General features: G+C 41.1%; 2 protein-coding genes across 2 annotated transcripts in view; both read left to right on the top strand.

Moving 5' to 3' along the window:
- Nucleotides 1–1,052, top strand: part of ARHGAP40 (Rho GTPase activating protein 40) — a 29,625-nt gene extending 28,573 nt beyond the window's left edge. The window contains exon 15 of the mRNA XM_075846828.1: nt 461–1,052. Coding sequence (XP_075702943.1) covers nt 461–567 — 107 coding nt within the window. The 3' untranslated portion in view covers nt 568–1,052. The remainder of the gene's footprint in view (nt 1–460) is intronic.
- A 36,844-nt stretch (nt 1,053–37,896) lies between these two features.
- Nucleotides 37,897–45,777, top strand: SLC32A1 (solute carrier family 32 member 1). Its single transcript, XM_075845402.1, has 2 exons — nt 37,897–38,691; nt 44,385–45,777. Exons 1-2 carry the CDS (start codon nt 38,323–38,325, stop codon nt 45,570–45,572), a joined length of 1,557 nt encoding a protein of 518 aa, XP_075701517.1. The 5' UTR covers nt 37,897–38,322; the 3' UTR covers nt 45,573–45,777.
- The last annotated feature ends 23,667 nt before the right edge of the window (nt 45,778–69,444 follow it).

The following is a 69,444-nucleotide window of genomic DNA, read 5'->3' on the forward strand; positions in this document are numbered from 1 at the left end:
CGCTGAAAAAACAACCCCATAGCATTATCCCACCTCCAGAGTGCTCCGTTACTCCCCAGAACACGTGTCCACTGCTCCAGAATCCAGTGCTTTGCACCACTCCATCTGACGCTTGGCATTGTGCTTGGTGATGTAGGACAAATCTTTGTAAAGGCGACTGAATGTCTAGGTGCTTGATTTTGTTACACCTGTGGTAATGCGACTGAATGAAACACATGAATGCAAAGAGGTGTGTCCAAATACTTTTGTCCATGTAGTGTATGTGGAAAGTAAAGTTCTAGCCTGCTGCATCTTTCCTTGATAGCGGACTCATGGGGACTATCAGACAAGCCCCATGGACACGAGATTGTCAGCAGATTACATTAATATCAGCAGGATCTGCCAACTAAAGTCTATGGCCATATTTTCTGCAGTAGGAGATAATGGAAAGCCGTAATTTATCTGATGTCTCTCTACCTAGGTGAACACTGCCTGGATCCTGATACCTACTTATTGGACTTGTACAATGCCAACCCTAATGGAGAATGGGTGATTAAACCAAGTCCTCCTTCAACACCGACTTTATAGGGACCGTTTATTGCTTTACAAATGGTCATGGAATTGCTGGACCCTGGAGAGTTGGAGCTCCCCAATTTATGGGGCATGAAGTCTTCTCTAGCTGCGTCCTACATAGATTGCTGCAATGGCTGTTTATAGAAGATACTCTGGCAGGGGTCCATGTCGTGTCCCCTCGTCCATACGATGCTCCAGTAGCGTGATCTGAGAATCCGGTATACCTATGTATCATGAATATCTAATGGCTGCATTTTTCATTGCCACAAACATTTAGGTGGAAGTATTCATTCCTAAATCAAAAATGTGAATAGTTAAATAGGATTAATGGAGTGATAACATTGCACTTCTTAACCACCAGAGGGCATCTTCCTCCCTTTTTGTATTTTGGCCGCAGATTTTTGAGATCCATCTCCTGGTGTATTGTACGATGCCGTTTATTAATTCTATATGTTGATACTGAGCTAGTCTCTCTTATTTTTTTACGTCAAGTTTTTGTTACATCTGTATATAAAATACAATAATTAAAACATGAAGCTAATGAATGTTTCTAGAAAAAAAAAAACCTGTCTCCTTATTTATTTTGTGTTCACCTGTATGTTGCTAGTATTTTTTTATGACTACACGATCATCGATGAGAGGAGACCGGCTCTAGATTATCAGGACAGGCAGCTGCATGCGACTGCAAAATGACTGTAATTATAAAATCGTCAAGAGTCTGTACCGCTGGGGAACAAAGACATTTAATGGGGGGTATTAGAGCGGACGAGGGGTGTCACCAGATGCAAGTATTAACCCCTTCGTGCCAAATTCATCTTTTGTCCGTGTGCATTCATATGTATGATTAAACCTACATGATTCCCACCTTAACCTGGCACTGAAACCTTGCCCACTATACCGTGGTAAGGGCATGTGAATATGCGGATCAAGGAAATACCCAGACGTGTTACTCAGCCACAGGGAGGGTGCTGTAAAATGATTAAAGATGGCGGCTTATGCACCTGTCTGCTCGTGCTTTTGTTTGCCTCCCAGTAAGCGATATATCCATTATTATCAACACATTTTTTTTATTGCCGTTCGATCTGTTCTATTTGTGATCGTTACAGTACTATGGACCGAAAAAGGAAATGATGCTGTTTATAAGCAGACAAGACCTCCTTCGTGAATCCCATATTGCTGCACGTAGTCTATACCGTTCCACATGAACAGCGCCTTCTGTTTTTTATTATGGTTTGGAATAAAGTTTTGCTTGTTAACATGCTGCATGTTGACTGACTCCCGTTGCTCACTTGCTGCCATCCATTTTGAAAGAATGTTGATGTCGGACATTTTGTCCCCTGTGTTGTCACTTGGCGTCATGCTCCCTCCCTCTGAACTCCGTCGTGCGTTATGACCAGAGGGTTTTTCAAATGTTGCTGGAATTGTTTTCCGTGCTTCGTGCCGTGATTACCTCCTCTGCTTCCAAGCCATTCAGCCATGGAAATGATGCCTCCGTTATCAGCAAAGTGCAGGCCTTGCAGTTGCCTGGCAACCCAGATTGGTCCGTGGCTGAGCCTATCCGAAATAACTGCGCCCTCCCCAAAAATAGCTTAGCCTTTCACGAAAAGCAGAGATTTATCATAATGACTGGGGGTTTGGAGATATGAAGTCTAGGGATATTCTCCCTTATTTGTGGGTACGCGTATCTCCGTGCCGATTAAAGGGCTGTTTTTCCTCAGAAGTAGTCTGTGCACGTAGATGTCTGCCTGAAGGAATATTGTAAACTAAAACTCGGTCAGATTTTTTTTTTCCCCTTCCATTGCATAGTATTAACTGTTTAGATGCCTCCTTCTCAACACTGTACTCCACTAGAGACTTTGATAGCAGTTCTTCCTTAACAACCAGGGACATATCGAGAAGCTCTTAGGCCTGGATGTGAAGGCTACACCTAACTGCCCCCCCCTTTCTCTTCCGACTATTACTTCCCATGATCATAACAAGGTCTCCAAAAAAGACCCTCTTATTAATGGTATCTATGCGTTAGGCCGTATTCAGGTTTGGTGTATTAGTTTGTAGGTTTTTGTTGCAGATTCCGCACTGAAAAACTACAAGTGAAGTGATGCAGGGCGGAACAAAAAAACGTATGGATGTTGGGGCATGCTGTGGATTTTGAAATCTGTGCCATGCCCCATATTTTGCAGATTTATTGCAATTTTTAATTACAAAGTATGAAATTTGCAGCAAAATGTATGTGACCCACGTAGATTTTACCAACGATTTGCAGGCAATTCTGCTGCCAAAAATGTCTGCATAATCTGAATATACGCATAGTCTCCTTCACACGCGCAATTTTTCTGTCAGTTTCAGGCTCGATTCACACAGTGTTTTACTGCTTTTTTGCTTTATTTTTTTATTTTAGTGGGGTTTTTTTTAAGTGTTTTTTTAGTGCGGCCAGATGTTACATTAAAGTGTATGGTAAAATATCAAGTGCACTACATACAACTGCATTTTGGCTTGTGGCAATTTTGTGGTCCGTAGCGGTTTTTTCAAAACGCAGCTTGCTCTAGGTATGGCTTTTTTTCCTATAGGCTTCCCTATAGGACTTAAAAAATGATATAAAAAAGCCTGCATAGAATGACACTAAATTTAAAACCGCAGGTTACAATTTAATTTTTTTGATGCAGTTTAGACCTCCTTCCCACAGAATCTTTCTGGCGTTTTTTTAAAGTAGGCCTAAACTGCAACAAAAAAAAAAGCGCTTCTAAAAACGCTAGCGATATTAAAATAAAACATGCGTTTTTGGTGGTGATTTTTAAGTGGTATCATTTTGTACATGCTTTTTTTTCTGGCCTTTTTTGAAGTCCTCCATAGAAGCCTATGGGGAAAACGCTATACCCAGATCTTGCCGCATTTGGAAAAAAACGCCACTGACCACAAAATTGCCTCAAAACACCACAAACCAAAACGCAGTTGTGTGTAGTGCATTTTATATTTTACTGTAAACCTTAATGTAACATCTGGTTGCACTACAAATCGCATAAAAACAAAAGCTGCAGAAAATGCCATTAAACGCCCTGAAAAAACATGCAAAAACGCAGAAAAAACACTGTGTGTGAATCAAGCCTTAGCATCTCAATATCCAGCAACATATAGTACATAAATATTGATTATTCGGGGATCAGATCGGATGGACACCCACAAGTTCCAGGCAGCGTTGAATTAATATTCAATTATGTGAACCCTTCCCTCATCTTCTAATCACTCAGCTTGTATTAGTCTCGCTCAGAAATCGTGTTGCTGGGGGATACACCCGCCTCTGATTTTGAGGGGTTTCAGTACGCCCCCCCACCTCTGCTCCCGTAGCCTGTCATAATGGCGTCCTCCCCCTCCTCTCACTCTGATTGTGCATAAGTATAGAAAATTGTCCTATTACAGGGAAAATTGCAGCTTTGAAATCTGTAAAGAAAGTGGAGCAGAGCGGGGGGGGGGGAGGGGACAGAGCGAGTAAACAGGCAGGGAGTAATGCTGACTACTATTGTAGGATTGTGTTAGTAGTAAATTATAGGGAGATCTGAAAATTAAGACTAGAAAAAAATAATTGTATCTATGTGAATATGTATTCTCTTGAACATGCAGGATCCATTTGTGCTGCTTCGTGTATGTGGTTATCAGTTCCTACTTGCAGCATCAGGAACCGTGTATTCAGTTCTCTTCATATCATTCCTCTGTTCTCTAGGTATTTCGCTCCTTCTACGAAATTGTATAAGTATTATTATTAATTTATAATAAGGTGTAGCTGACCCCTGATATTTATAGTCCTTCTGGCGTCAATTTTCGGCAGTGGGCTCTTTGAGCCCCTTCGGACACGGAGGACCTAGGTGTGCTATAGTTATGCCGCTAATAAGAAGTGAGAGCACTGTCTTTATGGGCTTACAATCTATAAGAGGAAGGGTCAAGATGCCAAGAATCAATACATGTTGTCGTTTTATCATGGTAGACTATAGGTTGTGTTAGGAGTTGTCCGGTTTCAGCAAATTAATGTTATTTTTTGCATAATTAAAAGTTACACAATTTTTCCAATATTCTTTCTGTAATAATTCCTAACGGTTTTCAAGATCTCTGCTTGTTGATATTTAGTAGGAACATTCACATTCAACATGTTTTTATCCTTTATTCTGATCTAAAAACAGATTATAGAAACTGAATATACAACGCAAATGTGCACTTAGCCTTAGGACTCATTCAGACGAGCGTAATACTCGTCCGTGTGCTGTGCGTTGAAATCACTCACAGCACACGGACCCATTCATTTCATAGGGGCTATTCAGACATGCGGGAGTTTTCACACAGCGAGTGTCCGTTGCGTAAAACTCACTGCATGTCCTATATAAGTGCGTTTTTGCACACCTGGTCACCCATTGAAGTCTATGGGTGCGTGAAAAACAGGGACAGCACACGGACGACATCCGTGTGCGCTCTGTGTTTCACGCATCAGTTACGTTGAAAATCGGAGAAATAAAAAAAAAAAGTGCTTGCGCGGACGTGAAAAATGCATGCCACACGCAAAGCCCACTGATGGCAATACGCAGCGCACACGGACATGAAATGTAGGAAAAACGCTGCATTTTTTTACATGCGCAAATCATACACGTTCGTCTGAATGTAGCCCCAGGGTATGTTCACACGCTTGCCAAAAAACGTCTGAAAATACAGAGCTTTTTTCAAGGGAAAACAGCTCCTGATTTTCAGCAGTTTTTTAATTAACTAACGTTTTTCGCGGCCGTTTTTGGAGCTGTTTTTCTATAGAGTCAATGAAAAACGGCTCCAAAAACGGCTCAAGAAGAGACATGCACTTCTTTTTCACGGGCGTTTTTTTACACGGCCGTTTTTCAAAACACCCGTGTAAAATAAAGGACCCGTCTGAACAGAACGCGGTGTTTTCCATTGAAATCAATGGGCAGATGTTTGGAGGCGTTCTGCTTCCGATTTTTGAACATTTACAGCCCGAAAAACGGCAGAAAATAAGCCATGTGAACATACCCTGAGACTTAAAATGTTAAATGGCAGAGAGCGGTGATCTACGAGCGGTACAACTACATTGTACTTTTCAGTAACATTTGTTTTTACAACCGCATCCAATTTCATTACATATATGTTGGTTTTGATGCCTGTTTCAGCAGTACCCCTAGCAACGTCTGTCCCTGAACTCATTGCACTAAACTCTCATCACCCCCTCTTCCAGCAGCGGAGCAGTGTCTCTGTGCAGCAGGAGATAACGCCTCAACAATGCCCAGGACGCCTGCGATATGTGTAAATCCCCCCAGTGCTGTCAGATAAGAGCATCCCAGCATCACACGGGGCTGAGACTAGAGCCCGGAGAGGATCCTGTCATCTGAATGTGTGTCTATTGCAGCCTGTGACATGAAACACAATGTACAATATATCTACACGCCGCTCCGCATAGAATACAAAGATTTTCCCCAATACTCCTTTCATAATATGTGTTCTAAGCCCAACACTTATGTTGATGTGTTAAATTAATGGCTATGGGTACCCAAAGCTTGGTTTACATATACAGATCCCCCCCAACCAACATACCCGATGTCCAGACAGCAGGTTTCAGAGGTTTCAATCGCACCAGAAGCCTGAGGGTGCCCAAAGGTCCTTTGCCCCATATGAGGAGACCATATCACCATAACTATAAGGGTGATATGATTGTAAAAAAAAATTATGCCCAAAATGGACAAGTTCAATAAGTCAGATTACTTGACTATACACACGTAGTGATCAGTGGTATGATTCAGCATCGACCCAACCTAATATAATCTCTGTTGTAGATATTATAATGGACAGTAATACCTCTTTTCTTATTAATGAAAGGGTGTAGCAGGGGAAAAGGGGTCAGATGGGGCCCCAGGTTCTGGTTGTCCGGGATGGCTGCCAAAAACCACTCTGCTTTTGACAGCTTTAGGGTATGTTCACACGGCTTATTTTCAGCATTTTTTTGGGCCGTAAACGCCCTAAAAAACGGAAGCTGAACGCCTCCAATCATCTGCCCATTGATTTCAATGGGAAAAATGGCGTTTCGTTCCAACGAGGCATGTCAATAGAAAAACAGCTCCAAAAACGGCTGCAAATAACGCGGCCAAAAAACGGCTGAAAATCAGAGGCTGTTTTCCCTTGAAAACAGCTCTGTATTTTACAGCCGTTTTTCGTTTTGCGTGTGAACATATCCTTAGACTGCTTTAGAGCCATGGCAGCTAACTGAATGTTCCTTCTCACCTAAAGGAAATCAAGTAGCGACACTGAGGTGATTCTGAAGATTGAGTTAATGTCCAATGATTAGCGCTATTGTGTAGAAATGCTAAAAATGTTCCAGTTCGTTCTCCATACTGGTTATATGTACTGGGTTATCGGGATGTGAGGTGTTCATTTTCAAAAATGTGTTGGGAGTATTACATGTTAAAGATGGCGACAGATGAGGCGATAATTCAGTCAATGAAACCGATGATTGGTGGTTTGGTTGATAATTGTGTCTAGGGTGATGAAAATTTAGGCCATCGTTTTGAAAATTTCTCAGATGTTCCTAAAAATAATTTTAGTCACAAGTCATTATTGAAGCAATTGTAACCTATAGCAATGGTCATCCTAGACCTTCCCTCAGGGACCATTGCAAAACTGCAATAGTTATGATCTGAATATGACAAATGTTATGCTCTTACAACTGTTATGCACAGATAGATTTATTTTTTTATGATGTCCACACTCAACAAGTACCAGAACTACTATTAATTTTTTTTAATTATGCAGAAAAGTACCAGAACAATATTTTAAAAAATGTCCGATCCCTTTGCATGAACGTCTGTTTACTGATCAACGTTCCATTAGTGAGAAATATTGTCGTAGTGATAGGATCGGGAAAGTCTTCCCCTCTATGGCCAGCCATCGTGACATCATTGTACTAAACATAATAGTCTGGGCTACTAATAGTTATGAAATTGAGGCAAAGTGGACCTTTGTAAAAGATTTACTATCAAAACACTAGGACCAGGGATTATACTCATCCCAGCGGATTGTCAGTGATTCCAAAACCTCACTTTTGGACCCCACAGATTACACATAGGGATCACTGGGGACTACAAAACCTTGGCTCCTGGACCACAAAGTATCAGGCAATTAAAAGTTCCCCTGACTGTCGTTTACAGAAAGGTGAATGTACCACTAACCACCCTGGAACAGATGTTGAGCATTTCACTGTTATCTCGGATCTTAGTGTTCGGTGGGACACGGCACTTTTCCACCTAAAATCAAATGCCGGACAGTGAATTCATCATTGATCATTATATACAGAAAAAATAACTGCAACAGAACAATCCAGTACCAGACAATGGATATAGCACTGAGGAACTGAACTGAAGGGTAAATGTTAGACGGATGACCAAATATCAGATTCTCATTGTCCCACTGACCACCAGGGACTAAGTTTTCCGATACTCATTGGGCACTGCTTGCTAAATAACAACTAACAGACGCAATCCCTACCTGTCGCTCTGACGATCAGAAAATATGCTGAATATCCCTGCCGATCATTGCTACTGCTTCGTAGTAGGGACTTTCGTCTTGGTGCTCCAAGAAAAGGTGACAACATTATTTCCTCCTCAGTGAATCTGTCTGTGACATGTTTTGCTATTCACTTTGTATGATTGCAAGGCCTAAAATAATGACCTCTACATAGAATATCAGTGACACCATACAAAATTCCTTGTGTCAGTATTATATGTCCAGTCAATGTCAAAAATAGTGACATAAAATGCCAAAATAATTGCAGCAATCATGACTCTTTGGACGGCTTATATTTCCTCTAGGCATCCGCAATCCAACAAAAAGAAAGAGCAGAGACATTTTTGTGGAACATCTTGATATGAATGGCCGGGCTGGAGCTCCAGTTCCAATTGGGAGGGGGCAAACTCATAATAGGGGTATGCACTTATATGTGCTTACGGGGAAATTAGGAACATTTCCTCTAAATAAGCTATTTAGTGGATCTTAAGCTTGCAGTCTGTTATAATTACAAGGCTATTATAGACGGTCGAGATACTGGTGTTTGTAAATTGATGACGTCATTTTTGGTAACAAATTTTAATTCTGAGTTTTTTTCTAGTAGAATATGCAAAATGAAGGCAATCATCTAATAGGTTGTTGAAGATTAAAAATTTTTTTTCCCCATATGTAGTTTTCATGGAAATCCCCGAGTACATGTCTCATCTGCTATGACTGCCCTCCTGTTTCTTTCTGTTCTCCCTGAGCTGATTTTTTCTGCCCTGTGGCTATGAAACACTCAGCAGGAAAAGCCAAATTCATTACCCTATTGATGTGTGTAACCCTTACTAGGCCAGACATGTGGCCCGTCAAAGCCAAGTATGGGAAGGACAGGGTTAATTTTGATAGAAGGGTGGGGGGGGGGTGTAATTAGAGTCATTATCTGCTCCTGATTTTAGGCTCAATTTGGAGGATAAGAACTGGCACAAATGCAGTTCCTGCCTCCTAATTTATCATCCGTTTCAGTGCTTATTTCTCCTCTCTCCTCTCTATGCTCCCCCCTCCTATTATGTCCGTCTTTCTCCCACCCACCGCCAATCATCTTCTCACCGGGGAGCTTTGAAAATAGAAGCTTGCCTATTTAAAAATAAAATGAAAATTTAATGCCAACAAAATGCCACACACATTTTCAGATGGAGTGTGAAAGAGGAGGGGGTTTGCCCGCAGCTATGTGTGTACAATATAGAATTCCCTCCTTGTAAACACAAATGACTTCTGTCACTTTCTGCTCCGTCACCTCAGGGCAACGACAGGTAGAGGAAGTGACATAATCTAAATCTGTTATTTTGCTAGGAAAAAAAATTACTTTTCTAAATGTGTTCATAGCTGTGCAATGATTTCACCAATGTTTCAGCCTAAACTTTGAATATAATATACTGTAGATTTACATATTCAATAGAATGTTGACTTTAGTAACTATGTTTAAATGGATTTAGACCCCTTTAAATTAGGGTCTCTATAAAGACAAGGCAATGAGTACCCCAAAGTGCCAACTAGGGTTCTGATATGGTGTCCCCTATAATCAAAGAATGCTCCCTCTTATGAGGGCTTGAATATTGGTGTGTCGACTAACCCTCAAGCTGGCCGTTAAGAAAAAGGCCAACTAAAACCCCTAGTAGTGGGAAGTACTTGGAGATGGTCTGAGGATGTAGCACAAGCACTTTCAGAGCTTCTGACTGACTGGGAGGACTCACTGAGGGGGGGGGGGGGGGGGGACGACTTCATTTTCATATACAGCATGCAAGGTGCCCCCTAAGCTTTACCGCTAGTGAACAGGGCAGTTAGAGATCTGGGCACTGTTTTTCTTCTTAGCCGAGCATACCAAACAGGGCCGCCATCAGGAATTTCTGGGCCCCATATGGCCAAGATGTCTTGGCCCCCCTCCATTACCAGGGGTGGACAACGGAAAGTGTGGCGCTCATGTTTGTACATTATACGTGTTAACCGATTTTGGTGCTGATGTCAATTACAGTGAACGAAACCATGGAGCAGGCAGTGACCGGTGAATGCCCTGGATTTTGTTCAATTTACCCAAAACGTATCCCACTGTATATAGTGGGATACGTCGCCCGGGGAGTGGAGCTTTCCCAGGGCTGGAGTCCCCGGGAAGATCTTCTACTAGCGCTCTGCCCAGGGACTCAGGAGCTGTTCCGTATGTCCATATATGTTAGGCTTCGTTCACATCTGCGTCGGGGCTCCGTTCATGGGTTTCATTTGACTTTTCCGTCAGGGGAACCCATGAATGGAAACCAAACTGAAACAAACGGAAACCATAGCTTTGCGTTTGCATTACCATTGATTTTAATAGTAACGCATCAGTTGCAAGTGGTTTCCATTTGTCTCCGTTCTGTAAGGTTTCCGTTGTTTTGACGGAATCAATAGCGCCATTGACTGTGCGGTTTTGATGCATTTTTATAACTATAACTAAACTTTTCCCTCGCATAACATCTACTGGAAAGCCCCCCTACCCTACACAAATGAACTACATCGGTCTCTTCACATGTCGAGGTCAAATCACGTTTTTGTAAAATTGCTTTATAACCATGTCATTTGCCATGGTTTTGAGAATAACTCTGCAAAAAAAAACGCAATATGACCATAACCTGTGAGTATATGCTAAATAAGTTCCAAAACACATGGCATTTACAGTCAAATCCCCCCTCCCCCACAAAAATTATTTAAAGGCTACCGCCGCTACACCTTTGAAAACTTTTTTTTTTAAATAAAAATGTGTGTTTTTTGCAACTTTGCAATTACATTTTATTCAAAATAATTTTTACTGTTTCTGATACAACTGCTTTATATCCTGTATACAGAGCAGCTGTATCGTGCGCTGAAAGCTGTATCCTTCAGGTCAGCGGGACTGACGGGTTCAGTGACAGCGGATCCTGCGTGTCTCTGGCACGCAGGACCGAGCTGTTAGGCCGGGTTCCCACGGGTCGAATACGCTGCATTATAAACAAAGATGTGATCAATAACAGCTTGATCTGACCGCTGTCACTGAACATGTCAGTACCACTGACCTGATGGATTCAGGTCTCAGAACTAGATACAGCTGCTCTGTATACAGGATCTAAAGCAGCTGTATTTCAAATAGTAAAAATTATTTGTAATAATATGTAATTGCAAAGTTGCACCAAACACACTGATAGACATTTTTATTTTTTTTAAAAAGCATGTCGGCCGCATTTCCCGGACCAAACACTGTAAGGAGGAGTCCCTGCCTCGTTGCGGGAAAACTGTCCTGTACTGTAATCATGTTTTCAGCACGGGACAGGGGAGGCAGGGACACCTGGCATCGTACATAACTATGATGCTAAGAGCCCGGCTCCCTGCACTGTCCAGGAAATGCGGCAGACATGCGGTCTGTATATCACGGACCAAACACGGTCGTGTGAATTAGGCCTTAGGGTCAGTTCACTGGTAGCATAAATACTGCTGTTTTTCCGCAACGGCATTCTTTGCAAAAAATCCACAGTAAATGCAGTAGCACCAGAGTGGATGAGATGGAACAAATGTCATCCACACGCTGCGCAAATACTGAGCGGTAAAAACGCTCAGAAATTGACTTGTGGTGCAGAATTTTATTCCGCAGCATGTCAATTGCATTTGCGGAATCGCTGCTTATTTGTTGCGGGTTTTCTCCATTGAATTAAAAAAAATGCAACTCATAAAAAATAAAAATATTATACTTACACATGAGTCTGAGTTTCTTCCTCCCTCTAATGTGGCCTTCTGGGATGACGTTTCATCGCATGTGACTGCTAGCAGGCCGGCTAAATGCTGCAGTTTCCGCAGCGGACATTCCGAGAGAAAAACTGCACCACAGTTTGGTGTGGATTTTCAGTCGGCATTCCCTGTGGCGCACAGGGCGGATACGCTGCGTGCTTTTACGCAGCGTATCCGCCCCGTGTGAACTCAGCCTAACAGTTAAGTCCCACCTCCCCAAGGCAAATTATTAATGAATCCCTTCCCCCACACATAGCATTCGCAGCTGAGTCCCAGCCTTCCCACAAAAACGTTTTACAGAAAATCCCCTCCCCCACGCATAGCATCCACAACCAAGTCCCACCATCCCCCACATATGGCATTTTACACAAAATCCCCTCCCCCACATATAGCATTCACAGCCAAGTCCTAACCTCCCCCACAAAAAACTTTTACACAAAATCCCCTCCCTCACACATAGCATTCACAGCCAAGTCCCACCCTCCCCCACATATAGCCTTTTGCATAAAATCCCCTCCCCCAAACAACATTCACAGTAAAGTCCTACCCTCCCCCACATATAGCATTTGACACAAAATCCCCTCCCCCACATATAGCATTCACAGCCAAGTCCCATCCGCCCCCCAAAAAAACTTTGACACAAAATCCCCTCCCCCACATAAAACATTTACAGTTAGGTCCCCTCCCCCACAAAAACGTTTTACACAAAATTCCCTCCCCCACATATAGCATTTACTGTTAAGTCCCCCCTCCCCACAAAAACAATTTCTAAAGAATCCCCCACACATAACCTTACAGTTCACTCTTACCTGTCCTGGAGGAATCTTCCTCAGCAGTTACAAGTTGGAGGCAGGAGTGGGGGGAGCTGTGTGTCACTGCTCCTCTCCGGCACTTTCTTCTTCCTCTGTCCTCCCTGCCCCTGGTTATAACCTGTCTGTTGGGCGGCTCCCTCCACACATGACATCGAGCTTCTGTTTCCTGCTCATGCAGCATCTTCCTCTCAGGGCCCTAGCTTAAGTTACGTCAGAGTAAAGAACGGCCCTGTTACATTGCAGGGTCCGTTCCTTTCTCCAGGTAACTAACGCTGGGGCCCTCAATGAAATGTTTAAAGCAGAGGCCGGGCCACTTTTTTTTCATCATTATAGCCAGGCTTCTGACTGCAGTACCAGCAGTACTGCCCTGATGGCGGCCCTGATACCAAAACCACATCAAATAAATGTTAATGTATAGCGTCCTAATAATTAACCATTCAGAAGCCAGATACACAGTGCTACATAGTGTCCAAGTAAATAGTTTAATACAGCATCCAGATAAAATGTATAACGTCTAGAATCTAGACACTATAAAACGCTACATAAATATTACATACAGCGTCCAAATAAATTAAGGCAGACCATCGAATTTCTGATAGGACAAAATGTTACGTCCCGCGTGAACTATCAGGGTGAAGGGGTATTGGTAACATTTCTGGTGGTCTAAGGTATTTAAGCTTTTAATGGTAATAACTGAGGACTAATGGTTTAGGCTAGTGAAGGGGTTTATGGTAACAGCCCTGCAGTCTAGGGGAATAAATGGGTTAATACCAGCTTCCTTGGCGGTTCAAGGGTTCATGCCAACATCCCTGCTGGTCTAAGGTAGTGAAGTATTTAATAGTAACATCCCTCAGGTCTAATGTAGTGAAAAAGTTAAAGGGGTATTTTTTCCAACTTAGACATTCATGCATGTCCACATTTATGGCTTGTCCACATTTATGGCATGCCGATAGCAGCAGATTCCAAGTGCGGACTAGCAGGGTGAGGGCTGCACTGTTCATTCTGTTCATGGGAGTTACAGAAACAACTGAGCAGGTATTGCTCGGGCGTTTCTGTAACTTCCATACAATAGAACGGAAAGAGCGCAGCCCCATCTCCACTAGTCCCCGCTTGGAATTGGCAGCTTGCAGCTGTCACAGCAGGCAAATTATGAGTCGCGTGACCGCCGTACTCAATACAGGCGCGGGTCCCAGATTCTTTTTGACGTTTATGGCATATTTTGTGAGAAGTTGGAAATACCCATTTAATGAAAATTTTCCTGGTGGTCTAGGATACTGAAGATACAAATTCTCAAATCCCTGGTGGTATAGGCTAATAAAGGGGTAAATGCAAACATCCCTTGTGGTCTAGGGCAGAGAAGGGGTGACTATCTGCATCCCTGGTGGTCTAGGGCAAAAAAGATGCTAATGTAAAAATCACTATGCCAAGTGCCCACTGTCTCATCAATTCTCAATCCTGGTTCCATATTACATATTACCCAATAGATATGTAAAAATTAACAATCCCAACGATACTACTAACAAGGACATTATTCTTAATACATGCAATCCAACAGCATCTGGTAAATTGTGGGTTAATGGTGGTAGAACCCTTTTAAACCTTATATACTGTAGAGGTGATTTAAAACGTGTTGTGGCAACATGAAACATTGCAGTAGTGTAAGTGCTGTAGGATAGTTTCATGGATATTCAACTCTTAAACAGTGTATTCCCACCTTACCACCCACCATCGTCAATTATAACAGACTGCCAATGGTAAAGACAAGGCAATAGGTGCAGCATACTTTGCATTCTGGTGGACACAGCACCCTTCTCTAGCCATGATGTCACCCTACGTACCTTACTTACAGTTTCAGCATGAAGAGCACTAATTCATATATCATGCGGAGTGATTTCAAGCTCATATGCCTTCCATATGTCCCTGATTAGGCACTTATCCTGAAAACAGGAAAAAGGAATGACTTATATTTTCCCAGACTTCCATCTTTCTACATCACCGTTTATGGAATAATGTCCCAATGTCATACGTGGCTTTACAATAGCCAATTGTTTATGCAGCAGGAGAAGTTGATGAATATGGAAATAATTCTCAAGGGACAATTTATTCGGAGAGGGCTAGACTCCTTACAGACACTGGCAGCACACACACTTAGCACAGACTGCCACATTTATGAAATCTCTCCAGAAATTCTATTAATATAATATGATAATGTCCCTCAAATATTCCTCAGCTCATGCATTGATCAAAACCGATGAAGCAATATTAGCTCTATATAACCAGCCTTCAACCATTATATGTCTGATAGATTTAAAGAGCACTTCTACTTAGAATTATAGTTACCCATCATTCAGTCTTTTACCTTTAATGGTGCCAGAACATGGTGGCTAAAAATTGGCAATCACTATAGGACGCTATTCTGGGAACATTGGAGAAATCCAGTTGGTGGTCAGGAAAACAGTGTCTGGAGGATTTATTGTATAAATCCATTGCTTCTTTATAACAGAACTTCAAGGTTTTATATATGTTATAATTATTGCTTAAGCCATATCATAGTCTATCCTGCATTTCTTCCATAGACCCCACCACAATTGGGAGGCAGAGAGCAGCAGGACAGAGGTGAAATCATCAATCTGTTATCAACTCTGACACAGAAAACGAGGCAATTATGTTCTAGTGTCCCAAGGGGTGGGCTGGCGGAGAGCAGATAAACTGCCAGCTTTGTATGGAAGGCAAAGGGGAGAATGAGGAGATACAAGGTAGATGAAAAATGGTTCATATGGACAAAAGTTAAAATATATGCAGAGTAGGGGGACATGAAAAGAAGGCAAGGACTAGCATTAGATAGGACATTATAGAAAACAGTATGTAAATGACTAAGTATTAGATTTGGAAATGTGAGGGAGCCGGATGATCGGGCCGATGATGGTATTTGGCCTAATCAGTCAATAATTGGTGTCTACGATGTAAAGAAAAGACATTTCAGGATTCTCAGTTGTGATCCTTGGTATTGCTCTATTCGAACCTTTTGTCAGATAGAAATCTTTGTGGGCATGGATCTAGAAGGAAGCTAAATCTATCTGTTCTCTCATAGCTTGACTTCTTGGTCAGGTCCTTGTTCTGTTGGTAAAGGGGTACTAGACCTGGAGATAATTTAATTTATCCGACAGTGGACCAGTGCAGAAGACCTGCTTCTTTTTGGCTAATAGTTATTGGTACCATAGTCTGAAAATGTGACATTGCTGTAAGCAATTTAACTTGCTTGCAGGGGTTGTCTTCTGAAAGCAATCCCATTTTAGATTGAAGCTGGTCCGCCGATCAGCTGATCACAATAGGTGTGGCTTCATAAACCCCTGATGGTTATTCATTGCCACCAGGGAGAGATGCCGTCTACCATACTTTTAATACATGCATGGGCCTGGTCCGCCGGATCAGGAGCTGCTTGTGGGACCCCCTTTATGGCATCCATATGCCCTGTTAGGGCAAATAGAAAAAGGTTGTCTTCATGAGATAACTTCTTTAGGGGCGGTGCATGACACAAGAATTCTTATTTCATGCACCTCCCACTCAGGTCCTGCACTACAAATAACATAGTGAATTAGTTTTGCCCTGAATATTCCATGAACTATCAAAAGTTCTCTACACCATGCATGTGTACAAAAAAATCCAAGCCTGAAAAAATAAAAAAAAACGTTTGTCTGAGTGTGGGGAATGCTTCAGCTCTAGGGTATGCCCTTTCTTCTTCTCTTCCTTAAATACTATTGGACCTAGGGTCTTAGGGGGTACATTTGGTATTTGTTTAATGGTTTACCAAAAGTTTGAACATGGGACACAGGCAAGTGCCTTGGGTGCTAAGTGCTAGAATGGGTGTCATTAAAGGGGTTTTCCAGCCAGTAAAAATTGATGGTCTATCCTCAGAATAGGCCATCAATAGCTGATGGGTCGGGATCCGCCTTCCGGGACCCCCACCGATCAGCTGTTTCGAAAGGGGTGCAGCGCTCGTACGAGTGCTGCTTCCCCTTCATTTCTACTTGCTCAGTATGAGCCGTCGACACGCATTTAGCCACGATTCACAGGTATTGCAGCCTTTTCTCCCATTGAAGTGAATGGAAGAAGGCTGCAATACCTGTGAATCGCTGCTAAATGCGTGTCGAAGATTTACAGTGAGCAAAAAAAATTAAGGGGAAGCAGCACTCGTACGAGTGCTGCACCCCCTTCAAAACAGGTGATCGGTGGGGGTCCTGGGAGACGGACCCCGACCCATGAGCTATTGATAGCCTATCCTGAGGATAGGCCATCAATTTTTACTGGCTGGAAAATCCCTTTAAACCACTCTGCCTTGGTCAGGGATTTAGGAACAGGGCTAGGACAGCGAACTGAATGTTTGCCTGTGGGTGAAGGAAAGACTAGCTACGACTACTATGAAAAGGGTTAACATTCATTTACATTGCTATAATAAACAGATAGTAATGGCTGGTAATGAAAAGTCCATTTACCTTTAATGAGCTGGTAGTGGAGCAATAAACATCATTAACCGAGACTGGGGAAGGCTTTTAAGACATAATTTCTACCGTCAGGTAAAAAGGTTTCTTCCGTTCACTTCCTACTCGCTCTACATACAGTGCTTTGTGCTTTATACTGTCTGTGTTGTTGCCATACTATCCTACTGCATGGTTTATTAGGTTATGTCTATTATTCCTATACAAGTCGTTTTGAGGAAGTGGTTAAACATTATAAAAATTCTATATTTTGCACTCGGTTAATTCTAAATAATTATCAGTGAATCTAGGAAGACTCACAAATAAGTCTACAGCTTTCTTTTTACAGAATGTAGTACGATTAATTGAGAACAGATCTGCCAATCATAACCATGAATTTGATGGACAAGCACTGACAGAACATGACCATTTGCTGGATTTGAGTTGTACTCTTCTGACTGTAGGATGATATGGTGGGTTCCATCTCTATATGAGGAATACTGAAACCGAAGCAATTATTTATATTTATTTCCAGGTACATGCATCTCTTCTTTTTCGAGTGCGCAAAGTTGGTATCTATAATTATACATGGTAGAGGCCGGAAAACAAGAGAAATTGCATTGCCAATATTTTTGTTCCATTTGTCTACATTTACTGTATATACCTATAAGGTCTCATGCACATGGGTTTGTGCAATTTGACTTGTAATACCGTGCACAAAGGGAATCACATTAGGACCTGTTTTTCAACCCACACAGTTCTGTGTATAAGAGTTTTCGGTCCAATATGTGGCATGCTAAGATTTTTTTAATCAGACTCCGCAAAATCTTTGTATGCCTACATATTTTCATACAGTAGTATGCATGGCACCCATTGAAATATACTAGCCAGTGGCTGTACATAGAAGAAAGTGGGCCCATAGCAAAGATCAAACCCGGTACCCATTACGGTGCCGGGTTTTACCACCCAGGACAGAGGACTGTTTCCCCCTCCAAACCATTTTCATGACCCTATGGCCAATTCTCCACGCCCTTGTTTGCAAGCAATGCAGGTCCTCTTTAGAGGGGACTGCTGTACTGATTCTTGTCACCAAATAGCAGAGGTGATGAGTCCTACCTCTCTCTCCAAGGGTCCCATTGCAGCTGCATGGTCTGTCCCTATATTTCGTACACCATTGGTATTAGCACATTTCCTGGGCATGGCCATGGCATTTTCTTGCAATGATGACTGGGTAATGTGGGTGCTGAATGGTCCATGAATGGCTCTACAGTTTAAAGAAGTTCAGAAATATTAATAGGTGCTTTTCCCCCTCATGGTTCAACTTAAGGAACACATGCTTTTTTTTCAAACCTACTTTATTATTTCAATTATAAAATGTACAAAAATTTTTTTTTTTCTGGGGAAACCATCTGTAACATTCTAACTGAATGCATAAACTGCTAATAATTAGATTTTGGCACTGTACTAAGACATAACTACATATATAATCTTCAATATATTTATTGTGACATAGTAATAATATATACATAATATTAGACATATCTGTTTTTTTAAGATATACTGTACATTAAAATTTTCGCCCTAAGAAGGGGTTAATTACAGCAAAAATAGCAGTAGTTTGGGTATCCTTGTTTCTCAGCTCATCTATGGGATCATTGATCGCATTTAACGCACGGCTGCTCAAGTAGATAACGGAGTCCTTCTCTTGGACAAAAGGAAACAATATAAGACAGCAAGGTAATTACATGTCACCCCCTTCCCCCAAGGAGAGGGAAAAAAACGCCACACTTGATCTATGCTCAGTTCAATATACCAGCTACTCTGACAAATAAAATAAGCTTCAAGAGGAAAATACACCCATAAGTAAGAATCACTGCAATGATGGAGAGATGTGAAGTAAGACGTCTGTTGCAGTAGTGAACCACAGGATATGTTGGGTTAAATTGAAGATAAGACGGAGGTAGGATACATGGTTCTGGCCAAGACATGTATAAGAGATGACATAACTTCCTCAGTTTATACCTTTTGAGGATCATGTTTATGTAGCATAATCTAAGGCAAAGAATTTAAAAGCATTTGATAGAGGTGGAACTCTAGGGGGTGCAGGGTACCAGTTCCATCGGGCCCTGGTGCATGAAGGGGGCCAATGGCCTTATGTCAACTAAGTGGGCACCAGTGCTATAAATGGCACATGATAGTTGGGAAGTCCTTTTAAATATTTTGCACAGCAGATGCAGGAACTTCTAGTAAATAGCTTACATTTATAGACTCAGAATTAAGCTATCAATTCTAGATATCCAGACAGGACAATTAGCAAGGGTCCCGGTTTCCTGGGAAAACGCTAAGACTAGACACCCAGGAGTAACCTGAGACCAACTTTGTGAGATAAATATAAGTGGGCACTATATGGTAGTATTATTTGGATATTTTATGATGGTATTATTTGAGCAATATCGTGTGGGTATTGTTTGGAAGCAATATTTTGCATTGCTTGGCCTCATGTGGGTATAAACATTGGGGTAAAAAGTGCATATGTCTCAGTGTTTTATATAGATAATTTTTTTATTTTTTTTTAAACATGAGAACAACTGTATAAACGTTGTGTGCATTGTGGCTCAGTCTGCTTGGTGCTCAGGGTCTCGTTTTCTAAAAAAAAAATGGCACTAGATACAAAAGAAACCAGAAAGCCCTTTATTGAAAGGTTATAATAACAGCATAGCTTCCAAAAACTGAATATATGTGTAAGGGCTTATTCACATGATACGTTGAATAAGTCTGTGTGACGGCCGTTACACCGGCGCATGTATATTAATGGGGCCGTTCACACGGCCGTTGTTTTAATGGAGAGTGAATTGGGAAATTAAAAGATAGAACCTTGTCATATTTTCTTCCATTTTCACGGATCCCTTCATAGACTTAATTCTATAGGGATCCGTGAAAGCGGGACCTGCACAGGTGAAACACGGACGTGAAAATATCAGTTTTTCACGTCCGAGTTTCCCCACGTTTGTGTGAATAAGCCCTTAGTCATCAAACATGGGATTTATTTTTCATTTTTGAATAGTGGGCAGAGTAATGTTTTTGACCCTGTTGTCAACTATGTATCCAAAACAGATGTAGCCTTAAATACAGATAATAAAATCCATAATTACAGATAACCAAATCCAAGATTTGCCGATGATCTTTATCATTAGACTTCTAACTACTTTTGTCCATATTCAATCCCTTAAAGCTACACATGGATAGTAGAGGATAGTCTGTTGCAGGGCCGGCGTCAGCACCCGGCGAACCCGGTGTGCCGGGGCCCACTACCCTTGGGGGGGCTCACTCGACCGCCGGGTGCTGACGCTGCACTCATGGCTCCTCCAGGAGTGGAATCCTCGGCTAGAGTCTTGCCAGGGATTCTGCTTATAGAGGGAGCCCCTGTCTAGGAGGCGGCATAACCACCGCTGGTGTGGGTGTTGTTGCCGTCATAAACAGTCCTCATTCAGGATTTGGCAAACAATGCTCATATTTATTTTGAGCAAATACAAAACAACAAAAAGCAGGTATATTAGGGGTTGAATTGCAGCTGCCTTCATATCAAGCAGCACCCCAATCCTCAGCTCATATGCTCTGATCTGAACCTGTCCCACCCTCCTCTGGGTGCACTTAAATACACAATATTCTATTTCCCAGAATTCTACAGTCTTAAAGGGAAACACACATTTGTATTTAAATTTCAAACACATACATATTATACCTAAACCACATATTATACATATTCCACACTTCAAGTCTCCTTTAAAAAAGAAAAGAAGCTTACAATCTCTATACACATAACCAAATCATACAAAAGAAAAATACATATACTTTGTGTGGCTGCAGCTCTGTCTCACCTGGCATTAATCAAGTGCCTCCTATATAAACCCAGCACACCTTCCATTCAGGTTTGATCACATGCAGGTAAGGTGCAGGTAATGCTGTGTGTTAGTGGGGAATGCTGAATCAGTTTGTCTGTAGAAACAATAGTGGACAGAGACAAAGGTTTGCTGGCCAGCAGGTGAAAGAGAGAGATACACAGACAAGCTAATTCACTATTCACCCCTCAACAGCCCCCAGTGCCCCCGCTAGCAGCCGCTATGGTTGCTACAGCGGTAGTGACGCCACATTCAATAGTATCTGCATCCTTAGGATGCAGATTCTATTGAACGCTATGGCAGAGCCGGGAGGTGTCTCCCTGCTCTGTCATTTACTATGCTACAGACTCCCAGGCAGAGTGCTAGTAGCTGTGTGGCACTACCAGGAAGGGGGGCTGTTTGGGACTACCAGGAAGTGGGAAGCTGTCTGTTACTACCTGGGAGGAGGGGGCTGTGTGGGACTACCTTGGAGGGGGGCTATGTGGCACTACCTGGGAGGGACGACTGTGTAGGACTATCTACGGAGGGCACTAAATTTATGGGGGTACAAACTGGGAGCCTAATTTCTATATGGGGGATGGGACATTTTCACTTTCATGGCCTGTTAATTAGACACACTTTGATATTTGATCAAGGAGCAACAACCGTTGCAATCCCCATCGATCCCGAAAATTAGATGTCCCTGGTCACCATATTCGGACACATATGTCCCTACATGCATGGAAACTCTTCATAGGAATGGATGAGGCATTCCATAGTATCCGGTCTAAACGTTTGCTCTTCTGTCAGTGATATCTGCTTCCAGTAGTTAAGCTTTTAGTAAAGATTACATGATTGGGGCTTATTTCCTCATTTTCATATGCAAACTAGGTATTGCATTGGGTTTTAACTTGTCAAAGTTGTTTATAAGAGGATTTCATATTCAACAAAATCCTAAAATATGGATTTAGGCCATCTTTGGTTTAAAAAAAAAAGAAAAGAGCAGAAAATCTCTTTTGAAGGATTCTACTTATATTGAATATAGGGGGCATGGTTTGGTATTGTGAGCTAATTTTCTGGCACCACAATAAATAATATAATTTAAAATATCTATTATAATATTAAATGGGTTTTATATTTTCGAAAAATCTTGCTCAACAGATTTTCAATTGAAAATGCTAATAGTTTTAATCTATACCATACTGTTGCAATAAATATTGTGCTTGCTCTGGGGATGCCATGGTAACGCCAATAGATAGCTTCCTGTCATGTGATCTCCATTGGTCTATGAAGGTGTTCACACAACATTGTGACCCAGGATCCCGGAACACCAAACAGAAGACAGTTATATTATGTCAGCCCACATGTAGACATGTTCTTGTTGTATATTTACTTCATGGAAGGCATGAACGAGTCTTACTTTCCTCTACAAAAGAACTTATTCCTAAAGAAGACGCTATAAATGGATTTCCGCATCAATATATTCATTAAAACTCTTTAAATACATCACAAAATCAATATGTTGTGGTCTTGATTAATGAACTTTGTTTTTTTCTCTGAAGCTCCTAATGCATGAAGCTTTCACGTGTGTCACTCTTCATACAAGCATGCAGGGAAGAACGTATATCACACATTGCCGTATCTTATTTCACATCATCCGATGTTACTTTGACAAAATCTAACTTCAAGCAACAATTGTAAATTCATCAATTAGACAGACTTAAGGGTATGTTCACACGCAGTGTTTTCAGACGTAATTCGGGTGTTTTACGCCTCGAATTACGCCTACAAACATCTGCCCATTGCTTGCAATGGGTTTTCCGGTGTTCTGTTCCCACGAAGTGTAATTTTACGCGTCACTGTTAAAATACGGTGCGTAAAAAGACGCCCGCGAAAAAGAAGTGCATGTCACTTCTTGGGACGTTTTAGGAGCCGTTTTTCATTGACTCCATTGAAAAACAGCTCCAATAACGGCCGTAAAATACGCAGCGAAAAATCCGAGTTGCTACAAAAATGTCTGAAAATCAGTAGCTGTTTTCGTCTAAAACAGCTCCGTATTTTCAGACGTTTTTGGTCACTGCGTGTGAACATACCCTAAGGAGCTCTATATATTCCTCCAAAGTATATATCACTGGAAGCGGGTCATTTTGGAGACACCCGACTGTCTAGGTCATACTACCAGACCGCAGTGAAGCCGGAACTGGCCTTGCCTGGCATTGAAGCAAATCTATCAAGTCCCCACTTCAGAGTCAACATAGGAAATTCTACCACCGTCACCTGCATCACACAATGACGATATGATAACTGAGCAGAACTGTCAGGAGCCTAAAGAGGAAATGCCCCAACTGCCAACTACTGGTGACCACAAATATTGTGTATATTGCATGTTTAACGCTGTGGACATTAACAGCAGGGGTAGGAGGCATCTAAACATGCAGAAGGGGGATCTGAGGGGTAAATGCACAGCAGCAGGGGGCTAGGGATTTTATTGCTATTAGATTAAAGAAAAGCATATACTTTAAGTTGGCCATAGAGGTAAATATTCTTCCCCCAATTCAACGAAGGAGCATGCAGGAATAAAAGAGGTTCTTCTAATGGAAAATTTTCTGTCTTTGTATTGTTTCATAAGTTTTGTGGCCAATTTTTGGAAAAATGCTGCAATATATGAGTTCTTCACTAAGAACTGACACTTGTCAACAATGAATTATAAGGCCCTGTTCACACAGAGGTTTTTTTGCATGCAGAAAAATCTGCCTCAAAATTCCTTCAGGAAATTTGAGGCAGATTTTGACCTGCCTACAATTTCTTACCGCGTTTTTCACGGCTTATTCCGCCCGTATGTATTGCATGCCGGGGGCAAAAAAAACGCAACGAAAAATGATTACTCTGCCTCCCATTGATTTTAATGGGAGGTCGGAGGCGTAACCGCGGAAAGAAAAAGCAAGCCTTTTTTTTTTACTGCGAGTGTCTAAGAGACGTGATTTCAATGAGTGGCGGTTTCAGAAGTTTTTTTTCCGCTGATTCCGAAGCGTTTTCCGCGTCAAAATCAGCGTGAAAAAACTCTGTGTGAACTGGGCCTAAGTATTCACACTCACGGGGGAAAAAGTTAACTGGTGGCAGATCAATCCACACAGAAAATCTGCAACAAAGTAAAGTTTGAACAACGCAATTAACAAGTAGTGTATTTTTCTGCTGAAAATTTGAGGGCATGCCGCAGATTTTTATATCAGCAGCATGTCCATTATGTTGCGATGCAATCTGCAGCAAAATTCACATGTAACATGGCAAAACCCATGGTGGAAAAACATACCCTATTTGTACGATCTATGCCCCGCTATCGAATGCAATGCTGCAGTACTTTCCTACCTTCATAGACAAGGGAAGGGTTTAAGGATGAAAAGATATCTCACCAATTGGGGTATGTTCACATTTTCAATGCATTTTTTAATAAAAATGCAACAATTTTTTTAGCCCTAATGCACTGAAAAAGATTTTTCCCCTATAGGTGTCATTTATAGACATCTGTACTACACAAGGACTTGCATTTAATTAAATAAAAGGGGAATTCAATCAAAATGATCCTCTGGTATGCCTTAGGTACATGTAGGAAGATCACATTTGTACAGTGTGTGATCTGGGAAGAATCGGCTCCTTATATAAATTTAGACCTGCTCCAATTTTGGTACAAAATATTGGTGCATAGCTATACCAATGCTAAGGTGGTATAAGGACGTAACATTGTCTACCATGCCTAGTGAGTTGTGCCAAATATATTAAGCCATATCAACAATTTAGAAAAATTTGTCCCAATTTGTGTAATTGTATGAGCAGTGCTAAAGGGGTTTAAGATCTTTATGGAGCTAATTTCTCTGTCATTCAATGGTGGTCTGAGATCAAATACTTTCCCAATGTGATCTTCTCACGTGTATCTATGACAGATCATATCTTTACCTCATTCCACCAATCATTAGAGCATAGTCAGCTACATTTTTCATGATCCCGCGAGCTTCAGCATAAAATACCACATCTATGTTCAGACTGGAATTGCAGCTTGAGCTACTAGTGCCCCAGGCTTCAATTTTACAAAGTGGTAGCACTTTGAAGTAGAAATCCCTGTGGAGTTCCTACTACAGTTATACAGAGCAATTTATCACCTGCCCTTAGACAACCATATTAAAATTTAGTATAAATTGTTTTTAAAGGAGAATGGGTCAAATGGTACTGTAGTAGTAGATTTAATACTTTACAAGTCTCTATAAGTTTTACAAGATATGGCAAGTGCACGATGTATTGTAGATTATTGCTGAGTTGCCATGTACTAATATTCACTGGAATTTAATTCTAATTTTCTTTTCTATTTTAAATTGAACCTTAAAGGGGGGTTTCCACTAAGTGCTGCGACCTCCACTGAGCACATGTCACAGATGAAAAAACTATAGAACGCTGCATTAACAGAGTAGTAAAGTTACACTATCTTTTAGCGGGCAAACTGTGCTGTTCCTGAGTAAAAGTAGAAAAGATAAGCCCATAAATGCTGCATATGCAAAGCAGAAGATTGCATTATTCTTTTAGCTGGCACACTACACTGTGAAATCTGAAAAATTGAAAAATTGAAAAACAGCAGCAATTATATTTTTGCAGTACAACTAGCAAAGTGCAAGGAAATAACAGGGAAGATTTACTAATAAAAATGCTTCAAAATGCAGGTTCAAACGGAGTCATGATTCTGGCCCACATGCAGTTCGCCACATTTAGAAAATGGGTTTTAGACACATTTTGTGACTCATCCAACAAGGGGACGTGGCTTAGTGGGAAATGGGGCATGGCTTAAGATGTGCCCAATTATACCAAAATCTTCACAGATTGCTTAGTTGGTGTTTTGCTTTGCCTTTTTATGGATCAATATATTGTAATATAATATTACAAATTTCAATTAAAAACAGGTTGACCTATATCTACCAGCCCTCTAACCATTTTTCCATTACAGCCAAAGTTTGAAGAGATAAGTATCAGACTACTGCTGGAGACAAATGTAGAAGATGCTACGAAAGTATTGCAGCAATGGACATCAGTCATTTCTAACTATATGGTCAGAGTCCAGTCTACAGTAATAACAGGACTTGAACATATTAAAATGTTTGGAAATGTTATGAAGTCTAAGATGGCAGATTTCTAGGAAAGAAATATTTAGATGTAGTTTCCCTTCTGGGACACCTTTATTGTGTGTGTGTGTGTGTGTGTGTGTGTGCGTGCGTGCGTGCGTGGGTGCGTGTGTGCGTGCGTGTGTGTGCGTGCATACGGTGTAACAATCAAGCTTTGCTTTCAGACTGGTAGCTGCTCCTGGTATTATTCTTTAGGACTGGAAATGTATGGATCTACAGAATTAGCAGAGCTGATTTTGTCATTTAACTCTCTAAGTTAAGTTTAGGTTTTCTAGGAGTCCTATGTAAGATCACATACAGCACATCACAAATGATACCACTAAACTTACCCTGCTGTGATCCAGTGACGTCCTCCTGCTCCTGGCCACTGCCATGGTGCTCCCCAGAGTGATGCCGGAGGGTGCAGACTATTGCACTAGAGGGCGCTCTATTTAAAACTCCCCTTTATCTAAAGTTACAGCGGTTGTTGCCCTGTACCTTGCTATTTTCCTTGATTTGCCTGTTTTTCCTCTATCTGTGTTTGACCCAGATTGACTATGTTATTTGTTGTATCTCGATTGGATTGCTACCTTCTACTATTACTATTGCAAGTTTCTAACCATGTTTTTTGTTTGTGCCCCCCTGTCCTGCATTAGACTTCTGTCTACCTCCCTATTGACCCTGCTAGTTGACTACGAGACTTCCCATTGCTACTGGCAGCCACCTGCTATTTACCCTTTCCCCTCTGGTTTCTTAATACAATATCCAGAGAATTAACTACTGGACAACCAACACACGCTAAAGTTATGGGGCAAACAGAGAACCAAGTGAAGAGGCTGTTATAGTTATGGTCTACTATAGTTCTTTCTCTGGTATCTCATACCCTGGTTCATTACAGTGCCACCATCTGTATGTCTATATACATACATGAGATGTACATAACAGCCAAAACTCTCATTGTTGCTCTGATTCACTCTCGTCTTGACTACTGTAACTCATTATTTATGGGTCGTCCACTCACTAAACTCCCCCCACAATCTATCCTGAATGCAGCAGCCAGGGTCATCTTTCTCACCAACCTCTACACCAACGCCTCTACCCTGTGCCAGTCACTGCACTGGTTGCCCATTCACTTTATAATTCAATTTAAACTTCTTACTCTCACCCACAAAGCTCTCCACAGTGCTGCACCTTCTTACATCTCTTCCCTTATCTCTGTCTACCACCCTACACATGCTCTACGTTCTGCCAACAACCTTAGATTAACGTCCTCCATAATTTGTACCTCCCACTCCCGTCTCTAAGGCTTTTCTTGTGCTGCACCAGTTCTCTGGATTGCGCTACCCCAGACAATGAGATTAGTCCTCAACATCCACAGTTTTATGCATGCCCTGAAAACACATCTTTTTATACACGCCCATAACATTCCCTAATCTGACTCCTTACATTTACCCCCCTCATTAGTCATGAGAACTTGACCCCCTCATTCAGCTGTAACCCCCACACCTCTTGCACCCTAATGCACTTCAGGTCTGCCATACACAGACACTGGCTGGTGACGGGCTCATGCAGCTTTTTGTGGACTCTATGCTTATAAAACATGGCTGGACGTTGTACTGAACAAGCACTTTTTAGATTGTAAGCTCTTGCGAGCAGGATCCTCGCTCCTCTTATTTGAATTGTTAATTAGTTTTGTCTCTATGTAATGCCTAAAATTGTCTGTACATGTTCCCCCTGAATTGTAAAGTGCTGTGGAATATGTTGGCGCTATATAAAGATTATTATTATTATTATTATTAATAACCAAGCGTCCCACCATTTTACCATGTTCCCAAAAACAGCTCAGGGACTGATTTGTAACAGACATTATTTTAGGAATTCCTAGAGTGTCTTGTACATTGTTAACGTGACTACATTTATGACGTTATAGAGAAGAATGGCTCTGATACCATTCTTGTATATGACCATTGGGATGAAATCTTGATATGTTTTGCATTTGATAGTGATCCATATTATTTGTGTGGGTCAGAACACGTCTGTTTGTCAAGCATTTCTCATTTCATGCCTGGAAAATCAGAAGAAATTCACATCATCATAAAAGGGAAAGCTATGGACATCGGGGCTGCTTGTCATCCATGTGTGACCAACACATTAACTGTATAATGGCTTCATTAGTTTACCGTCTGTGTTCATCAAATCAAGCAGCCAGCACAGAAAGGCAGCACACAGAACGTAGGGAATAAAGGGCTCTGCTGTGCATCTGTCTATGGCCCCAAAAATGTCTAATAATCTCATTTCAGGCAGCTTAGTCCCTTACCCCCAATAGATTCAATTCGTGCATATTATAAATAAATGTACCCCTCAATTCCTCTTCTTTTTTATTAATCCTCGCCTTCCCAGTGATACAGTTCCCTACAGAGAATTCAGAGGTTTGATATTTACTATTGGAAGGTCAGCATCTGTATAAATATGTGTGTGTACACTAAGACTCTCTTTCTGTTACTAAAAGGCACCTATTGTGTGCGGCCCGATAATGTGACCACATGAATACATTACAATGAGGCAGCTCTGTCCCGCATAGAATATAGGAAAATATTTTGTAATTTGCTGGGGGGGGGGTTGTCTGTAGTTTAAATGCTGTGATTTATTATTTTATTGTAACATTTCCATATACTTCAGATCAAATTCTGGTGAAAATAATAATTCCAACTGAAATAGGGATAACTTTACCACGATCAAAGCTCCGTGATGGCGCCTACCCTGGTGTCTGTGTCTTCATTTTCTGTGTTTTTCATATCTATATTCAGCATAAAATGCTATTACTGTATGTTCAGGTCTTAGACTTACCAGTCATATTAACTATTACACTCTACTAAACTTTAAAGGGAGTAATATACTTTGTGTTTCAATTTCTAACTCTTTTCAAGATATCTGCTTACTGTCAGTGAATGGGAATATTCTTGTTTACAGAAATAAAAACCCAAACAGATCAACTACTTCTCACAACTTGTTATAAATCAAAATCCCGAGACAGAAGGCAGCACAATTCGCCTATAGCATCCCCCTTAGCCACGACTTCGGTTAGGGCCGAAAGTACTCGGCTGGCCCCAGGACTTCAGTGACTCTAGCTAGCCAGTGGTTTATTCTCTAGATAACGTCAGCGTAATATGAACCAGGCAAATAAGTTTGGAAGTTGGAGATACGGGCATAGAGTAACAGTCAACAGTCAAATCGCAAGTTCCATGGAAGAGAAGAAAGACTCACGTAATGAGGGATCAGCAATACGTTTTTCGAGAGTTGGGTATGGGGTAAAGCGTCAGATTTCAGGAGGGTAGTCAGACAATCTAGCGTTCAGCGGAAGCAATGTAGCAGAGTCAAGTACGTGGTACAGTTCTGGACCAATAAGACATTCCAGGTACAGGCAGTACAGAGGATAATCCAAGAGCAGTTAGAAACAAAAAAATCAGGTTAAACAGAAAGGCAGAGGTACATGCTTGCTAAACCAAGTTAAACCAGGTAGGGAAACATTATCTGACTTTAAGGTTTAAAGGGGCCCTCTGAGAATATATAATTATGACTCAAATAACAGAGGACTAGACCCAATTTAATGTCTGAATACTTGAAATTCAGTCCCTGAGTGTTCATCTCTGAGACTGGGTCTGCAAAACATTATGAATGAGGGAATGGACAGAATGTGAAAATCCCTATACATCTATCTAACATCTATAGACCAAACATTCAATAGAAAAAATAACCCCAACCCCCACCCTGAAGCTGTGGTCACCCATGTGACCAATAGGCAATTGAATTTTAACAAAAATTTCATTTAGAGACTAGAGCATGTCTAATGCTGTTATTTAAGCTATATGTATGTATTCCTTGGAAACCTATATAAGTATAGGTTAAAAACAGGCAAACCTTACAGACAAATCCCTGGTTACCTATGTAGGTTGTGTGGGGTAGTATATTGAGTACTATAGACCGATACTAACTAGTCAGAAAAGCGTGAGTGGTAGATATCAGGATCATGGACAGTCCCCAGTTCCTTATAGCAGATTTCCTGGAATATGTTCAGATCAGCACCATGGACAGCTCCTGCGTCTATTTACTACTCTCAGTCAACCCTCTGCTGTTCTCTTGCCAGCCATTAACCCCGTCACTCACAGTCTGGTCCTATGACAGCAATTCAGCTAATTGCCTTTTAATAGTGTATTGTGGAACTCTTTATTACCCTGTCATATCTCTCCCATGAGATTGCAGAAAGAAAAAGGAGGGTGTCAAAAGGACAGATAACACAGGGAGAGGGAGCATATTGCAGTGTTTTAGCAGTAGTAGTAGTAGTAGTAGTAGTAGTAGTAGTAGTAGTAGTAGTGTGTAGTAGTAGTAATAATAGTAGTAGTAGTAGTAGTAGTAGTAGTAGCAGTAGTAGTAGTAGTAGTAGTAGTAGTAGTAGAAGTAGTAGTAGTAGTAGCAGTAGTAGTAGTAGTAGTAGTAGTAGTAGTAGTAGTGGTAATAGTAGTAGTAGTAGTAGTAGTGTGTAGTAGTAATAATAATAATAGTAGTAGTAGTAGTAGTAGTGTGTAGTAGTAGAAGTAGTAATAATAGTAGTAGTAGTAATAGTAGTAGTAGTAGTAGTAGTAGTGTGTAGTAGTAGTAGTAGTAGTAGTAGTGTGTAGTAGTAGTAGTAGTAGTAGTAGTAGTAGTAGTGTGTAGTAGTAGTAGTAGTAGTAGTGTGTAGTAGTAGTAGTAGTAATAATAGTAGTAGTAGTAGTAGTAGTAGTGTGTAGTAGTAGTGTGTAGTAGTAGAAGTAGTAATAATAGTAGTAGTAGTAATAGTAGTAGTGTGTAGTAGTAGAAGTAGTAATAATAGTAGTAGTAGTAATAGTAGTAGTAGTAGTAGTAGTAGTAGTAGTAGTAGTAATAGTAGTAGTAGTAGTAGTAGTGTGTAGTAGTAGTGTGTAGTAGTAGAAGTAGTAATAATAGTAGTAGTAGTAATAGTAGTAGTAGTAGTAGTAGTAGTAGTAGTGTGTAGTAGTAGTAGTAGTAGTAGTAGTAGTGTGTAGTAGTAGTAGTAGTAGTAGTGTGTAGTAGTAGTAGTAGTAATAATAGTAGTAGTAGCAGTAGTAGTAGTAGTAGTAGTAGTAGTAGTGTGTAGTAGTAGTAGTAGTAGTAGTAGTAGTGTGTAGTAGTAGTAGTAGTAATAATAGTAGTAGTAGCAGTAGTAGCAGTAGTAGTAGTAGTAGTAGTAGTAGTAGTAGTAGTAGTGTGTAGTAGTAGTGTGTAGTAGTAGTAGTAGCAGTATTAGTAGTGGTAGTAGTAGTAGTAGCAGTAGCAGTAGTAGTAGTAGTGTGTAGTAGTAGTAGTAATAGTAGTAGTAGTAGCAGTAGCAGTAGTAGTAGTAGTAGTAGTGGTAGTGGTAGTGTGTAGTAGTAGCAGTAGTAGTAGTAGAAGTAGAAGTAGAAGTAGTTGGATTGGAATTTAAAGATGCTGCACACCTGGGAAAGGTAAAATGAACAAGAGAGCGAATATTGCGTATAAATATTATGGTCCATTTATATAGAGAAATAACAAACTATATAAAGAAATAGCCAATATGTCGTCATTGAATAACCAACTATTATAATCTTAATACGTCATTGAATTATCTAACATATAATGTATCTATCAGAATCAGTGGCATACATAGAGGAAAGGGGGCGCCATAGAAAATATTAAAATGGACCCTCCATTATTGTGCCAGGTTTTGCCATCCTGGACAGAAGGACCTGGTGTTTCCACCTCCTTTTTATTATCTTTGGGCTAATTCCTCTCTTTCTTGTTTGCTGCCAGTGCAATTCTTCTGGAGAGGGGAGACCTGCACAGGTTCTTGTCACTCACTAGTAAAAGGGATGGGACCAACCAGGGCTGGGCACCCTTTCTCCCCAGAGAAGCCACCTGATCTGCTTCTGTCATGTATACTGTTGTACACAATCATGATTCATATTTCTATGTATTTTATATGGTCTGGACAATGTGGACAATTAATATTATTGTCTGCCCCATTAGTCATCGCTATATATATAATTAGGGCTTGAGTCGTACAGACAGGTTCTAGTTGGTAGGACACAAAGCCTAGCTGACTATTCATGTACCTTGCAGCTGACTGGACTCATATTACAAGCTGGACAATAACCTGCCTCATGTCACACACACACAGAAGTACCATATAGACATAATCCTCACTTCCTATACAGAAACACACAGACCTATTTACCTGTATGGTGTGTGTGTGTGTGTGTGTGTGTGTGTGTGTGTGTGTGTGTGTGTGTGTGTGTGTGTGTGTGTGTGTGTGTGTGTGTGTGTGTGTGTGTGTGTGTGTGTGTGTGTGTGTATATATAAGTATGGCTATAATATAACAAACCAAGTAAATATTATATCAGTGCTTAACTAAATGTACAGATTAAAATCTGCAATATACTAGTAAAAATGCATTTCAGTTCATAATATTGCTGATAAAAGTTTAGCCATGTCCAGAAGATTAATTGTCAATTATGAGAATAATAAATTATATTGTACTATAATGCTGAAGAAAGCAATATACTGAGAGAGTAGAGATAAGAGTGATGGATCATATAGTTTGATGATATGAAGTAAACAGAGTTGAGCAGGGGCTGAGGGAGGAGGTGGATGTGCAGTTTGTGGTAAGAGGCGGTGCTGCTTCTCCTCCACAGCTGCACCTGCCCTGTGTATGGTTGTGGGGTATATAAGTGGCAGAGACACTGGGCTGTGTGTATGGTGAGATGATGGAGGCTCAGCAGCAGTGCTCCCTGCAGGCTGAAAGTGCTGCTCAGGAGCTTGTTACTGCTGCACAGATGGACATGACACCTACTAGGTAAAGGGACTCTACTGACTCTTCACTCTCTGTGACCGGAACAACACACGTCTTTACTACTAACCACACTGCACCTGCTTCATGTCCTCACCTTCCTGTATCTCATATATTCATCATCCGTCTTCTATTTCCATACTTCTTCATTATTATCCTGCTTACTGACTGATTCCCTCAGAAGCTTCTCATCACTCGTGGTTTCTTCAGTTTTGTGTCGATCTGTTCTGTTATATCTATTGTGTGATTTGTCTCTTCTTTACTGTCTCGTTTTCTCTTTCTAACTCTCCTTTAGTCCATTCTCGCTCTTTCATCTCTCTGAACTCTCAATTTTCTCCTCCCTTTCTCCTCTATTTTCTCCCTTCTTGTCCTTTTTCCCATCTGTGTCTCTTCTATCTTCTTCCTCTTTTCTCTCGTTTTTCTCTTTTCTTTATTCCACCTCTTTCCTCCCCTGGTTCTTCTCTCTCAATTTTCTCCTAAGATTTTCCCCTAACATTTCTGCCTGTATTTTCTCTTCTTCCTTCTCTCTTGATCTTTCTGTATTATATTTCTGCTTCCCCCTCTTCTTCATCTATTTCTTTGCTTAATCCAGTTCCCTTATTGCTCTCTAGCCTCACTTTTTTTTTATTCTTTTATCTTTTTGCTCTTTTCCTCCCTTCCTCTAATCTTCTTTTCCTTGTTTTATAATTTATTTTTCTTTCTTTCTTTCTTTCCTTCCTTCTTTCTTACTTACTTTCTTTCTTTCTTTCTTCCTTTTTTCCTCCCTCTTTTTCTTTCTTTCTTCCTTTTTTCCTCCCTCTTTTTCTTTCTTTCTTTCTTTCTTTCTTTCTTTCTTTCTTTCTTTCTTTCTTTCTTCATTCTCTTCTATTCAGCCTTCTTTTTCATTATCTTTCTATACTTCCTTTACTTTCTCCTCTCTTCATCCATTCTTCATTATCCTCTGTCCTTAATTATTCCTTCCTTCTTTCGCTCTTTCGTTGCTTTATTTCTTTCTCCTACCATCATCATCCTTCTTATTTCTGTTCTTACTTTACCCTCCCTTCATCCATTCTTTTTTATCGTCTGTTCTTAATTCTCTATCTATTTTTATCTCCTTTCTCTTCTCTTTCTTCTTTACCTCTGTGCCCTTTCTTCTTTCTATATACTCTGTTTATCTATCTCTGTCTCTCTCTTTCTTTCTCCCTCTCTCTTTCTACCTTTTTCTGTCTCATGCCTCTCCCTCTATGTTCGTTCCTATGCCCCTCCTTTCCCTCTTCCTCTCCATGTATCACTGTACTCCACCAAATGATTTTTCTTTGTTTTATTTAAGCTGTTGTCCTCGTTCTCTAAATAGACACTTGCTACACTTTCACTTTGAGCTATGCTTAGCACCCAGTGCTCACGCACTCACTCGTTCAGTCACTCACTCACATACCTGCAGTCACTCACTCACTCACTCACTCACATACCTGCAGTCACTCACTCACTCTCACTCACATACCTGCAGTCACTCACTCACATACCTGCACTCACTCACATATCTGCAGTTACTCACTCACACACCTTCACTCACTCACTCACTCACCCACCTGCACTTACTCACATATCTGCAGTCACTCACTCACTCATATACCTGCAGTCACTCACTCACTCAAATACCTGCAGTCACTCACTCACTCACTCACTCACATACTTGCAGTCACTCACATACCTGCACTCACTCACATATCTGCAGTCACTCACTCACATATCTTCAGTCACTCACTCACTCACCTGCACTTACTCACATATCTGCAGTCACTCATTCACATATCTGCAGTCACTCACTCACATATCTGCACTCACTCACTCACTCACTCACATGCCTGCAGTCACTCACTCACTCACATGCCTGCAGTCACTCACTCACATACCTGCAGTCACTCACTCACTCACTCACTCACTCACTCACATACCTGCAGTCACTGAGTATTAGGCGTCTGAACAATGCCGTGCAGTTACAAAGATTCTGAACGTCTCCCTCTCCTGTATTTGGTGCTGAAAACCCGATGCTGTGTCTGATGGAATAAATACAATATAGAAATACATTTCACCTCCTAATAATAAACTAATCAGAAATGTCCATTAAACAGGGGATGTACGTATAATAGATAGATAGATAGATAGATAGATAGATAGATAGATAGATAGATAGATAGATAGATAGATAGATAGATAGATAGATAGATTAGATAGGATAGATAGATAATTATTAGAATATCTTTCTAATCGATGTATGCACTGTATGGTATGCTTCCTCCTATGCATTTGTTTTTTAATACTAATCATGCAGAAATATTGAAGTGAGATATAATTGTAGTTCAATAGGAAATAATTCGTTCTGTGTGTGTGTGTGTGTGTGTGTGTGTGTGTGTGTGTGTGTGTGTGTGTGTGTGTGTGTGTGTGTGTGTGTATATACATATATATATATATATATATATATATATACATATGTATATATACACACACATATATATGCAAATACACGCACAGTATGCATTTATATCTCTTAAAAATATACACAAAATGGACACCACACTGTATATCAGAATATTCACTTTTATATCAAGGAACAGCAGCAATCTATCTATCTATCTATCTATCTATCTATCTATCTATCTCTCTATCTATCTATCTATCTATCTATCTATCTATCTATCTATCTATCTATCTCTCTCTCTCTCTCTCTCTCTCTCTCTCTCTCTCTCTCTCTCTATCTATCTATCTTATATGTATATATATATATATATATATATATTTTATTTTTGTATTTTTTTTTAATTCCACCCCCTTCATGTTTTAGCGTTTAGCGTTGTGTACACACTGTAGATATCGTGGTGAAGATCCCTCAGGTGCTGCAGACAATAATATTGTTGCCCTCTGAGTTTAACACATCTCTCCTCTGTGTATTGTCTCTTATAGCAGATTCACAATACAGGGCACATGTAGGAAATGTCACTGCTATTTACACAGAATTCTCTCCTGTGATCTCATACTCTACAGTACATTCCTCTCTTTCATTACTCCTGTTTTATTTATTTTAGATAGTATTTATTTATTTCACATTAATTATATATTTTATTTCTCTATCATTTCATTAATTTTATTTATGTATTGTATTGATAGTATTTTATTTATAGTTTAAAGGAAGAAGCCCCAGTTCATGATGGAGGCAAAGAATCCATGAACTGCAGCAGCCATTTACAATACAACCCCTGTAGGATAATCTGGAATTCCCTTCCGAGGAAAAATAATGTGATATTAGGAGACAAATGTTGACCTATTTGTGCAGTGAGATGTAAACATTTGATTTCTAAAGGAGGGATCCGGCATGTCATATCCAGTTATACACGCCACAAAATATATCCCCAAACATTCCTCAGTACTGCCGCCCTCCAGATCCCCTACGGCCCTCATGTCACCCACTCACCCACTCGTTCATGCAAACTATAACAGATGCAGATGTGTAGTATTCCTTCTCACTCATCTACAACCCTGTAACCGAGGAAGAAGAGGAAAGGAAGAGGTTTTATGATGCATAAGTGACACTATATATACATATATATACACACACACATCTTTATCTATCTATCCATCTATCAAGATATATATATATATATATATATATATATATATATATATATATATATAAAAATATATATGTGTATATATATATATATATATATATATATATATATATATATATATATATATATATATATATGTGTATATATATAAAGTCTGAAATGAAGGGGGAGGTAAAACAATAAAATAATATAAGTGAGTCATGAAATATTTTATTTTCGTACTAGCTGTCTATTCAGCTGTGCACCAATCATTTAAAGTTATATATAGCTACTTATTCGTTCATAGATCCATCTATCTATAGATAGATCTATATATTCATCCATAGATATATTTAACTATAGATCCATAGATTTGTCTATCTTTAGATCGTTCATAGATCTATACCTATAAACATATAATGTAATATATAATGTCATATATATATATATATATAATATGTACACACACACCCACACATATATAATGTACATGTCCATCTCAATATCATTATGGCGGCGTCATGATTGCAGAGTGTAGGCTGAGATATTTGCAGGGTCTCCGCAGCATGGACGAGGATCCCCCAATAATTAAGTCTTAGAAGAAAATTACAAGTGATTTTCCGGCAATAGAAACAAATTGTTTAGTGTTCTCCGCTCTTGGATCGTCAGGTCCCTGCAGCTGGACATCATTTGGTCTAAATAGACATTTTCATCATTACTGTAGGACGAAGCCTTTAAATAGAACAGTGTCACCCCAGCAAAGATGCGCAGTGGGTGGTGCAAATGTGGGTGCAGTATGGTTTATAATACGGAGCTCGAGCAGGTACAGAGGTAGGAAACCCTGGGGGGCTTGAGGGGTAACGTTGAGTTTTCGCTTATGTTTGAGAGATGATTGAGAAGACGAAAGGTCATGAATGGGAATAAAGTCATCTTCGGTGGCAAGGTGAAAATGATGGTGCATTTTGCATTCATGGAAAATGGCACTAAGTTTGATGGACTGATTCTTAAGGAAAATCCTGTCATGAAAGTTAGTGAGGTGAGCTTGGAAAATAAAGGCTTTTGGGGCAATGCTGGGAGGTATAGTGGAATAATGGCTGAGTTTTGTTGAAGGTTGGATTTGACTACTGCATGGGGTGACATGATGGGAGGCTTAAATTATTGAAAGAATAAGATTGTGCAATACAATTGGTGACAAAAGGGGTGGGGGTGAAGATTTAGACCCTCCCCCAGATATGCAGCAGTCATGCAGACACCCCCATCCCCTTAACCCTCCCCCCATCCTAAATCTTCCCAATCTCCACAGGCTAGATGAATGTTCTAGCTGTAGATGTTCTTTGACCGTGCTCAGCACAATACTAACATACTGCATTCCCCCCTCCCTATCTCAATCACCCACCCACCACAGGATTTACATTGGGCTCCTATTCCACTGAGGGAAGTACACACAGAAGAAGTGTCTACCAAGTTTCTATTGAGATCAGCACCAACTACTTCAAACCCAAATATCTAAAGAAAAGAAGGTGAAGGTGCTCATCATGGCGACACCTAGGCGGTTCTAATTACCTTTGCAGAAGGTGTCATGCTGAGGGGGGCTCAGGGGTGGAGAAGAACCAGCCTGAACAAGTGGAGGTAACAGTCTACATCAAGGCGACAACTGCAGACCAAGAAGAAGGACATTCCTGATCTTATCGGGTCTTAATAAGCCAACATGGCTACCATGATAAGGAGCAAACTGTCCAATGTGGCCACCTCGGTGTCCAACAAGTCACAGGCCAAGGTTAGCGGAATGTTTGCCAGGATGGGCTTCCAAGCGGCCACTAATGAAGAAGCAGTAGGGTTTGCTCATTGCGATGACCTGGACACGGAACACCGACAAGGTCTTCAGATGGACATTCTGAAGACTGAGGTGTCCACTGGTGATGTCTCCGCAGAGGGAGATATCCATTACCAAAGAGATGGCACAGGTCCCCCTTCTTCTGCTTCAAAAGATGAAGGACTATGCTCTGAGTTATCAACGGGTGATAAGCCTAGAATCACATCATGGGAAGCAGGCTGGAATGTCACCAACGCCATCCAGGTAAGACATTTCCATTAATAGCAGTCTGTAATTTTTGTGGATCATCTCTCATCTTATAATTATTCTTACTGGTCAAAGATGATGGACACCATACAGGGTTTGGAGATAATCCATGATATCACAGCCTGTTAAGGTCATTTTTCCAAGGTCATAAAATCCTGTTTCTTGTGAAACCATTTTTCACTATAGTGCCAAATAGCCCCTCCCTATAAAATAATATACTCCATACAGCACTAAAGGTTAAATCTTACATACAAGTATCTCATTCCCCTAGGAGAGATAATCCCAATTAAACATGGGTCAGATGCTCTCCATAGGGATTTATATGTGTAGAGCATTTCATTTACGTCTTATATCTGCAATACCTCCGTGCTAGTAATACAAAGTAACAATATATAGGGGCACATCGAGCCATTATAGAAGATCCATCTCAAGCAAATCCTGTTATCCTTTCTAGATAGGTAGAAATATATAGATATGAATAAATAGATAGATATTACAAAGATAGGTATATAGATGATAGATAGATAGATAGATAGATTAGATAGATAGATAGATAGATAGATAGATAGATAGATAGATAGATAGATAGATAGATAGATGATAGATAGATAGATAGATAGATAGATAGATAGATAGATAGATAGATAGATAGATAGATAGATTATGAATGGATAAACTATGTTTTCGTTAGGCACTATTTGATCAGAAATTGTAGATATGCAAAAATGACATATAGTTATAGAAAAAATTAGAAATATTGATGTGAAAGGTAAGGATATTGTTTATATAACACATGGGTCCCCTGTTGTGGTAACATTATTGTCTGACTGTTACCAATTATCATGTATTTTCTGTATAAACGAATTATGCACAAGAAGACATTGTAGAAAGACATTTTAGTAGCTGCGTATTCATCAGTCGCAGGAAGGATAATGAGACATTCACAATGACAGAAAGATATGTGGAGCAAAGAAAATATATTTTGTAAGTGAATATATGTATACACACAGTCCGAGTCAATTACATTTTTCTTTATATTTCAAATATTTGTATCTGTTATTTTATCTATATTTCTTATTTATCCATTGTCTTTCTTTCTTTCTTTCTTTCTTTCTTTCTTTCTTTCTTTCTTTCTTTCTTTCTTTCTTTCTTTCTTTCTTTCTTTCTTTCTTTTCTCCTCTTTTTTGTCTTTCTTTCTTTCTTTTCTCCTCTTTTTTGTCTTTCTTTCTTTCTTTCTTTTCTCCTCTTTTTTGTCTTTCTTTCTTAATTGTATTGTTAGTAATTCCTTAAAGGAAAAAGAAAGACAAAAGAGAAGTAAAATTAAGGCAAGAGTTTTATAAAAATACCGATTTAAATGCAAGGACAATTATGATATCTCCTGGGTTGCTGGAGGCATTAAGCAGGCTGCATATTCATGGTCATGTTACCATATTGCCCCATATACTGGTCATGGACGAAATGTTATTGCACATTATGTGTAGAAATTAAGAATTTTGTCCCTTTCTCAAGACAAAAATGTAATATACTTATAAATTATTGTCACATTAGGTGTATGGAGCTTCATACAGTATCCTCAGCTGAGCCTGAGACAAAAACTGGAAAAATGGCAGCCCAGCTGTGAATACCTCTACATAGCAGATTAGGGTAATCTGGGCACTTTTTTTGGTGGATATTACTGCCGCCCAGTGGAAGAAAATGGAACTACAGTCTGATATTATTTTGGCCTTACAGAGATGGTCTTGAGGTGACTAATGAGATGAAAGTTTGGTTTTGGTTCTTTGGAAAATGGACCGAATATCTATCTATCTATCTATCATCTATCTATCTATCTATCTATCTATCTATCTATCTATCTATCTATCTATCTATCTATCTATCTATCTATCTATCTATCTATCTATCTATCTATCTATCTCTCATCTAACTATCTGCAGTATATATATAATATAGTTATAGTTATACAGGCAAAACATCATTTTGTAGTTACTTAGCACTAGAGGCCTGGGGAGCCAGTATCACTACCAGTTCATCATACTCAAGTGGAGATCCGACATGTTGACCGAAATACTGGAGAAGAGCTGGTGGCGTGTATATAAACACACTTCCAGTATGTATGAATGATCCTCAGTGCTGGGGTGTGGACATTTTTGCAAAATTTTTTTATTTATTTATTTACTTGTATATGAAGCTTTGTAAAGGGTCTCGGCAGAGATAATCTTTTTTTTTAGTAGTAGATCAGGTCATTTGCCATAATTCATGTCCTCTGCCATCATTTTCCATTACAGTCTTCTTCAGTTGCAGCACATTGGCCTTCAATTACACACATTCAGTAATTACTTTTAAAAGTTAGCTGATTTTTTTTAATTGTGAATTTGTATTGCGAAATTAGACAAGAAAAACTAAAGTATTATTGCATTAAAGAAAGTTGCTAAATGAAAGAGACTAGCTCATACATAATACAATAATATATAATAATATTTACAATAATATATAATAATATTTACAATAATATGTAAATGTATTTGAAGCTTCCCAGAACAGTGGACATGGGGACAAGCATTTTTGTGGACCTCATGTCAGTCAAGGGCAGAACTACCAGGGTAGCAGGTATAGCAGCTGCTGTTAGGCCTAGCAGCCAATGGAGCCCTCCATAGTTAGTACAATTAGATGACAGTGACAATGGAGGGGAAATTAGAAAACTGAAGGTTGAACTCTGGGAACTTTAAAAAAAAAAATAAAAAAAAAATATATATATATACAGATTCAAATATACGGTTTAGAATAGATTCTGTTATTTGAATCTGAAAACCAGTCCACATTGTTTTATTAATAATGATTTTTTTTTGTCTTGTCATGGCTGCGTACCATTCTGTAGCTCCAGTCCCACCCCTAATTTTATCTCACAAAGAGGTGACATTAAATTGGATGTCCCAACTGGACAAGCCCTGTCCACGTGCCTATTACTGAATGTGGACGTCATAGGGGGAAGTCCTTGCTCACCAGAAATGTCCAAGCCCCCATCAATGTCCTTGTGCATGGAGGTTAATATGCAATGTCCTTGTGCATGGAGGTTATAATGGAAAACCTGTCTCCCTCTAAAAGTATCATTTTTAGAGGGACACTAAACCTAAGCCTATGTTCTCTTGGTTCCCTGTGCAGTCTAATGTACTCTGTTGTTTCCTATTATCAGCCATTGCAGGCTGACTGTAGTATTATGATGTTACTAAACATAATACTCCCCTTCCCAACAATTATATACTGTATATATCTATATGTGATTGATATGATCAGATCTTATTGGAGGTTTTATTGTCATACATTTTGCGCTTTAGGTTAGTGCTCCTTTATTTACAATAAATCAATGGAAGAAATAATGAACGAAGAAAAAACAGATGCCTTTGAAGAAGAAACAACTTGATAATAACCATTACAACATCAGATTCTACCAATACATCTAATATACAAGTGCACAATCCTTTTTTTTTCTGTTTCCTTAGACTCAGACTTAGCTCCTCACTCACCTACTAGACATAATCTTCAGCCCAAAATAGACTCCACCTAGTTTAAAGGAAAACATATAGATGTAGCAGAGCTCATATGTCATTTAACTTTTTCTTTTAACTTGGCTGGTTTACCTGCTGTCCTAGGTAATACTACAGACACCAAACACATTATGATATCAAGAGTAGTTGTCCCCAAGGACATGTTCAGCTCTGCCACATCTTTATATAAGTGTTTTAGAGGAGTTGATGGCTGGTACACTACTCTGTGGTACAACCCATCACGGTGTAATGCAATAGGCTAAAGATAAGTTTCAGAGATAGTTACAGAGATTTTTGCATTTTTAGTTCTCATTGATGAGGGTCCAGGCACTAAGACATCCACTGAAGCTAGAATGAAGTGTCTAAGGAACATTTAGCTCCTGATGGCTTCTTCTGGTTTAAAGGGGGTTATCTGGGTTGTAAAAATGTATGGCCTATCCTCAGGATCGCCCATCAATATTAAATCGGTGGGGGTCTGATAAGTTGTTTGAAGGGGCCACGGCGCATGTACAATCTTGAATAGGACAGTGGTGCAATACCTAGCAAAATCTCTACAAATGTAATGGCGCATGCAAGTGGGAGCAGAAAGAAGAACCATGTAAACATGGCCGTGGCCCCTTCAAACAGCTGATTGGCGCGGTGCTGACGGTCGGACCCCCATCAATCTAATATTGATGGTCTATCCTGTGGATAGGCTATCAATTTTTATAACCCGGATAACCCCTTTAATTCCAGAGAAGGGACTATGGACTGTAATGCAAGTCTGTGGCTTATCTTCAGCTCACCCGAATGAAAGTAAGAGAAGCCAATGGTGAGCCAATAGGGTATGGGGCTATTCAGAGCTAACACTTCAGATCCCGGAACACAATCAATGAGAACACTAATTCTCTATGACATTTCAGGGGTTTTCTATGACTGGAGGGAGACTTTAAAACCCAAACATACCCTTTGCATTGATCCAAATATAAAGGGACACATCATCAAGAACTGTTCATTCATCTTTATACATCACACAATGAGTTCATTTCTTATTAAAAAAAATGTTATTTCTTCATACTTTTGCACCTCTGGAAAAAATGGTTTCATATAGAATGGATGCAAAGTGATGACAAAAGTGTTCTTCTAGTAGTATCAGTTTACAATGCGATATGTTAATGGATCTGTTTTTTAATTTGTATGAATGAACTGTAAAACGACATCCTAGAATGAACAACGCCTTATTGTATTTACCTGAAAGGGATTGTTCTGTCCTTTCTTGTCCTCTACTGGGCTGGAGCTAAAGCCTGAATTGGCCATGACAATAGAGCAGACCTGACGCGAGTCACTTGGGGCCAGCATATAGGAAATACTACAACTGTCAATTGCATCACAGAATGACAATATGATAACTGAGCAGAGCTGAGCATCACTACTGGTGACCACGGATTACATGTTTACTACAAGTATAGATATCATGGTCACTGATACAGGTGGTCATTTACAGCTGGGGAGAAGGAGGCATCAGATCATGCAAAGGGAGATCTAAGGGGAGAATATACAGCAGCAGAGGCCAATATATTATATAAGAGGCATAGCTTTAGGGGTGCGGACGTAGGAGTTGCTCCTGGGCCCATGTGCCTGGGGGGCCAAAAACATTACATATATGTGGAATTAAACTTTTTATATGTTCCACCTTGTCCTAACTTCTCATCATTGACAAATTATGTATGAGCATGCTAGATATAGTGGATCAGAAGGTAAAAGGGCTGCACAAGTCAGCATTAGGGGAAGGATATAGTAATGTAAAGTATTAGCAAGGGTTCGCTCACCGCGTTTCCACCATGTTATTCAATTTTCATCCAAAACCACATTGTGAATTTCAATGGTGCTCATAGATACAGGAGGGAATCCTCTGAGTCAGCAGCAGATATAGAAGGTAATATTCAATAGAAAAGAACGTTGTATCCAGCACTCTTGGTAATAAAAATCTGTATTTATTTGGTCATCTTAAAAAAAACACGACAAATTAAACCAATGATCCCAGGATGACGCTTACGCGTTTCAAACCACTAGGGTTCTTAATCATAGCTTAGGGGAAGGATATAGATAGAAGATTGAAGGATTGACAAATGCATTGGTCCTCACTTGTGTTGTGCTTGTATTTTGCAGGGGATGTTCGTGTTGGGATTACCTTACGCAATTCTTCATGGTGGATACCTGGGACTGTTCCTCATTATTTTTGCTGCAGTTGTGTGTTGCTACACTGGAAAGATTCTTATTGCTTGCTTGTATGAAGAGAATGAAGACGGAGAGACTGTGAGAGTGAGGGACACATATGTGGACATTGCCAATGCCTGCTGCGCACCCAGGTTTCCTAAACTTGGGGGAAGGATTGTCAATGTGGCTCAAATTATCGAACTGGTCATGACGTGCATCCTTTATGTGGTGGTCAGTGGAAACTTGATGTACAACAGCTTCCCAACCCTACCAATTTCTCAGAAGTCCTGGTCAATCATAGCCACTGCTGCGCTTCTACCATGTGCATTCCTCAAAAACCTTAAGTCTGTATCCAAGTTCAGTTTACTCTGCACCTTAGCTCATTTTGTCATTAACGTCTTAGTGATTGCCTATTGTCTGTCCAGAGCCAGAGACTGGGCTTGGGACAAAGTGAAGTTTTACATAGATGTAAAGAAGTTCCCCATCTCCATAGGCATAATTGTCTTCAGCTACACCTCCCAGATCTTCCTGCCATCTCTGGAAGGGAACATGCAGAGCCCCAAAGAATTCCACTGCATGATGAACTGGACCCACATCGCCGCCTGCATTCTCAAGGGGCTTTTTGCTCTGGTGGCTTATCTAACCTGGGCAGATGAAACCAAGGAGGTCATAACAGACAACCTACCCTCCACTATCAGGGCAGTGGTCAATATCTTTTTGGTGGCTAAAGCCTTGCTTTCATACCCACTGCCCTTCTTCGCTGCAGTAGAAGTCTTGGAAAGATCTCTTTTCCAGGAAGGAACCAGATCATTTTTCCCAAACTGTTATGGGGGAGATGGGAGACTGAAGTCTTGGGGCCTCACCCTCAGATGTGCCCTAGTTGTTTTAACCTTGCTTATGGCCATCTATGTGCCCCACTTTGCCCTTTTGATGGGTCTCACTGGTAGCCTCACAGGAGCTGGTCTTTGCTTCCTGCTTCCAAGCCTCTTCCATCTTAAGCTTTTGTGGAGGAAGCTTCAGTGGCATCATGTCTTTTTTGATGTTTCCATTTTTGTCATTGGTTCTATCTGTAGTATTTCTGGATTTATACATTCTCTAGAGGGGCTAATGGAAGCCTTTACATACAATATAGAAGATTAATGCAAAGACAGTGAAGTTTGGCATCAGCATCACTAATAATTATGCATCAGTTTCTACTGACATCCTCATTTTGGCTCTACACATTATTGCATTTGCTACCTGAGATGGTGCCATCAATACATTGCCTCATTTTGTGTTGCTGAAACATCTGGTAGCTGAAAAGCTAGAACATCCTCGTATATTTCCATTTTCTATTCCCCCCCCCCAAGAAAAGCTTACAAAAATATATCTGTAAATGAATCAAAGGGAAATATTTTATTTTTGTTATATTTATTTAGAGGTAATCTAATTTGGATAAATTATGGTGGATATAAATATATATATAGATTAGCAAAGGAAGTCTATATTAAAGAGTCCCATATAAGAAAGGCCTGCGTACAACATTGCCCATTTATTCATCCAGTCTGCTAGGCACAGCATAATGGCGCACTGTACCAGGGCATATTACTGTTATTCTTCCAAGCTGGTTTTCATTTTGGTTATCATATTGTGACAGTTAATGTAAAGAGTAGAGTATAACAAAATCTCGCCAGAGTCAACCAGTGTTGCTCTAATGTCACTCATGTCCTGGTTTTCCAAGCACAAATTAATATAAAATGTCGCAGTCCACCTATAAGCCACAGTTGTGAATGCCTATTGAATATTTTCTTCCAATATGGGATTCACCTAGAAGAGCAAATACACACACAAGGGGTTTGTACAGGGGTGGAAATTCATCATGTGCAGTTTTTTCCAAAGTGCAAGGTTTGTTACCTGTGAGTGTGTGTATGTGTGACGTAACTGTGCTCACAGACAAGTGTATATCCTAAAATTCTATTGTGGTACCTTAATATATACAACAATAAAGAGAGATTCTCATGAGTGTTTTATGTTTCGTACAGTCACCTGACTCAGTGTTGCATTGATGTTAAACTCATGACGATAGCATATGGCTCCACTGTAACCAATGGGTATTGTAAGTCTAGGGAACTATGGTCATCTGCAGTTCACCAAGCTCACGTTCATGTTGAGTTGAGTGACTCCAAAGCATTAGGGTCTTTGCAGGACACCAGCACTTCAAATTGTTAGGGTTCAAATGGCTTTACCAAAACCTTGTTTTTATAAATTAGAGTATAGAGTCACAAAATCAAGCGTGATGTAGAATGTGCTATGTTCCTGTGATGTGCTGGAAAAGTTAAACAGTTTTCCAAGATGAAAACCAAAATTCTCTTATCAGCTGGATTAAGCTTGATGAAGACACTTGGTCAATAAATTTAGTGGTTGGCCCCCTCTTAAGTAAGAGTGCTATATAATGTGTGGCTAACTTAAAGAGGCTTTCCTGAGATTTTAAAAGCATTCATTTGGTGCCAAATGTAAGAAACATTCCAATATAATTTCCCTACTGATAACTTTCCGGTTCCATGATGCCAGTGTCCATTGTCTCCAGCCCCACCCTCCTTATTTACAGGAGTGCGTGGTGACGTCTTATCCATACCACCTGATCGTAATGGCTCGTCGCTACCCACCAGGATGTCTATGGCAATAAACATTAGTTAACGGTAGGGCATCAGAGTCTCGAAACAAGGAGAACTGCGTTCCAACATTTAGTAATATAGGTTAGTAAAATCTGCATAATAACCTCTTCTGCCACATATTAAAACTTATTCCCATGTTTTATCTAGAAAGTGTTGTAGGAAACTGTGAGATGAAGGCTTTAGCTAATGGAGGCCCCTTGGGCAATCCCTCTTTTGCCCTCCCTTTAATTCTGCATTTTATGCATTGCACAGCTTAGCAGTGAGTTTGGTCCTATCTATCTATCTATCTATCTATCTATCTATCTATCTATCTATCTATCTATCTATCTATCTATCTATCTATCTATCTATCTATCTATCTATCTATCTATCTATCTATCTGTTGCCCTCTAGGAATCAATGTTAGATGTCATGGTAGATGTCATTGTCAAAAACTACAGTATATATGATTACATAAAGTTACTAATGTAATTCCTCACAGGTAGTACAATGATAAATCCTAGTAACTGGTCATATCATGCAGATACATGTGACAGGTTTACTTCTGATCAAAGATAACTTTACCACTGTGACTACCCTTAAAATAATTTCCATATGAGATTCAGATCCCATTGCAGCTATATGCCCTCAATTATACGTGTCTATAAAAAACATAGAAATTTTTTTTATAGCAAAGCTATGATACTAGCATGAAAGTCATTACTATAGGCCTCTATCTAGTTTACTGATATGTAAATAAATATGGGCTCTAAGGATGCCATTACTCACCTATCAGTTCTACACCAGCAGAAAATATTATGTCCCAGGTAATAAGGGTAGTTTCTAACTGGAGATGAAGTATCCATTGACCAGGGCCGATTCAAGCTTTTCTCCTGCCTGATGCAAAAATTGAAATGGTGCCCCCCATATTTTGATTGACATCCCCCTGGCTGTTCTACATCACTACCAGACTCCTACCACTCTTGCAGATGCGCCATTGCCTTGTACTCCCCTGGCATGCGCGGTGCAGCTATGAAGGCGGGCAGACTACACCTCGCTGCACAGTGCGTGCCCAAGTAGTACAAGGCAATGGCGCATCCGAGAAAATTGGAGGAGACTGGTAGTGATGTATAACAGCCAGGGGATGTCAATCAAGCATGGAAAGGTGGGTTTGGAGGTGACTCTTCAGGATAGCGCCCCCCCCCCCATGATCCTTTAATGAGTAATTAGCATATAGTGTGCCATTCTGGGCTTATGCAGCGCTTATGCATGTAAATGTATCTGGATCCTATAGAAGCAGATAGAATTATAGTGCAGAAGGGGGTGGCGGCGGCTGGTTTCAGTGGCACCGCCGCACCCTCAGAGAGGCAGCAGGCCACCGCCTGAGGCCCTGTCATTGACCATGAATTGATCAAGGGAACAATGTTACAGTTTTAGTTTTAAGAAAGGATGACTCTTTACAGAGGTGTATCTTGAGGTTCCTGAGCTGCAAAGCAAAGAGTGCTTCAATGTTGTAACATGGCCCCCCTACCTGCCATGTGCCATTTAAAATACTGGTACCTTCTTATGTGGTAGGGGGGTCCTTGGGCCACATCAAGCACCAGGGACCCTGACTGGGCTTCACATGTGTCAGCAATTTGAGGTATCTCTATTGACCAGGGGATAGATATGCATCACTAGGTAAGCTAAGTACACAAGCATATTGCATCAAACACAAAACAATGTATTTTTTTTAACAATCTGTGTCTATTACAATTGCTTTCCATGAAGCCCATCATTTTTACTGCTGGACAAACAACAACATGTGACACCAGGTAAGTGCTACACACTAAACAGACTACAAGGTCAGTCTAAGGGTATGTTCATACGCAGTATTTTCAAGCGTTTTTAATGCCGTAAACGCCTCAAAAAATGGTTGAAAAAACGGAAGCTGAACGCCTCAAAACATCTGAGCATTAATTTCAATGGGAAAAACGGACATGGGGCGTTTTTTTGTTTACGGGGCCGTTTGAATAAACGGTGCGTAAATAAAAACGCCTTGTAAAAAGAAGTGCATGTCCCTTCTTGAACCATTTTTGGAGCCGTTTTTAATTATGTCAATAGAAATATAGCTCCAAAAACGGGATCCAAAAACGCATAAAAAAAGTTTGATGCTTTAAAAACGGCTGAAAATCAGAGGCTGTTTTCCCTTGAAAACAACTCTGTATTTTACAGTTGTTTTTACTTTTGCGTGTGAACATAGCCTAAGAAAACACAAGGCTGGGTTCACACGACCATGTTACGTCCGTAATGGACGGAACGTATTTCGGCCGCAAGTCCCGGACCGAACACAGTGCAGGGGGCCGGGCTCCTAGCATCATAGTTATGTACGACTCTAGGAGTCCCTGCCTCTCCATGGAACTACTGTCCCGTACTGAAAACATGATTACAGTACGGGACAGTTGTCCTGCAGCAAGGCAGGGACTCCTAGCATCGTACATAACTATGATGCTAAGAGCCCGGCTCCCTGCACTGTGTTTGGTCCGGGACTTGCGGCCGAAATACGTTCCGTCCATTACAGACGTAACATGGTCGTGTGAACCCAGCCTAAAGCTTAATTTGTCAGGATATGTCCGCCTTTGCAACCATTTTGTGTCTACAGCTCCCATGCAGACCTAAGTGTCTCCATGGTTCTAGACTACAAACAAGCCCTGTGTAGTCAGTTCCTGCAGTCACACTCCCTATCATCTGTCCTTTACTTCTTGCTAATATACATTTAGCAAGTAAACATGCAGATACATAGGTCTGCATGGGAGCTGTAGACACATTTTAGATGCATTAAAGCAATACAAACAAATTGGTTGCAAAGATATTCAGAGCCTTTAGATGTAGTTTGCTGAAACTTCAGGAGAATCCAGAGAGTCTACAGATCCCAATCAACCTTTGAGATGGATTTATCAGCGAAGAAGACGTAAGCAGAATAATACAGGAAATTAGATAAGAAGGTAAGTTTAGTTTTAGCCTAGTAAAATTTTAGCCATGTTTGTAATAAGCATTAAAAAAATTTATATTAGATTATACTGGTTATGGATAGACATTTAAATATATGATAAAAATGGAAACTGTGAAGGTGATACATATTCTCACAGGCCCTCCATGGCTCAGACTCCTGTCTTTATGGACCATTAAACCAGGTTGGCCATTCTGCTGGCCCAGTCTGCAACGCCACCCTGCAAATCAGGAAATCTCCTACATTACTTAAATTTGTTACTGGCACTGTCTGGTGTCAACTAGAGTGGTTCCTGCCCTGTATCTATTACCTGCTGACTTTTGGATTTGCTTGTTGCGGCTTTGTGTTTGGTGCTCCTTCATGACCACGATTCCGTCAACTGACTCTGTATGACTGTTAGTGACTTTCGATAGATAATTATGAGTTTTTCCATTGCCCCTGGCAACCCCTTACTCCAGTAAGTTCCCAAATATATTTATGCAGAGAATTGACCCCCACACTAAAGTTCATAGGGCCAGCAGAGTAACAACCCTCAAACTGAAGTTACGGTAAAGGGGGTTCAATAGATGAATCTTTTTCTGGGTATCTCTTGGACCAAGGACTTTACAGACTTGATAATAACATACTTGAACACCTGTTGAAATGAGAGGTAACAAATATTCTCACTCATATCTCATTAACAATAGTATTATGTGAAACATTTAGGTGCTGGTACATTCCATTTCAATAGAAGCAGCTCTTGGAAGGTACTAGTTTAATTCTCCTTGCAGAGATCCAGCAGGTAGGGAGTTAAAAGGGTTGGGCAGGAAAAAATTTATTTTCTAAAAAGCGTCCCCCAGCCTTGGTTTGCCTTTCCTAATACTCCCTACTAATCAGTTTCTGTTTGATCTCAATCAGTGGCGTAGCTATAGGAATCGCAACAGTCGCAACTGTGACCGGGCCCCTAAGCCTGGGAGCATTATACTGTATGTGGGCCATTATACTGGGTATAGTACAGCTAAGGGGGGGGGGGGCATTATGCTGTATGGGGGCATTTTACTGTATGGGGCAGCTATGGGGGCATTATACTGCATGGAGCATTTTACTGTATGTGGCAGCTATGGAGGGCATTACACTGTATGGGGGGCATTATAGCTATAGGGCGTAGATATAGGGGTCGCAACTGCGACTGAGCCGCTGATCCTGAGAGCATTATACTGTATGGGGGTCATTATACTGTGTATGGGACAGCTAAGGGCGGCATTATACTGTTTGGGGGCTTTATACTGTATGGGGCAGCTACGGTGGGCATTATACTGTATTTGGGGGCATTATACTGTATGGGGCAGCTATGGGGGCATTATACTGCATGGGGGCATTATACTGTTCTGGGCAGCTATGGGGGGCATGATACTGTAGGGGGGCATTAAACTGTTTGGGTTATTATAGTGTATGGGACAGCTATGGGGGGGGGCATTATACTGTATGGGGCATTATACTGTATGGGGCAGCTATGGGGGCATTATACTGTATGGGGGGCTTATACTGTATGGGGCAGCTACAGGGCATTATACTATATGGGGGCATTATACTGTATGGGGCAGCTATGGGGGGCATTATACTGTGTGGGGGCATTATACTGTATGTGGCAGCTATGGGTGGCAATATACTGTGGGGGCAGCTATAGGAGCATTATACTGTCGGGGCAGTTATGGGGGCATTATACTGTTGGGGGCAGTTATGGGGGCATTATACTGTGGTGGTCAGCTATGGGGGCAATATACTGTGATGGGGGCAGCTATAGGGGGGCATTATACTGTGTTGGGGGCAGCTATGGGGGGGCATTATACTGTGTGGGGGCAGCTATTGGGGACATTATACTGTGGGGGCATTTATGTGGTCTGTCCGGCAAGGCAGCTTGTTTACATCCCTTGCTTCTGGTTCTGGCGGTTTCATGTCTTGTAACCCACCATACCCATGATCCTATGCTGTAACTGAGAAGAGAGCTTACAGTCCTGCCCCCTTCCGCCCTCCACAGCATCCTGGCCATCTCTTTGCATACTGCCACACACCTCTATGTTCACAGGGTCCCTCCCTGCTGTAATTACAGTCACCCAGCTCCCTCCCTGCACATGGTCACAAACACCCATTAATAATCATCATGCTCCTCTGCGTCTACATCTATCCCTGCTGTAATCACAGGCACCCATCTCCTTTCCCCACCCCCTTTGACAGCCTGATAGATGTAAGTCCGTCCACTCCACCTATATGAGACATCTTGGCACACAGAATCCAGTCAGCACATCTTCCTCACATGGTGCTCGATCTGTGCCATGAGATCCTGTATTACACTGAAGCAAACACCAAACACTACTAAACAAAATGGTAATAATTTTTTTTTACATCATTTACGATAAACGTACGTAGGTCTCTGTCTCCATACCTCCCAACTTTCAAGTATCACAAAGAGGGACAACCAATGCGGTGAGCGTAGCGCGGCACAGCAATTTTTTTCATTTTAAGCCACGCCTTTAACTCCGACCAATTTCCGCCCATTCAGACCCGGTTCAGCCCACACAGTATCATGCTCCCATAGGGCCTTCCAACAGTATAATGCCCTCATAGAACCCCACACACAGTATAATGCCCCATAGTGCCTCCCACACAGTATAATGCCAAGTAGCAGCCCCACACAGTATAATGCCCCCTAACTGCCACCATACCGTATAATGCACCCATAGATGCACCCATACAGTATAAAGCCAACACATATGCCCCATACAGTATATTTGCCACACAGGTGACCTCATACAATATAATGCCCACACAAATTCCCCCATACAATATAATGCCCCATAGCTGCCCCATACAGCATAATGCCCTCATAGCTGTAACGATACAGTATAATGCACCCATTGCTCCCGCCATACAGTATAATGCACACACAGATGTCCCCATACAGTATAATGCCCTCATAGAACCCCCCACACAGTATAATGCCCCTACAGCTACCCCCCACACAGTATCATGCCCCATAGTGCCTCCCACACAGTATAGTGCCAAGTAGCAGCCACCACACAGTATAATGCCAAGTAGCAGCCCCCATACAGTATAATGCCCCCATAGATGCACCCATACAGCATAAAGCCAACACAGATGCCTCTTACAGTATATTTGCCACACAGATGCCTCCATACAGTATAATGCCCACACAGATGCCCCCATATAGTATATAGCTTCCCCATACAGTATAACTCCCCATAGTTGCCCCCAAAGAGTATAATGCCCCTACAGCTATCCCCCACACAGTATAATGCCCCACAGTGTCTCACACACAGTATAATGCCAAGTAGCAGCCCCCACTCAGTATAATGTCCCATAGCTGCCCCCATACAGTATAATGCCCCCATAGCTGTCCCCATACTGTATAATGCCCACACAGATGCTACGTACAGTATAATGCCCACACAGATGCCCCATACAGTATAATGCCAAAACAGATGCCGCCATACAGTATAATGCCTGAATAGCTGCCTGCCCGATACAATATAATGCTTCCATACCTGCCCCTATACAGTATAATGTCCACACAGATTCCCCATACAGTATAATGCCCACACAGATGCCCCATGCAGTATAATGCCCACACAGATACCCCCACACAGTATACACCATGTTCCAAATTATTATGCACATTGGATTTAAGTGTCATAAACATTTAATTATTTGTTTTTCAATTATACTCATGGATGGTATTGTGTCTTAGGGCTCTTTGGATCATTGTAATCAATGTCAGACACCTGTGATAATTAGTTTTCCAGGTGTGCCGAATCAAAGGAAAACTACTTAAGAAGGACGTTCCACATTATTAAGCAGGCCACAGGTTTCAAGCCATATGGGAAAGAAAAAGGATCTCTCTGCTGCCGAAAAGCGTGAAATAGTGAAATACCTTGGACAAGGTATGAAAACATTGGATATTTCAAGAAAACGTAAGCGTGATCATCGTACTGTGAACAGATTTGTGGCTGATTCAGAGCACAGACGAGTTCGTTCAGATAAAGGCATAATGAGGAAGGTTTCTGCCAGACAAATAAATAGGATTAGGAGAGCAGCTGCTAAAATGCCATTGCAAAGCAGAAAACAGGTATTTGAAGCCGCTCGTGCCTCTGGAGTCCCGCGAACCTCAAGGTGTAGGATCCTCTAGAGGTTTGCAAGTGTGCATAAAGCTATTATTCGGCCACCACTAAACAATGCTCACAAGCAGAAATGGTTGCAGTGGGCTCAGAAATACATAAAGACTAATTTGCAAACCGTGTTGTTTACTGATGAGTGCTGTGCAACCCTGGATGGTCCAGATGGATGGAGTAGTGTATGGTTGGTGAATGGCCACCATGTCCCAACAAGGCTGCGACGTCAGCAAGGAGGTGGCGGAGTCATGTTTTGGTCTGGAATCATGGGGAGAGAGCTGGTAGGCCCCTTTAGGGTCCCTGATGGTGTGAAAATGACCTCTGCAAAGTACGTAGAGTTTATGAATGACCACTTTCTTCCGTGGTACAAAAAGAAGAACCGTGCCTTCCGTAGCAAAATGATCTTCATGCATGACAATGCACCATCTCATGCTGCAAAGAATACCTCTGTGTCATTGGCTGCTATGAGCAAAAAAGGAGAGAAACTCCTGGTGTGGCCCCCATGTTCCCCTGACCTCAACCCTATTGAGAACCTTTGGAGCAACCTCAAGCAAAATATCTATGAGGGTGGGAGGCAGTTCACATCAAAACAGAAGCTCTGGGAGGCTATTCTGACATCCTGCAATGATATTCAAGCAGAAACTGTCCAAATACTCACAAATTCAATGGATGCAAGAATTGTGAAGGTGATATCAAAGAAGGGGTCCTATGTTAACATGTAACTTGGCCTGTTATGTTTTTTTTGATTGAAAGAGTTTTTGATTTCTGTAAATATGACCTCCTGATGCTGCAAATTCAACAAATTACCATTTTAGTTCTCTTTACAACCTTTAAAATGTTTTGATCTCTGTTGTGCATAATAATTTGAATCAGTGCATTTTGAGTTTTTTACTTCTAAAAAAAAATCTGTTATCATTAGGAGATTTGTTCAATAAAATTTGCATTATACTCCAACGGTTGATGGCTTGAAGATTATACTGACTGTCATTTGCATCGACTATTTAGGAAAATCAGCGAAAAATAACATTTGCATAATAATTTGGAACGCGGTGTAATGCCCCATAGCTGCTCCCATACATTATAAAGCCCACACAGATGCCCCCATATAGTATAATGCTCCCATACAGTATAATGCCCATACAGATGCCCCCATACAGTATAATACCAATAGAGATGCCCCATAGAGTATAATGCCCCATAGCTGCCCCATAGAGTATAATGCCCCCATAGCTGCCCCATACAATATAAGGCCCCTATAGCTGCCACCATACATTATAATGCACCCATAGCTGCCACCACATAGTATAATGTCACCTTAGCTGCCACCATACAGTATAATTCCCCATTAGCTGACCCCATACAGTATAATGTCTCATAGCTGCCCCATATCGTATAATGTCCCCTTAGCCGCCCCTAGTGCCCACATATATAGTGCCAGTGCCAACATAGATAGTGCCACAGTGCCCATGTAGATAGTACCACACACAGTGCCCATGTAGATAGTGACACAGTGTCCCCTGTAGATAGTGCCAAAGTGCCCATGTTGATAGTGCCACATCGCCTTGAAGATAGCGCCACCACCTGTAGATAGCGATACACCTCCCCCTGTAGATGGTGCCATTGGGAGCGGAATCTCCAGCCAGAGCATCGGCCACGCTCCAGGAGGAGCCCCTGACGTCACTGTCCATATATGGAGTTGGGATCTGGGAGGCAGCGAGAGGGGGCAGGGTAACCGCGGCAAAAAATGCAGAAAAAAATCATCAGAAATTGCCTCCTTTTTACTTCAATAGGAGGTGGAGGCATTTTTTTCCACGAGCAAAGAAAAATGCTCGCGGGAAAAAGGAGGGTTTTCCTCCTCAAAAACCCAATTGAAATTAATGGGAGACGGAAATAAACGCATTTTTTTGCTGCGATTTTTTACGCATTTTTTTTCGGCAAAAAACACTTTCGGTTATTTTCTCTGTCTGTTGAAGAAGTAGCTTAAAAAAAACTCCTCAGAAAAAAAGCATCAAAAAACGCGTGTGGTGCAAAATCACTTCAAAATAACCGGAGCTGATTTTTCCAGGCAGAATTTTCTGCCTGCAAAAAAACTCAGTGTGAACAGGGCCTAATCCGCAAAGGGGTCAGACGCTCAGGCCCTCCCATAGAGCACTCAGTCAGTCAGACACTCTGGCCCTCAGGAGTTATTTTACTGCAAGGGGAGGGTTGTCGGATTGCTGAAATGGTAACTAAACTTTAAAAAAAAAAAAAATTACATGTCATAGTGTCAAAAGTTCTCATAGGTGGGGATCCGAGCACTGAGACCCCCACCGATCACTAAAACAAAGTGGCAGAAGCACTCAGGTGAGTGCTGTGCCACTTTATTTCTGAATGTCTTTCCTCTGATAGCCGAGCAAGCGGTGTACGGGCACAAAAGAAAGTCTATGAGTTCGTACACCGCTCCGAGGAAAGACTATCAGAAATGAAGTGGAACAGTGCTCTGCCACTTTGTTTTAGTGATCAATGGGGGTCTCAGTGCTTGGACACAATGACACGCAAAAAGATTTTTAAAAGTTTAGTTACCCCTTAGGGACTGAATTTATTGGTCTGAGTTAGAGGCGTAGCTAGGTTCTCCAGCACCAGGGGCAAAGATTCAGTTTGCGCCCCCCCAACCTCTTTCCCGACATCTCCTTAACTCTCGCCATGTTTGTTTTCATACACTTCTCTTTACAACGCCCAGTTGCTAAAAAGTAAAAAAAACGCCCAGTTGTCTATTAAGAAACGAATTAGCATAAATTGCTAAAAAATTATCATTTTTCAAAATAAAAACCACTGTTATCTACATTACAGTGCCGATCAGATTATGTAGGAGATAGGGCATTTATAATCTGGTGACAGAGCCTCTTTAAACACTAATTTTGGATTATTTTACTAGTCTTCCAGAATATTGGGTGTTGGATTAAAGAGATTTTAATATATGCTGTATATAGTGCAACCATTTGCAGTGGGGTCTCTTATAAAGTGCTGTGGGTACTACTACCCATCTCTAGAAAATCCATTATGATAAGTGTTTCAAGTGTTCCCTCTTGTGGACATATGTGATGTTACAGCTTTTCCCATAAATTTTGTCCATACTTACAATCATCCTTCAACACAAAAAAATCATCTTGTTAGGCTGCGTTCACATCTGAGTTGTGGCTTCCGTTCAAGCGTATCTGTCAGAGGACCACAAGAACGGATGTAAACGTTTCCGTCAAAAAACCCATTAATTTCAATGGGTTTTATTTTTGCATCAGTTGTGCTCAGTTAGGCTCCATTCCGTCAGGTTTCCGTTTTTTTGACAGAAGAAATACTGTAGTCTGCAGCGATATTGTTTCCATCAAAAATCACGAAAACCTGACGCAAAGGAGCTTTGAACATTGAAGTCAATGGAAGATGGATACAAATTGATATGCCATCTGTTTGTATCAGTTATGCATTAGGTTTAACAAATCTGTTTTTCTCAAACATGCGTAGACTAAAAATTAAAGCAAAAAAGCCTTTGTGTCGGGGCTCCGTTCATGGGTTCCATCGGAGCTTTCCATCACGGGAACCCATGAACAGGACCCCGACTGAAACAAACGGAAACCATAGGTTTCCGTTTGCATCACCATTGATTTCAATGGTAACGGATCCAGTACAAATGGTTTCACATTTGTCACCGTTGTGCAAGGGTTCCGTCGTTTTGACGGAAGCAATACTGTAGTCCATACCTCCCAACCGTCAGCGGGACAGTCCCGGATTCTTGGCAGTGTCCCGCTGTACTGGGCAGCCGGGGTATGTCCCGCTGTCAACTGTATCTGTAAAGGGAACTCCTCCACTCACTGAGGACTCCCGGGCACAGCACTACTTTAAGCGCTGTGCTCAGGGAAGGCCTTGACGTCACTGTCCATATATGGACAGTGACGTGAGTGGCTACTGATTGAGAAGAATCCCCGTTGTCGATGGTTTGGCCAGGGATTACGCTCAAGTAGTAGCCACTGACGTCACTGTACTTATGTGGTCAGTGACATCAGGGCTTTCCTCTAGGAGCGGAATCCCCGGCCTATGCTCTGGCTGGGGATTCCGCTCCTAGAGGGAGTCCCAATGGCGCTATCCACAATCTACAGTGAGGGGGGGGGGGTAGCGCTAACTACAGGAGGGTGTGGCACTATCTTCAAGAGGGGTGTGGCACTATAAACATGGAAACTGTGGCACTATATAGGGGCACTATCTACATGGACACTATCTACATGGGCACTGTGGCACTATCTACAAGGGCACTGGCACTTTATATGTGGGCACTGGCACTAGGGGCAGCTTTGAGGGCATTATACTGTATAAGGGCAGCTAGGAGCAGAATTATACTGTATGGGGGCAGTTATGGGGGGCATTGTGCTGTATGGGGGCATTAAGCTGTATGTGGCAGCTATGGGGCATTACACTCTATGGGGGCATCTGTGTGGGCATTATACTGTATGGGGCATTATACTGTATGGGGAAGCTATGGGGGCATTATGCTGCATGAAGGCAGCTATAGGGCATTATGCTGTATGGGGGAATTTGTTTGGGCATTATATTGCACGGTGGCATCTGTGTGGGGATTATACTGTATGGTGGCATCTGTGTGGGTATTATACTGCATGGGAGAATCTGTGTGGGCATTATACTTCATGGGGGCATCTGTGTTGGCTTTATACTGTATGGGTACATCTATGGGGGCATTATACTGTATGGTGGCAGCTAGAGGGCATTATACTGTGTGGGGGCAGCTATTTGGCATTATACTGTGTGGGAGGCACTATAGGAGCATGATACTGTGTGGGTTGAATCTGGTGTTTATGTCCGGGGATTGGGTGGGATTAGAGACGTGGCCTAAAATAAAAATATTTGCCTTGGCTAGCTACGTGCGCCGCATCGGTTGTCCCTCTTTGTGATACTTTAAAGTTGGGAGGTATGCCGTAGTCGACTATGGTATTGCTTCTGTCAATACAACGGAACCCTTTCACAGCGGAACCCTTTCACTATGGGGACAAATGGTGACACTAGGAACCAGAGACAATAAAAATAGCACAAACCGATCACAAACTCAGGGAAACTAGGTAAGCAAAAAATAATAATGAATCAGGATGAAGCTAATCAATGAACAGGACTTAATACAGACTGAAGAAATACTTAGGCAGTGCTGGAAAAACACAACACTAGACTGGAACACATTATCTGATTCTGACATGGCATACACACATAACAAGTACTATTTCCGACACCTGAATGCAGGGGCGTAGCAGAAGGCTCATGGGCCCCAGGGAAAAAGTCCTTCTTCTGGTCCCAACTGCTCATGGCCAATGTCCCGCAGCTACATCACTGGGTCTCCTAAGTGACCCAATGATGCAGCACTAGCAGCCAGTGGCATCGCTAAGGTCTTAAAATGTCAGGGGCAATAGCCTCAACACATATGCCCCCCCCCCAAAAAAAAAGTATGTGTGTGCGTATATACACTACCGTTCAAAAGTTTAGGGTCACTTAGAAATTTCCTTATTTTTGAAAGAAAAGCACAGTTTTTTTCAATGAAGATAACATTAAATTAATCAGAAATACACTCTATACATTGTTAATGTGCTAAATGACTATTCTAGCTGCAAACATCTGGTTTTTAATGCAATATCTACATAGGTGTATAGAGGCCCATTTCCAGCAACCATCACTCCAGTGCTCTAATGGTACATTGTGTTTGCTAACTGTGTTAGAAGGCTAATGGATGATTAGAAAACACTTGAAAACCCTTGTGCAATTATGTTAGCACCGCTGTAAACAGTTTTGCGGTTTAGAGGAGCTATAAAACTGACCTTCCATTGAGCTAGTTGAGAATCTGGAGCATTACATTTGTGGGTTCGGATTAAACTCTCAAAATGGCTAGAAAAAGAGAGCTTTCATGTGAAACTCGACAGTCAATTCTTGTTCTTAGAAATTAAGGCTATTCCATGCGAGAAATTGCCAAGAAACTGAAGATTTCCTACAACGGTGTGTACTACTCCCTTCAGAGGACAGCACAAACAGGCTCTAACCAGAGTAGAAAGAGAAGTGGGAGGCCCCGCTGCACAACTGCGCAGCAAGACAAGTACATTAGAGTCTCTAGTTTGAGAAATAGACGCCTCTCAGGTCCTCAACTGGCAGCTTCATTAAATAATATCCGCAAAATGCCAGTGTCAACGTCTACAGTGAAGAGGCGACTATGGGATGCTGGCCTTCAGGGCAGAGTGGCAAAGAAAAAGCCATATCTGAGACTGGATAATAAACGGAAAAGATTAATATGGGCAAAAGCACACAGACATTGGAGAGGGAGATTGGAAAAAAAGTGTTATGGACAGACAAATCGATGTTTGATCACACAGAAGAACATTTGTGAGACGCAGAACAACTGAAAAGATGCTGGAAGAGTGCCTGACGCCATCTGTCAAGCATGGTGGAGGTAATGTGATGGTCTGGGGTTGCTTTGGTGCTGGTAAAGTGGGAGATTTGTACAAGGTAAAAGGGATATTGAATAAGGAAGGCTATCACTACATTTTTCAACGCCATGCCATACCCTGTGGACAGTGCTTGATTGGAGCCAATTTCATCCTACAACAGAACAATGACTCAAAGCACACCTCCAAATTATGCAAGAACTATTTAGGGAAGAAGCAGGCAGCTGGTATTTTATCTGTAATGGAGTGGCCAGCGCAGTCACCAGATCTCAACCCCATAGAGCTGTTGTGGGAGCAGCTTGACCGTATGGTACGCAACAAGTGCCCATCAAGCCAATCCAACTTGTGGGAGGGGCTTCTGGAAGCATGGGGTGAAATTTCTCCCGATTTACCTCAGCAAATTAACAGCTAGAATGCCAAAGGTCTGCAATGCTGTAATTGCTGCAAATGGAGCATTCTTTGACGAAAGAAAAGTTTGAAGGAGAAAATTATTATTTCAAATAAAAATCTTTATTTCTAACCTTGTCAATGTTTTGACTATATTTTCTAGTCATTTTGCAACTCAGTTGATAAGTATAAGTGTGAGTTTTCATGGAAAACACAAAATTGTCTGTGTGACCCCAAACTTTTGAACGGTAGTGTGTATATATATATATATATATATATATATATATATATATATATATATATATATATATAAATAAAAGAGACAGCATAGATATAGCACTACGACCCTTATAGCTATGGGTGGGATTAAATACAGTGGCTCAGCAGACTTTATCATATATGATAGGGTTAGATATAAGACCCAGCTCGCTGATATTGCGGCTCCAGCACTGGATCCAGGAAATGTAAGTATAATAATTGCTTGGCTTTTTTATGTGTTACAAATATTTCTGTGTGTTTGTGTTTTTTTACAGGTTCAGTTGTTGGACTAGTTCGGATTTGAGGACTACTTTCGATGACGGCAGGTTTTTTATCCTCAAAAAAATGGTTAACGAGGATTGAGTGTGTGTTTTTTATTTCACTAAAATATTTTTTATATGTCCTTGTAATTTTTTTAAACCCCTTTTTATTACTACTGCCTTAGTAATGGCCGCTGGTTGACTGACATCATCCATTACTAAGGCAGGGCTTAATGTTAGCCGGTGTAAAGGCTAGCACTAACCCCCATTATTATCCCAGGGGTACCGGGAAGGCCGGGTGTGATCCATTACCCAACCATCTGTAGGGATGGTTGGGCACTGGGGCGGCCGCAGGCTGGTATTGTTAGACTGGGAAAGGTCAGAAACTGTGGCCCTTCCCACCCTCATAATGAAAGCCTGCTGCTGCTATGTTGTATCTGACTGGTTATGAAAAATGGAGGGACCCAAGTTTTCCAACTATTATTATTGTTTTTTTTCAAATTACATCGGTCCCCTCATTTTTCATAACCGAACAGATACAAGATAGCAGCAGGCTAGCTTTACCAGGGTGGAAAGCGCCACAGTTTTTAACCTTTCTCAGCCTCATAGTACCAGCCCGCGGCCGCCCCAGTGCCCGTCCATTGCTACAGATGGTCGGGCACTGGATCGCACCCAGCTCTTTCCGGTACCCCTGATGGGGCTTGGCATGCCTCCCAACCATCCCGGAGTCAGCGGGACAGTCCCGAATTTCGGGCAGTGTCCTGATGTCCTAGACGGACTGTGGTATGCTTCGTACTCCTGATGTCAACTGTATCTGTGTCCTCAGGATGCAGATACAGTTGAACCCAATGCTAAAGCAGGGAATCGTCAGCTCCCTGTTTCAGCATTAGCACATAGGACTCCCCAGGCACAGCGCTACTTTAAGCGCTTAGTCCGGGGAAGTCCTTGACGTCACTTTGGCCGGGGATTCCGCTAGTTATACTGTAGGGGGCAGCTAAGGTGGCATTATACTGTATGGTGGCAGCTAAAGGGGCATCATACTGTATGGTGGCAGCGATGCAGGCATTATACTGTACGGGGCAGCTGTTGGGGCATTATAGTGTATGGTGGCAGCTAAGGGGGAAACATACTATATGGGGCAACGGTGGGGACATTATACTGTATGGGGGCAGCTATGGGGGCAATATACTGTATGAGGGCAGCTTTGGGGGCATTATACTGTATGGGTCAGCTATGGGGGCATTATACTGTATGGGGGCATCTGTGTGAGCATTATACTTTATGGGGGCAGCTATGGGGGCATTATACTGTATGGGGCATTATGCTGTATGGGGGCAGCTATGGTGCATTATGCTGTAGTGGAAAATTTGTTTTGGCATTATACTGTATGGGGGCATCTGTGTGGGCATTATATATAGGGGCATCTGTGGGCAATATACTGCACGGGAGCATCTGTCTGGGAATTATACTGTATGGGGGCATCTGTGTTGGCTTTATGCAGTATGGGTGCATCTATCGGGGAATTATATTGTATGGTGTCAGCTATGGGGGCATTATACTGTATGGTGGCAGCTAGAGGACTTTATAATGTGTGGGAGCAGTTATTTGGCATTATACTGTGTTGGAGGCACTATGGCAGCATGATACTGTGTGGGCTTAACCGGTTGTGTATGGTGCGGGGTTTGGGTGGGATTGGAGGCATGGCTTTAAAGGAAAACAATTTGTCCATCTTTGCGATACTTGAAAGTTTGGAGGTATGGCGATGGGTACCGTGGTTAGTATTAGCCTATACAATGGCTAACACTAAGCCCCGTCTTAGTAATGGACAGTGTCAATCTGTTAGGAAACGCCTTTTCCTTTAATGATCTCCATGACTACTGTTCTGGCTTCTGGGCGGTTCTGTTTTTTCCTTGAGCCAACCTCTTTTCCCTATCTTTCTGCCTATCAGATTTGGTTTAGTATTTATACCTGTCCTTGTCACTCAGTCTTTGCTTGTGATTTTTCTTACCTTCTGGTGTCTTGATCAAGCTTCTGACTAAACCACATACATCTGACTTTTGGACTTCTTGGAATACTGACCTCGGCATGTCTCTCGTTAACCCCTTGTTTGCTGATTTGGATTATCTGTTTTCGGCTGGCTTTGACCTCTGCTTTACCTGCTATCCGCTTGCTTATTGATTTGGATGTTCTGTTTACCCTCTGGCTGTCTGGATCCTGTTCAGGTTTGCCTGCATTGCACCTCTTATCCAATATTGAACTCTGCTAAAATAACCTGGGTTCTCTGCAGTAAAAAACATTCTGCCTTGTGGTGGGCTTTGGTGAATACCATAGAGTAGCCTTAGACTCCGTTGATCAAAGTTGTGGCGGATTTGAGGTTGCGGATTTATATGCACGCTCTCTCCCAGCAGCCTTTAGGGAATCGCTCTCCTAGCAATTCCATAACACAATCAGGCAACGGACATTACAAAGGCAGTAGTAATAAAGTTTAAATAAATACAAAGACATAGAAAAAATATTTTATTGAAATAAAAAAAAACACACAACCGTCGTTTACCATTTTATTGAAAATACAAAAAGCAGTCATCTAAGTAGTCTTAGAATTCGACGTAGTCTATCAACCGAACCTGTAAAAAACCACGAACACAAAAAACACCCCATTTGTAACACATAAAAAATCAAAACAATTATCATACTTACCTTTCCTGTGTCCATTACAGACAGTGAAGCAGTGACAGCTCTAAGATGTCATTGGTTAATTTACATCACGTGGTCTCAGATTATCCCCGGGTCATTGGCCTACTTTTAAAAGTAGGACATTGAACTGAGGTAACCGGGCACCACGTAATGTAAACTAACTGATTACAGCTTAGAGCTGTCTATGGTTAGTTTACTGATGCTTGTAAGCAACCAGAGATGTGCCAGAATTTTGCTGCATCTTGTGTGCATGCGCCACTTAAAAAACCTAATGCAGGGACTCCTTCAGATACAAAGGAGTCCCTACACGGAGTTATTAGCGGTCATTCACCTACTTTCAAAAGTAGGTGAATGATCGCTAGTAACTAGGTAAGGCCCTGTTCACATCTGCGTTCGGCACTCCGTTGTCCGTTGTTTTGCTTCGTCAGAGGAGCAGAACAATGAAAATACCGGAAGTGCAGGAGACAGAACCCAATGACTTTAATGGGTTCCGTCGGTGAGTCCGTGGTTTTACTGGAAACAATAGCACAGCATGCCGCGCTATTGTTTCTGGTATTTTCACCAAAATCTGTGACAGAGACCCCTAACGAAGACTCCGATGAGAGAGGAATGCAACCCCGGCAGTGCGCTAGTGCCTAGTGGCAAATACCGGCCTGGATATAAGGCCCAGCAGATAGTATCACACATATGTGATACTGTCTGTTGGACCTTGTATCTAAGCCTACCACATGGTAGGGCCCTAGCAGACAGTAATCTTATACTTACCCTCCTCTTCAGCTCCTAGGCACCGCAGAGGTTCTGACGCCATTTAGTGTCACGACGTTGTGCGTGGCGCAGATAGTGTCATGACGTCGTGATGCTGAAAGACGTCAGAAACTCTGCTGTGCTCGGGAACGAGGAGGATAAGTATACTGTTACTATAGTAACAGGGGCCCATGTAGTTTATTACATAGGCCCCAGTTACTATAGTAACTTTTAATAATTCTGGTGCGGGGGCTGCGGGTCCCCTGGCTTCAGGGCCCAGTCGCAATTGCGACCGCTATGACCCTTATAGCTACGTCACTGCCTGAATGCCATGAATTCTTGAGGAGAGGCAGACCAATCAGGCCACTCGCTCTCTAAAGGAGCCACAGTGAGTCAATTCAGTGTGATCATCTGACCTACACTGATGATTCTTCTGTGCAGCAGTCGCCTTAGCAATTGCTCCAGATACTGCTCAATAGCAGGGAAAAGACGAGCATGCAGGAATAGACCTGCTGCTCATAGCAGTATGATAAATCTAGCTACAATTATAATTGCCTAAAAGGAGTCAGTGTCAAACTCCCCTTTCATCCACTATTTCAACTTTGGAAACCACTAAGACCCCATGGCAGGACCCTGGGTTTTCCAGAACCCAGTTTGAAAAGTATCCCTTTAGGGGATACTATTTCAAAATAGTATGGGGTTTTGCAGAAAATATGAGCAGTTGGATGTCTACTGCACTAACAATGTTTTGCTTAACTTTAGCTCTTCAGGTTTCCCAACTGATTTCAGAAAACTATTTCCACACAATTACGCAACCAGCATGAAATCTTATTACCACAAGGCATGGATACATGAACCCCTAATTCTAGCGCAATACTCTAACCTTTACATTGTTGATGCAGAAATTAGGAATGACCAGAGTAGATACTTTTTCATATTACAAATTAAAATGTGATTCTCAAATGCTGATCTGTGGGTGTAGAAGATGCATGGGGCACTGGTCTGATTTGTACAGACACATCCCAAATCTATACATAAAAAAGTATGTGACGATACATTGCCCCCTGTAGCCCTCGTGGACCACATTTTGTGTTGGTGAAAATGTGATTCTGCTTAGGGCCTGGGTTTCATCAAATGAACAAAATATGAATTTTGTTGTTCTCAACAGGAAGACGTCAGATAGACATACTGTATGAGGGAAGCAAAAGAGTTTAGTGCCATCCATATTGTTTGATAAATATATTGACCAGAAAGCAAAGTCCAATTGACCATAAGAACATAATTAGGCATTTTTCATATACTGAGATTGCTAAACCTAGTGCTTATAGAAATATAGCCATCCCATCATGAAACAATACATTGACAATGGAAATGGAGCTTGGATATGAGTTTGTTTTCAGCTATATGTCAAACTATTTCAATTCATCTTAGAAGCAAACACTTAATATGGACTTAGTAAAGCTAATGTTAATCATAATGAAACTATTTCAGATGGCTATACACGTTAAATAACTGTCGGCCGAATAGTTATTTCTCCCGACACCATCCATGGTCCAAATGGCCTATTTGCAAAAGCAGACAGAATATCATAGGGGTAAATCTGATGGCTCAGAATGATAGTTCTAGATGACCAAGTGTGTGTAAAGTCACAGTCCATGTGCAGTTAAGCTCAGGTCAAGAAGCACAATGCTGAGGATCAGATAGATAGTAGTAGAGAGTATGAAGTATGTGGAGCCCTTATCGAGAGCGCTTGGCCACTGGGATGTTCCCTCAGGGTTGGATGACAGTGCTGCACTAGTAAGGTTTGGATGCTTTAGTAAATTTGGGGCAGTTTCACAATGTGGGGACAGACATATCTAGGGATTGGGTTGTGTGAAGTCCTGTCACAACTACAATGGGAGAGGTTTAAGAAAATAAATAAAAAATTATTACATTTATATCAAGACTAGAGTCAATATATTGTATTCATATAGCTTTATACCGTATAAAGCCTTATCAGTTGTTTTTTTAATTAAAATACCTTAAAGTAAATGTCTACACTACCATTTTTTTTCTTTTTTAAATCTACATATGTTAAAAATTCTGTGTTGATACATTTTTCAATACATCTTTATAGCAGCTGGAGCTCCATTTTTCTGACACAAAGCACCAAATCCTACATCGACAGAGATCTAAAACATAGAATATTGACTGCCTGTAGCTGCCACTAGATGGAGCTTAGGAGCACACTGCATACCTACACATTAAACTCAATAATAAAACCATCTGAAGTTAACTCCTAAGCTTCCTCTAGTGGCGGCTGCAGGTAGCCAGCATGTTTTGTTTTAAATATATATTCATGCAGACGATCAGAAAAATGGATTTCTAATAGTTTTAAAGATATATTAAGAAACTAATCAACACAGAAATTTGGACCTAATAGACTTGATGATAATAGGTAGGGATATCTATAGTTGGACATCAAAGCGTGTACTGAGCCATAATACTTAAAGATGTAGTTTGTTATACTATTTAGACATAAATCAAATACTAAAAAAACCAATAGGCTTTCTCTACCTACAGGTGGCTGAGCTTCTCTTGTAACAATAAACCAATGATAACAATGATTACTACAGTGGTTAATCTCCAAATATCAGAATTACACATTAATATAAAAGCTAATTTAATCACTTAGTGTTTACATTTATTCTCAAACATTGTATCAATAAGATTCCATGAAATAATAATGAAATCCCCGGAATAAAACTGTCAAGTGATCAGAGATAGATAACAGTGAGAACATATTGATTTCAGACAAACAAGCTTGTTAAACGCATTGTTTCATTACACACTGGCACCTGTGGAAGCTGATCCAATTATATGATCTGTACAAGCCAAGGGCGCTGCAAATGAATGGTAATTAATGCGGAATATAATATTTGTTGTCTAACTGAAGATAGAGGGCAGTCCATTCATTAATAGAGCCAGATTGTAACTCAAGCTCATCACACATGCATTGATTTGGTTGAAAAGAGTGTGACAAATAATTGGAAAAAAATTGAAATGTGTATAATGCGCAAAGTACGTAGCCACACAGCCTCCTTGACCTGCTATACATGCTCCATCGGACTCCATATGTAAGGATATATTCTACCCTAGGAGCACTGCTTCTCAAGGATAGTACCTTCGTAAATCTAGAACCCGGTGGAGCATGTCACATTTGTACGCTTCTGTATTAAACTGGAGCCATACAGCGTGGTGGCCCCATGCTCCACTATGGGAGCCCTATTATGGCTCTGCACAAAACACAGCTAGAGCTCCATGGTGATTTGGAGTTGCCAGTGATTCACGGTAAAAGCGACTCATGGACGTCTTCAATGTTTCAATATTGGAAAGAAAGTTGACAAGTGACCTTGTCAAAATCACAAAAAACATGACCAAGTCGATGCAATGTTGCAATTTTAGTTACATCCACAGCTATCGTTAACACTGCAGAATTTCCGACTGGACTACCTGTGCGGAAATTCTGCAAAGCTTTCACAAGGGAAATTGGCATGCTGCATTCTGAGAATCCGCACTGCAGGTCTATTTCTGCAGTGTGTGGATGAGATTCCTTAAAGGCTATGGACACCTTTGAGGGCATTTTTTTTAAACATATACATTAGTGTGTTTAGTGCAACTTTGTAATTAGTTTTTATAAAAAATATGTTTTACTTTTGGAGATACAGCTGTTCTGTATTCTCTACACAGAACAGCTGTATCGCTCATTTTACACTAAATCCATCGGTCCAGTGGACCTGACAGGTTCAGTGTCAGCGGGTCCTGCGTGTCAGATCCACCTGTAATTGACCACATCTATGTTATGAATTTAGATGTAATTGATTACAGGTGGATCCTGTGTGTCACAGACACGCAGGACCCGCCGACACTGAACCCGTCAGGTTCGTGGGAACATATGAATGTAGGAGCAGCCACAATATTTTATGTATGAGTATACTATACTACATTATGGATGATCTACAAGAGGACTGCATATTCAATGTAGCCCCTAGCACAACTCTATTGTCTGTACAACATGGAATGCTATTCCACCAATACCGAACTTTGTAACAGCAGAAATGGGTTTCGAAGGCATCAAAAATCTTCTTAAAGGAGTTTTCCCATGAGGGACATTTATGACATCCACTGAATATGTCATAAATGTAAAATAAATGTGGGTCCCACCTCTGGGACCCGTACCTATCTCTAGAACCGGTCCCCATAAACCCCTAAACCCTGTTCTAGCTTTTCGTGCTCAGGCTGCCTCTTGACCACTTCCTGATTACATGGTCGGGAGTTATGGAAACAGCGTAACTCGCTGAGCAACGTTGTTTCCGTAACTCCCATAGTAGTAAATGACAGTTACGGAAGCAGCTGTGCATGTGAGCTGCGCTGTTTCCGT

The sequence above is a fragment of the Rhinoderma darwinii genome, chromosome 13 (genome assembly GCF_050947455.1).
Source record: "Rhinoderma darwinii isolate aRhiDar2 chromosome 13, aRhiDar2.hap1, whole genome shotgun sequence".
In the NCBI taxonomy this organism is placed as follows: Eukaryota; Metazoa; Chordata; class Amphibia; order Anura; family Rhinodermatidae; genus Rhinoderma; species Rhinoderma darwinii.

Excerpts from the sequence above, each read along its gene's own strand:
- SLC32A1 (XM_075845402.1), top strand. The coding sequence starts at position 38,323 with ATGGCTACCATGATAAGGAGCAAACTGTCCAATGTGGCCACCTCGGTG. Across the intron at positions 38,692-44,384 it reads ATGTCACCAACGCCATCCAG|GGGATGTTCGTGTTGGGATT; the intron begins GTAAGACATTTC and ends TGTATTTTGCAG.